This window comes from Saccostrea echinata, unplaced genomic scaffold (genome assembly GCF_033153115.1).
Source record: "Saccostrea echinata isolate AGI-Se365-2 ecotype Australia unplaced genomic scaffold, CSIRO_AGI_Sech_v1 ptg000001l, whole genome shotgun sequence".
Lineage (NCBI taxonomy): Eukaryota > Metazoa > Mollusca > Bivalvia > Ostreida > Ostreidae > Saccostrea > Saccostrea echinata.
In genome coordinates this window covers 1624663-1695000 of record NW_026889750.1, presented here as the reverse complement: position 1 = coordinate 1695000, position 70338 = coordinate 1624663, and the positions used below count along the sequence as shown (strand labels likewise).

The window sequence follows — 70338 nt, the reverse complement described above, 5'->3', positions numbered from 1 at the left end:
TTTTAAAACGAGGCACACTATTAACCAACAAGTTGATGTAACAAGGATATCAAGTGTCTTTTGAAATCATCATTGTGCAAGTTCGATGGTCGATACAATGATCTTATCAGCAAATACAATCTATCAAATGCTGACTGACGTTTTTCATACAAATTGTTAGGCCATTATTTAGACTTTTCTACTGATTTTCCCGTTTACTCGATCATGACCAGGAGCACACGGCGGGTGTGACCAGTCAACAGGGGGTGCTTACTCTACCATGGCACCTGATCCCGCCTCTGATGTTTTTGTAGGTCCATGATATGTTTGCCCTACTCCCGATTTGTATCGTTTAAATGGACTATGAGCTCGTTATCTCCATATTTTTGAGATTTTTGTAAATCATATCAAAATATAACTAATATACATCTTTAAAAGATTTTTCAGTGAGTCTCAAGTTAGTGATGAACAAAAAGGGCACCGCAATGATTTTTCTATACATAAATATCATTTATATTAAATCTTATAGATTTCAGGCCCGTTGGAAAGCCTCCCGTATATTTAGCAAACAAACTAGGTACGTGGTTATGATGAGCAGGGTGCCTCTTCCAAAATTTTGAATTTCATGGCCCAAGGTTAGGAGGTTCTGGTGTCAGGAGGGAGCTCTGTTATTTATATATAGAAAAAATACATCAATGCTTTAAAAAATCTTTCCTGTCCCTGAACATTTAGCAAACATACCAAGTGCATGATTATGATGAGCAATGGTGCCTCTTCCAAAACTGTCTTTCCAAAACTATAGTCACGGCCCCTTGGCAGGGGTTCTAGTGTTAGAGTTGGGCTCTACTGATTATGTAGTGAAAATGCATTATTTCTTTGAAAATCTTCTCTGCTCCTGCGTATAAGGCAAAAAATAAGTGCTTGATTATTATAAGCGAGGGTGCTTCTTCCAAAATTGTGAATTTTATGGCCTCTGGGCCAGGGGTTCTGGTGTTAGGGCAAGGCTCTATTGAATATATATAGTGAAAAAACATTTATTCTTTTTTTTAATCTTCTCTGCCCCTGCACATTTAGCAAACATACCAAGTGCATGGTTATGATAAGTAAGGTTGCCTCTTCCAATATTAAGAATTTCATGGCCCTTGGTAGGGGTTCTAGTGTTAGGGTAGTGCTCTTATGATTATATAGTGAAAATACATTTATTCTTTGAAAATCTTCTCTGTTCCTGTGTATTTAGCAGATAAACTTAATGCATGGTCATGATAAGCAAGAGTGCCTCTTACAAAATGTGACTATATATCCATGGCTCCTGGGTCAGAGGTTCTAGTGTCTATTGATTAATTTGATTATGTAGTAAAAATCCATTAATTCTTTAAAAATCTAGGAGGCAAACAGAGTACAAAGTTGTAATGAGCAAGGGTATTTTTATCAGATTTGTAAAATTCTGGATCATTTGGTCAAGTGTTCTGTTGCTGGGCAAGGCTCTATTGATCTTGTAAAGAGAATTGTACTCTACTGAAGGAAGTTTTTCCCATTTGTTATTCACTAATGATAAGTCATTATTATTAATAATGTACTTCATAGGTCAATTGAATAAAAGAATTACAAAAAATTTTAATGTATAGTACAAAATGCACTTTCAAATTATTAATGGTCAGATAGATTGTGAATAATAGATGAATAAAAATAAGACAAAAAAACCTTATTTTGTACATTGCTTAAGGATACACCGAAGGCTTTTTTCAAGATTTTCAACAATTTTGAGATTTTTGTCTAAGAAAAAGAAGTTAATCACTGCTTTATAATGCATGTAAATTTTTTGGTAATTATGAAATGGTTTTTTAATTATTTAACAATAATGAAACATAAACACTACCACATGTGAATGTTCCGTTATTGAAGCTTCTGATTTGATCTGTGACTGCCTGCCCATGAAAGACGCAATAAATCATTGTGACCACTTGGGGAATTCTTCACTAGCCACACAGAGGTATCAGTAATTAAACTACAGGGACTCTAGATTTAGAGAAGGAGATCTACCAGATCACTGATGACCATAAAATAGAAGGTGGAGCTTAGCTCTTGCCATTTTGCCGGGAAATCTTTCTGATTCAGAATTGAAACTATTTTACTTAATTAAAAGCATCTAAATACAGAAAAGAACCTCCCATTCTTGTAAATATGCATGGAAAATATGGCTAAGTGACAGGTATCCAAAGCTGAATCTCCAAGGTGTCATATATTCTTAGCTTTGGTAGATTTTGTTGTGTAATGGGTTTTTGCCCTCTACTGTAAAGTAAGATCTGACAGTTTGTGGTATTATTTCAAAGGATTCAGCTCCCTTATTTATTGACCAATTTCTCTGAAAATTGGATGGGTTGCTTCTCAAATGCGTGTTCACAAAACTGTATCTCAGTTTTTTATATCTAGCTTAGTTTTGGAAATATTGAGGGAAATGTTAAATTAGGCTAATAAATTGTTAACATTGAAGGACAAATGGCTGTAACTTTTGAATTAGAAGATTTATCAAAAATCTGAGATATAGTTTTTAAGTTCAATCTTTAATCTACCTTGAGGCAAAATTACCACTTTGGGGGGGGGGGGGGGGGGGGGGGTAAAATACAAAAAAGTTGATTTATAAAATATTCATGCACTAAAATTTACATCAATATTTATATAATTTTTAAATAAGTTATTAATTAAAATTTAAATTAGGATAAATGGTAAATTTAACAAGCTTTCAAATGATATATACTTTTATTATGTTATCTTTGATAATGAAAGAATTACATGCAAATAAAATTCTGGCATTTGGAAACCTTTTGTGTATCCTTAATTTTGGGCAACATATCTTCATTTATCAGTTTATTTTGTTTTATTTTATACTTCTATGGATCCTTTACAGTGTATTATTCTCAGGTGACCTTTTAGGCCCTTTTTTTTTTAAAACTTATCACAGAATTTTGTTTGGTAGTGCCCCCTTCATTAATCTGAAAATGTGTGATTGTGCCCCCCCCCCCCCAACTGAAATTGCTCCTAATGGGCCTGAATTTAATCATATAGTGAGAAGTACGATATACATTTATTCTGTACACGGTCAAGAGGGAGATGATATTAGGGGGGACCTATATTATGCAGTACTTTTCCCTTTAACATATATTATTCTCTTTGGATACAAACAGCGAAATTAACAAAGGATCGAAATGTTTGTTTGTTGTTTAACGCCCCTATAGAGAATTTTTCACTCATATGGAGACGTCACCACTTGCATATGGATGGCTGCAAATTTGGATCTATACTCGGCACTCGTGGACATTGAGCAGTGAGGGGTCTTTTTGTGTCAGCACCTACTGCGACACAGAACCTTGGTTTATACGGTCTCATCAGAAGGACCGGTCTCCACGTCTCATAGTGGATTCGAACCCGCGACATAAGGAACAACTCCTTACTCCGCAACTTCAGAGTAAACGCGCTAACAACAGCGCCAAGCGGGCGACTAGAATCGAAATAAAAGCAAAATATACACAATAAACTATTTAAAAAGAACGCGAAACAAACATTTAAAACCAGTATTATTAACTGCAATAACTACCCATATCCTTGATCACGACATGTACTTAATATTACTAGTATCACCCGTCAATGAGTTTCATTTTGTTTTCATGTCGTTGTTTTTTTCCCGCTTTTTCTGGGGAACAGCAGAACTAATTATGACCAATTTTTGTATATAGCATCTACTGATAAATGGGGACATATATTGTTAGTTTCGTTAATGCCACTGCCTAAATGGGGCCTGAGGGTCCAAAACCATAAACTTATTGCAATCTTCAAACATTTTCTCCAACACTCCTGGATACTTTAGTAGACAAACTGTTGCCATGATTATAATGATTGTGAAATTCATGACCCTTGAGTTCTGGCTCCAGATTGGGGTTTAGGTTGCCATTCATTGAAAATGCATTCTATTTTATGATGTCTACTTTATTCATGGACATCTAGAAGACTAATTGTTTGCATAATCATATGAGTATGAAGAAACTTTTTCCTAAATTGTGACCCCTGTGTCCAGGACTAAGGATGGAACATGGTTGTCATATATTAAATTGCAATGTATGCACATTTTTGAAAATCCTCCTTCATGGACATATTGCAGGTAAACTGTTTCTATGATTATGAAAAACAGTTAACTCTTTACAAAATTATGAAATTCATGACAGAGAGCAATGCAAAAATTAATAATTTCATGTTTTTTTAGACAGTTTATTACAGTTACATTATATCTGCATTGCACTCAAACATGAAATGCAAGTTACTAAGTATTTATATTGTCCATAAGGAACTATAGAATGAAAATATATGAACAGGAAGACCAACAGTTAAATTTTATTGCTTTTTCAGTTTATATTAAAATACCAGAAGATATCAGCTGGCAGGCTTCACCAAGGGCAGGTACCACTGTAAAAGTTAACAAATATATTATAAGCAAATTGTCGATGGAATATAACTATAAGACCTTTTATTTGATTTCATAAAATTATCTTTTTCTACAATATTTTCACTCATACTCATGTGTGTATATGTGAGTTTCAAACCTTTCAACTGAGAATATGTGATAATTAATCTTAAAATTCAACTCAGGAGAGCTAAAAATTAATTTCTGTAGCATAAGAGAGAATTTAGTCTTGAATTATATTGCTAATGTGGATGTTTTAACATTAAAACATTAAATAAGAATTAAACCCATCTGGAAGCCATTGGTAAAATGTCTTTTTAATGATAACAAGGCATCCCTTTAATGGATGCAATTAAACCTAAATTGGTATTTGATCATTTTTACAACTTTTTTCTCTTGTATAGCTTATTCATGTTGATACTAGTATTTCCCGTAACATAAATCTACATTAAATTTCCAAAATAAATTCCAAGTGCATTAACAGTTGCAACTATTGCAGAGAAAAAAAACATAACCTGAGTAAGTTTTTTATACGTTATTTTCTATATTATTTTTTTAAATGTCCTATTGATTTACAAATATTAAATGCACATTTTTCTTTATTACCTCTTCCGTCATTCCTGCTATGGTTCTGCTCTCTGTATTAAATGGAGGCTTCAAAGAACTAAAACGATTAGGAATGAGAATAATATTGAACAATGTCATCAAGTTATTCAAACCTGAATTCACCCCAATTTATGAAGAAAAAAAAATCAAGTTTATTAGTCTAAAAATGTCTTACATACCCAAAATATTGTTGCACTAATTTATGAAATGTTGGAATACAATCCTGAAAAAAAGTTCTACATATGCTAATTATCACAAGGAAAACATGTAATATTATCTGTCTATATATCCATGCTTGAAATAATTGATTCCAAGACGGATTTTATACATGTATATAATGGAATTCAACACTAAGTATTTTTGGCAAATTCTAGGAAGTACCATTTTAAGTACATTATAAGTAATTAGAGTATAACGATGTATGTACTGAGATAGTTTGAAATTTCTATTGATTTCAAAAATGGATGCCTACCAGGGGAGGGTTGGAGTGAGAACATACGTAAGTAAACCATCTCAGTCCTGCAGCAACATGAGTTATCTCATCTCGGAAAATGACCTCCAATATTGCTGCTGATTCTGGGTCGTTGTTCTTTGCAAATTTTTCCAAAATTTTTGGTTGCACATCAAGACCTCTTAAACACACACAAACAAAGATGAATGAAATCAAAAAATTTCCATATCTTGACAGCAATATTTTTTTAAAGAAAAATAAATAAAAAAGAAAGCCAAGATTCAAATGTGAGCTAACCTGGCTTCGTGTACCATATGGACAATAGCCAGTCTTGCTAGTAAACTGTCACTTGTGTCAGTTGCTGCGGACCACAATGCTATGAAAAAAGCAACAAAATTAACCAAAACCACAGGGGGTATCAGAAGGTCTTTTTTAGTTCCATACCAGTGAAATCTAAAGGGACTATATTTGTATTCATATCACTATCAAAATATTGAACGCCCAATATAAGGACTTGATTCTATTCTAGAAAATATTCAAAGCATTAGCTTCTAAAACTAGCTTAAATAGGACATACCATTATGCACAGGAAGAGCACCAAAATAGCTACCCAAGTCTTGTAGTCTATCTGACAGCATCTTATAATGCTGAAAATGACAATAACTGAAATATATGCTTCTGGATAAAGATTCCCACCATTTGACAGTAAAACAGTAAAATATAAATATGATATAATACATTAATCACCACATACTTCAATTTAAAATTTAAGAGCAATGACTTGCTAAATAAGTTAAACTTGAAAAGTAAAATAGTTTTTTTTTAAAGAGAAATTTATCTCACCTTTGCTTCATCACATGCCACTTGGACAAAATCATCATAGAAACCCTGTGGGAGAGCCTCATCACAACCATCTGGTGTTGCCGTGGAGAAGCGAGCAATGATGTCCCATGATAAATCAATAGCCCATTGCTCTATATTGGCCATAGAATGCAAGCTAGATATCCGACTAGTCTACAAGAAAAATTTACTTTGAGTTTCATGTTTTCATAATGTATACCCAAAAGACTTTCAGTGAAAATGTATATTTTATATGTAATTCAAAATTTTAAACTTGCGTGGTAAATTATATTTTAGAAATTTTATTGCAAATGTAAACCAACCCAATTTCTTGATAACAAATACATGTACAAATAAAAATGACTCATTGCTCAGATATTGACTCTTTAATTAGGCCAAAGAAAAAAAAATGTTTGTTTACTATTACATGCAAATAAAAAGTAGGGAGGAAGGATTTTGCGGGGTTTTTTTTTTTTACATAAAAGCAGAACTTTGAAATACAATTTATAAACATAGTTTGAGGTTCTCTTCTTCTAGCCATAAAATCTACCTGACAGCTAGATCTAAAAGGAACCTTATGACTTATAAACTGTTACATTTTGAAAGAAATGTTTAGACATGCAATATCTTTATAAAATTAAAACAATAAAAATCTTTGGGTAGACATATAAAATTTGAGTGAATGGGTAACTGTAAACAAACATATTTTTTAGGCCTTACCAGAAGTAAGAGAATCAGATATTAAGTGGACTATATAATACCAGAGAGCCCCCTTTCCCTCTCTTTCTCTCCTTGCCTGGTTTTACAACTGTTAAACCTTCATCCCTGGCTGGTTGGTCTGGTGGATGACAAAATCCCACAGTTAGCTCCCCTTTTCTCCACATCTCTCCCACTTTCTGTGTTAGTTCTACCTATTTGTAAACAAATCAATCTTTAATGTATCCTTCTTCAATCTTTATCAAGTTTATTATAACCCCTCTGCTATTTCAATATTTACAGGGATTAAGCTGATAATCATTAGACTGTTTACAATGCATTTATTCCTGTTCACAATGCAAAAGAAAATATGCTGGATATTCATGATATTGGAGAAATGTTCTATACCCTTAAAAGTCCACATATCATGGTTGATATTTTAAGTCGAGTAAATTATGAATAGGTGCAAACAGAAAATTCACTTAAAAATAAAGTGAAAACTTGTGACAAAGTTATCTACCTTTTGTTGAGGACAGGCCGTATTGAGTATTTTTGATGCCCAGTATGTTAGACTTGTTGTGTCTTCATCCTTAACTGTCTTGTCTGTTTCTATTTTTTTTTTTTAAAAAAAAAGACACATTACACAGTGGCAACTAGCAAGATTATGCTATCAAATACAAAACAAGAAACTGCTTAGATGACATGGCAGGATTGTGCAGTAGTCAGTAGACAGTTTGATATCCTGTTTTGATCTGTCCTAATTTCTTTCCATATTAAAGAGAGAAACTACAAAAGATGAAGTATTCACTACAAATCAGCTACTTATTTTAAAAGAAGAATGTTGAAGACAAGATATAAATTGGCATTTGCAACATCTTATCATGATTATCATTTGCAAAGTTTGAAGATGATAAACCAGAAATGTCCTCCTCAACCAGATAAATTTATTCTATTTGACATTATCAAGACCTGGCATCAACTGAAGCCGAAAGTGAACACCACTGATGGTTCAGAAACATCACATAAATTCTGTGTGAAATTTGAAGATGATGACCTACAATAGGTCATTCATTTATGGCAGAACTACACTGTAAATGCCACAGCTGAACAAAATTGTAGACACAGGCAGACTGGCAACATTAATCCATAGACAACCCAGTAAATATTATAGATATAATATTGTGTTTTAACAAGATGCAGTATTCCATTCTATTATATACATTTATCCTGTATCAGAAACATTTTGCATATCATATTATCATTTTTGTGATGCAGGAAAATAATACATGTAGTCCATCTGACTAGATTTGTTCCTTTATCATGTATGTCTTCTCACTTGTTTCAGTTTGGGTGGTGTCTTTCTTGATAACTGGACTCTTAAATGGTTTGGTTGACAGCTCACTTCCAGTGTAGAAATAAAGCTGATCATCCTTTATACAAACTTCATATACATCTTGCTGTAAAATAATATAAATTCTGTATATTTCAAGATTTAAATAATAATATTTACATTTGGAAATGTTTTCTTTTATATAACACTATTAAAAGCAACGCGTATCTATATTCGTATAAACACAGGTTCCTCGCGTCATAAACGTTCGACGTAATTTCTCAGTGACGTCATAAAGGGTCGACGCGCAATCAATAGATCATACTCGTGCCGTTGAGTTTGAAAAAATAAAACATTTCACGCGTTAAAGGTTATAACCAGGCTTATATATAATATGAATAAGTCACAAATGTAAATATAAGTAATAAGGTATCATTTTAAAACATCTATCGGGATATAAATACGGGTTGGTACGAGATCAAATTTGATCTCGTGACCAACCCGTATTTATATCCCGATAGATGTTTAAAAATGATACTTTATTTCTTAAATCAACACTGTAAAACTCCCATATCAATGTACATACTAAGGTAAATACACATGAATATCGATAAACAATGACAATTAAATCGTCCATTTATTTTACAGGATTATTATCATAAGTTGGCCTAACAGAACAAGGTATTCCTCACCTTCAATCCGTATGATGATTCTCCAGTTTCTAGATCAAAGTCATATGAATGCCAAGGACATACAATCTTCTCCCGACCATCGAAATCCTCTATATCACCTTGCTCTAGAGGACCACCTTAAGTTAGATATATCAAGCTGATAATCATATTGACAATGTGTGTGTATAACGAATCCATACAATATAACATTCTGATTCAGGGTGAAAAAACAATGTTATTTTACTGTGAGTTTTTACTTTGAGTTTATAAGTGAATTATAAGAAATACTTTAAACTTAATTTCAACCTTCATGTGAACACACTGCTCCCAGTGCATAGAATTTGTCACTCTTTTTACTGTAGATTACAACAATATCCTCTCCACCATCAGCATAATATCTATAAAAAAAAAAATGAAAACATTCAAAATAAAGAATTTTTTTAATGAAAAAAATCTTTCTAAATTGCTGGTCATTCCATAGTGTCAGTAAAAATGTCAAGACTACTTTCCAAGGATGCCTTCCAATAATGGAACCTCCATGGGAAAAGAAAGAGAGTGCCAAGAAACATTCAAACATGCTTCTCTCTACAATTTAAGCTCTCACCCGGTCTATTAATGTAGACAATATCATTTTAATGATAGAACGTTCTGTCAACTACCTCCCGACATGTAACTGACTGGCAATGTAAGAGAAGATAGTTCCAATATTATGAACATTACACAGAGTTTGTCAGGTTATTGCACAACTGTTACTTACAGCCGCTTTACCTGTTACAAATGTATTTTTTCAACTTGGCTACTGGTCCTGCACAATACCAGTTGGTTTCATTTACTACGTCTCGTAATGCAGTTACAAGATCCTTGTTATATCCCGAGCTCATTCTCTGTTGACAATGAAGCAATAAAAAAAAATTCCGGTGTTTTTTCCTGAATATTACCATTTGTGATAATCGTAACTACTCGGCCATTTCCGTGAACTAAATATTTCTCTTTTCTTTCTGAAAATGCCCGAGTAGTTACGAATGCATTTATGGAAACCGAAAATAAGAAAAGATAACTTGTTCTTTACGTATTCGATATTAAAATATCACACGAGCATGTCTTAGTATCGATCATTTGGTCATAATATTATTGGATCATTTTTAATACATACATATACAAATGTACTGGAATTGAAGCGAATCTGGTTTTAAATTCTTAAAAAAACAAAACAAAACGAATCCCTCTAATATCTTTGGTACAAACTATTCTGAACATTTGTTTGAAAATGGCGACCACAACAACAGAGCGTGCTCATGAAATTTTAGACGATGAGACACTCGTCGAGGAGGTAGGTAGATTTTTTAACTAGTGTATTTTTTTCAATGAATATACTGTAAAAAAAAATAGATATATTCCATTGAAGTGATTGTTGTATTACAGTGTGAACTCCATGTATCATTCATCAATTCATGTTATGACTAATTCAGTCATGTTTTTCAATTCCCGATGTACAGGCGAGTCAGATTTTGTATTCAGACGTCAGAATTTAACCAGAGACATAAAAATCTGTTTTTTATGTCTGATTTAACTGAAGAAAAAAACACTCGATAATTTTTTTCTCATTTTTTTCTTTCAGTACGTCATAAATCATAGATACACTGTATAGTACAACTTAGACTGCCTGTTGCTGTCATGATCACTAAATGAAAAATAAAACTTAGAGCTGTGTTGGTTCTTTGTCATTATTTATATTCAAAGCTATATATGGCGTATCTGAGCTAAAAAATTAAAAATACCAGATTAAGTGTAGATAAACATGATATATGTTATTTACGTTCAAATTAAAATTTTCACTAATTTTGAACTTGAATAACGTACCCCACATTTCTATAGTTAAATTGACTTTAAACTGTGTCTGATATTTAAATGTGGAGTCGGTAAATAAATTGGTTATTGTTCTTTATAAAGTAATAAAATAAATAGAATTTTTTTTTTTTTATTTTATTTAGTCTGAACTTATCAAAAATACACCATAAACACCATATGTGACTTTAAGTGTTGTTCTTGATTGTCTAGCACTTTATTTATCGTGAAATATAACTTTTGAGACTCTATTATCTGTGATCCAAGTTTTCTCTGACTCTAGATAACCCTACTTTTATATTGTGACATATGTACATGTCATGATATAAAAGCAGGGGTTAGAGTCGGAGGAATGTCGGATTATATTAACTGAAGGGAAACTTTTTCACAGGAACTTATTGATCAATTAGAAAGAGAGGAGATTCCAGCACATATTCGGGAAGCCAGATTAGAAGCTCTGAAAAAACAGAGTGCTGACCTTCAACTTATGAAAGAAAAGCAGCATGGTCTATACACGTATGCTATTTTTACTTTTTGAGTTTCTCAGTCACTGCTGTAGCTAGATCACCAATTTTACGCAATACCTTATTTTTGGGATGTATGGTTTTTATAAGCAGGACAATGTTTTCACAAATTTGGTAATTGCTATTATAAAATACAGTAAAACTTGTCTAATCTGGACACCAGTCCTATGGTCCATATGAAATGGCTGGATTAGACAACATCAAAGAACAAGTCTCAATAAGGCTTATCTGTGGTCCCTGGTAACTTGTCAAATTTCGAACATTTATTAAAATTTTTAAAAATTAAATTTTATTATTAACTAATGTCTTTATTATTTGAACCATCATCTAAAAATGTCAAACAATAGATATATAGGCAGCATACAAAGCTGCACGTAGAAGGTAGGGTCCTTTGATTTTCATGAATTCCAAAAGAAATCAGTGACAGGTACACACTTCAAAGCTTTCATAAACACCGAGCACAGGTTTGTTCAGAGTCGAGTTTGAAATATAATGTCTATATTATATGTGTAAATGTTGAGTGGAAATATCTTTGTTGAACAACCCTGTGCTCTATGTTTTCTAATTAAAAGTATCAAGATTTTGAATCTCTTGGCTGACTTCATTTACATGCGATTAACCTCTTTTTGACCTGTTTAGAATCATAGCAAGCCAGTACATGGATTTGTATCGTTACGGGTAAATGCCCTCAGTAAATGTGCTAGTTCTCAGTTGAAACATGTGAAACGTACTCAGTTTTATATCGATCAGCAAGGACTTGTTTGTTTCATCTTGTTATAGCTTTTATTGCAAAAGTTTTGTAAATAGAAAATTGTATTTGTAGTTGATTGTGAATCTTGAACATATAATTCGTCTTTGAAAGAAAAACATCATAACAAGATCTTCTTTTTATAGTATCTAATCTAAATGTCTCCGCCCATTTCCATGTAATAGAGAAACCGTTGTCTGATCGGGGAAAATGTTCCGGCATTTTTTAGTGCGATAGGTGTTAAAAATAGGCTTGTACTTTTTGATATGTTTAATTATTCATTATAAATACACAATGTTTTAATTAGAAATACTTCATTATACACAATAAAAACAATTAAAATACCGTATGCTAATATTTAACCGGTAAACCAAGGGTGTAAAAAGGGACCACACTACTATACTTAAGTAAGAATACTCCTTTACTGAAAGGAACTTCCAGTTTTAGATCATAAATGCAAGATTTTGTAATACACAACAGATTAGACAAGTTTTACTGTATATGTAAGAATGAAATATTCACTAACAGATTGTCTAGGCAAGTTTTATAATTATGTGAAAATAAAGTTCTCTGGGATAAAAAGTGATTTCAAGACTAATGATAGTTTAAAGTTTTAATGTATTCATGACCGACTTACAGTCCCTGAAACGTTCTACTTTCCCATTTTTCCGTTCGCTCACCGTTCGTTCACCGTTCATTCAGCGTGCGTTCACCGTTCGTTCACCGTGCGTTCACCGTTCGCTCTCCGTTCACAGTTTTGCGTTCACCGTTCACAAAGCGTTCAGCGTTCGCTCTTCGTTCCGTTCACTTTGCGTTCACATTGCGTTCAGCGTTCACCTATCGTTCAGTTTTCATTGTCATTCGGAACTCCGAAGTGAAAGGACTTATCTTTTTGTAGGTTAGGAGTCACAGGTTTTTTTAATTTAATAACTAACATATCGTGTTTGAAGAATCATTATTTCATGGGGAAAAATATCTACGATGTATATTTTTATTATTCTAATTAGCTGTTAGGTTATTTATTAAATTACTCTGGAAAATAAATGTTGTTATAAGCACATTCTGTACCTATGTAGAACGATGCTGAAATATTTAACTAAGGGCAATGTGCAAATACTTCAAGCACTGCAACATTTCGTTGTTTTGTTAAAGAAGACAAATCGTTAATGGAGATATAATTATCCAAGTCAAATAATTACGCAGCAAAATTACGAAAATATTTATTTCTAACACGTTTTTTTTTCAATTACTACAGAAAATATTATAGAACTAGTTCTGAGAGTTATACATAGTACTGCGGATATCGTGTTAATTTATTATCTTTGGAGCGAATTAAATTGATGGTGTGGTTAAAGGAAATATTTATTTAAAATGTAATGCACTACAGAAATTTCTCTACTATATGTAAAGTCTATAGTTATAGAGAAAAAAATCTTTCTTCACCGTAACTTTATATGTTTGCCATTCGATATGATTAATAACCCCCCCTTTTCCCCCTAAATCGGTTACTTAGTCAGTATTGTATTTCCAGAATATTTTAATTAACATTTTTAAAAAAAAGTTAAGGTCTTTTCTAGAACAAAAATTTCAGTCTCAAAACAAACATGCATCTACAATAGTAGTTCAAAATGTACACGTGTCGGCGGTGGTATTTGGAATTGGCAGAGAGTATGTTTCAAATTCAAGTGTTAATGCCCAATGTATTTCATTCAATTATTATTCAAATGTTGGAATCAAATCTAGAAATGATAAAAATAAATGTTATAACTTGTTGGAAATACTCGCACTTCGTCTTCGATGTGACGAAACTTTCACACCTGCACAGTGTCGAATGATTTTGATTGACAGGACAAGCACGTGGACTTCGTGTGAACTTGAAGCAGGAAAATAAAAACGAGTATGACTGTTAAACAAATGGATATGATTTGTTAATAAAAAAAAATTACGTTCACTGTCTGATATATTTAGAAAAAAAATTTCAGAGTTTTTGTTTGATATAGGTACAAACATTTATTGAAGCCTGAAATGGGGGGGGGGGGCTAAAACGGAATCTCTCTCTCTCTCTCTCATTTGTCTGTTTAATAAAAACTGTATAACAGCATATTACTTGAATATCAAGTTCTGGAAATTGAATTTATAACAAATAATATGAATATGTATTTTTGTATTATCTTGTCCGAGTATAATCACGGCCATCTACAGATAAATGCTGCTCAATAAATATGGCCGTAGGAACCGGGGGGGGGGGGCAAGGGGGGGCGTGCCTCCCCTCCCCAATAATGTTGCCGATATATAGATTACTATAGAGAACATAGATACTATATGCTTGTGCCCCCCGCAATAAAAAGTCTGATGACCTTTTTTTTTTTTTTGCTTGTCAGGAAATTTTTGGTAGTGCCCCCTCAACTATCAACTGAAAATGTATGGCTGTGCCCCCCCCCCCCCCCCAAACCGAATTTGTTTCCTACGGGCCTGAATAAATCATCATGAAAAATAGAAATGACATACAATATGTTATTGTATTAAAAATTTAAAATAAGAGCGTATAAATGCAAAACGTCCACTGACCTTTGTAATTATTTTTTTTTTCATTACTTTACACGAAATCGCCTTAACACGAAGATATATGAATGAATGTTACAACCACTTTAATTTATTCTATAAGTCAGAAGTTTTCTCTGATTTGTTATCAAATAAGAACAAACATTTTTACTTTCCAACTAAAAAAAATATCTCTTATACTTCAGCGTTCGGCAACAATTGCAATGTTTTAATGCGATAAAAATCGTGTGATTAAAAACTTAATGTGCATGCATCGTCTTTCTCGGGACAATTTTGGAGAATTTATTTTATTGACTTATTTATTCATTCATTTATTGGTTTACTTATTTATTATTGATTTTTTTTTTTGGCACCTGACATTATAAAACAATAAAATAGTTTCAATGCAAGGAAAAGATCAGAGGCATTCCGAATATATCTTTCATCTTGCGTTCATCGTTCGTTCACCGTTCACTTTGCGTTCGCGTTTGCGCTCCGTTCGCGTTCTGCGTTCGCTCACCGTTCACCGTTCACACATCGTTCACCAAGTTGCGTTCAGCGGTCACTCATCGTTCACTCACCGTTCGCTCTGCGTTCGTTCACCGTTCGTTCAGCGTTCGCTCACCGTTCAAGTGGGAAAGTAGAACGTTTCAGGGACTGTAATTACTTTATATTTATTATACAATTCAGGCACTACATTTTGTTTCGTACAACAAAAATTCTGTAGTTTTTAAAGCATAGCACACTATATGATGTTATAAAACTTTAATTAGTATAAAACACAATATATGATGTTACAAAACTTTAGTATAAAACTGTTAATTAAAGTATATTCCATTGTATTGCATGCGTGTGTATTTTATCAATACTGTGGAAATATCATTGCTCATGGGGGGCCATTATTTGTGAATTTTGTGGGTCACTCTCACCCACAAATTTATACCAATACTGTGAAATCATACCTTTGTTCTTGGGGGACCAATGTTTGTGGATTTCATGGGTCACCCTCAAATTTGCATCCCCAAGGACCATATCTTGGTCAACCTAACAGTCCATTAAATCTTCTGAATATACCTATTACTCAGATACAAAATTATGTCCATATGAACCAGACTGCCCACAAACATTGTCCCCCACAAAGTAAAATGATTTCAAAGAACATGGTTATCTTTCTGATAATACTCACTACATTATTATGTGAGTAAATTTTGTCAGGAAATAATTGATATACTATATTGTTTAACAAAAAGTCAACATTATTTTACAGAGAGATTCCTGTGGAAAAGGGATTTCTAGATTTAACTACACAAGAAGAGAGATGTGTTGTACACTTTTTTCATGAAGATTTCAGGAGATGTGCAATCATGGATACACACTTAGAGGTATGTCATTAAAAACATTTTTTTATGTAAAAAAGAAAGAAACACAGAGAAGTCTTAAAATGAACTAGTGATTGATTTTATACATACTGGTTTTTGATAAATTTTTTTACTTCCCTCAATGAGTTTATTTGTAAATTATTTCTAAGTGAGTAGGATTCTGCCGAAGTTATAAATGAATTAAGCAAAATTTTAGGGAAAGTTTGGCTTGCTTGATTAATAGTAACATGGGGCAAAACATTGGAGAAGAATCAGGGAGTGGATCCATGATTTTTGGGGTTTGGAATAGAATGTACAGCTTGGTGGAATTCATTAATAGAAAACTATTGATGTCCTCATATGAGTAATGAAATAATTGTGCCATGGACCCTTTGCATTTTACTGTCTGACAATTGAACTTGTCTCTTGCCTGCAAGTAGTATCTGTTCAAAAGATAAGTAATGGTGATTGCTGGGCCTAAGCAGAGATTTTTGATCTGTAAATACTTTTGTCAGAGTAAAACTATTTAAACCTTGACATTATGAGAGCAGTATGGGAATGATCTTCCGACAATTTGATTATTTACTGAAGGTGTGAAATTATTACGACATTAAATTTCTCATGCACTCATCAATATCTTTATGTTATTTTTGCAGGCCTTGACAAAGAAATATTTTGAAACAAAGTTTGCCAAAATAAATGTAGATAAAGCAAAGTACTTTGTGGAGAAGCTTAAAATTCGAGTACTACCAGCAGTGTTGTGTTTCAAAAATGGACAAGTTGTAGACAGGTAAATTATTGCCATATAAATGTATGGTTGATTTAGTTTCATCATGCCTTGATAAAATTATTTTCATTAGTCTACCTGTCTGTCTGTTTCTAAACAGTTTTTCTGAGTACTGTTTCACCCACTGTTTTCACGGGCACTTGAAGTTAATGTAAATATATAGTATGTGCATGTATAAAAAAACATGCACTTTTATACATGCACATACTACCGTAAATCTGGAAATTTTTACTGTAGATAAATTTTTAGCAAATTTGCGTGTGCATTGCATTCGCAAAAATATTTTTCTTAAAAATAAATCAACAACAAAAAATGTGAACAAAAAGTTTGCTGACAGCTGGTGGCTATTTTTTTTAACCCAGTGAACAGGTGTTCATAAGCAGTAGCCAATTTAAGAAACCTGTTTATACTACAAGCTAATTACCCGTGATAATCCATGCATGGAAAGTGTCTTCACTACATTCATGTCTCTTTTAAATTATTTCTCCAAGAAAGAGAGGCCAGTTTTATACATATTATGTAATTCAATATTAATTAGACGTTTTTTCTCTTCTTATACCCGGGAGAATGTTTTTATCTGAAGGTTATTTAAAGCTGACATCGTTTTATGTACATGCGTGATTTAATAAAATGTTATGACAACTTTAAACAGTTTAGATGTTTTATTGCTTTTAATATTTTTATCTGATTATTGAACGTTGCAATCGTTTAATATTGTATGTGCATGCGTAATTTATTGTATGTATGTATGCGTTATTTATAATCTGATTATTGAACGTTGGCATCGCTTAATATTGTATACGGACGAGTACATGCGTGATTTATTGTACGTACATGCGTTACGTATAAACTGTTTTGAAAATTTTAAGCGCTTTTCAATTGAACACCAATGGCAATTCGCAAAATTTTGAAACGTAAAAATTAAATCAACAGTTTTTTGACCCAGATTCACAAAAATAAATCGACATAAAAATTTCCAGATCTACGGTATATATTTACATTAACTTCCAGTGCCCATGACTGTTTTGATTGGTTTGAATACATGTATAGAGATGACAATTATAATGCATTAATCCCATCTACAATTATAATGCATTAATCCCGTCTACAGTTGAACTTGAGCATCTTGAACACCGATATCCAGAATACCATGGATATGTCAAACCGATTTGAAAGTCCCTACCACTTATTCTTTAAGTATTTTACCCCTGATATCTCGAATCCTTGGATATCTCAAAAGTTTTTTTCTTGGTGAGGTCCCATCAAGTTTGAGTAATGAGGTTTGACTATATAAGTGAATAGTGTTGCTTGACAATTGTTAATTTCCTTCAAAATGCTACTGCTCTTAAAATTTTGGTCAAATTTTATCAAAATAATTATTAGGTGAAACTCAATGTAAAATTTAGATTTAGTTATTAACAAAAGATACATATTTTAATTTTTCCAGTTATTTGAATGCACTGTTTCATGGCTATAAAACACAATATGGTACATGTATCCAAGGGTCCTCTCTACACTGCCCACTGATTTCAGGGAGGTACCCTGTAATTATAGAGATCCACCATTTGATATAGAATAAAACAAATTTCAATATGCACTGTAGTACATAGTTTGTAATTAATTCAAGTACTCTACATGTAACTTTATATCAGACCTTGATAGAGTAATTGAAAACTTTATTTGCATGTGAGTAATCAAATGTGACTTTTCCATATCAGTACTTCTTTGTCTGAAAATTTTTCCTGGCTAAAAAAGGCACTAATTGTATGTTAAAAATGAACTTGAAAATTTTATTATGTACTCCTTCACGCTGCCTATATAATTTTCTCAAAGTCCATTAAACATTTTTCATTAGTGTATAGAGAGTCCTCAATTCAATATTTTACAATTTCTGTCTCAGATTATAAAATCAGCCTGATAAATGTGGACTTCTTTAGAACATAAATGTTCCTTTCTTGATTGATATTTTTTCATAAAAAAGTTAATAGAGGTTCCTTTGAAACATACAAAAATCTAGAGGCCCAAGGGCTTTAAGGATCACCTGAGTAATACAAGCCACTTAATGTATAACATAGGTGAATCCTTAATGGGAAATAACTTCTCTCAAAGTACAGTAAAATTTTTCTACATTTTCAAGAGAGCCATGCCCTAACACCAGAACACCTTCTTCCAGCATGCTAGAGGTTCACGGCAAGATACTTTTGACTTGGCACTGCATTGCTGGTTAAAAAAAACCTTTGCTAATTACAACTATGTACATGTACTTGATTTATCTGCTAGATGCCCAGGAGCAGAGAAAATCTTTTTTAGACAGAAAAAGCTTTTCCACTACATGATAAATAGAGTCCCAACTTAACACCAGAATCCCTGTCCCAGGGGCCATGAATTTCACAATTTAGGAAGAGGAACCCATGTTCATAACCATGCAATTAGTTTGTCTACTAAATATTCAGGAGCAGAGAAGAGTTTCAAAGAATTGATGCATTTTCACTATGTGGTCAATAGAGCCCCGGCCTGCACCAGAACTCCTGACCCTGACCAACAGATGAAAACTGATTGCAATCTAGGTCACCTGAGTGACTCAGGTGACCTAAAGAAAAAAACTGAAAAAAAAAATTTTATCATGTATTATTCTGTCTGATGTAGAGGAGGATTAATTGTAAAAACAAGAACAACTACTATCGTACTCCAGGTGTAACCCTCTCACAAGCTGGTGCAAGTTCAAACCAGTATAGCTAGAGTCTCGCCAGAGACTGTTAATTATTCTGTTTCCATTTAATTATAGAATGAATACTTAATCCCAAAGTTCACATAGTGTTCACTGAATATCTGTCCATCAGTTCTCTCATTTTTAGCTCACCTCAACGAAGTTGGGGGAGCTTATGTAATACCCTCAGCGTCGGTGTCGGCGTCGGCATCCCAGGTTAAGGTTTTTGGAGCAGTTTTCTTTTCAAGTACTTCTATGGCCTATATTAGTCAGAAATAGATGGAGGATGCTTCTAGTGTGTTTTATTGTACCAGTCAAGGTTTCAGATGCTGCAATTTCAGCTAAAGAATGACCAGGTTAATGTTTTTGGAGCAGGTTAAAGTTTTTGGAGCAGGTTAAAGTTTTTGGAGCAGGTCTCATTTCCAAGTAACTATAAGCCCTATATTGACCAAACTTGCATGGATGATACATCTAAGGATGCACACTACTAAACTTGCTTTGGATGCTGGATCTGACCTATATTTTCCGGATGAGTGACCAGGTTAAATTTTGGAGCAGATCTCATTTCCAAGTAACTATAAGCCCTATATTGACCAAACTTGCATGGATGATACATCTAAGGATGCACACTACTGGACTTGCTTTGGATGCTGGATCTGACCTATATTTTCTGGATGAGTGACTAGGATAAAGTTTTTGGAGTAGATCTCATTTCCAAGTAACCGTTCACAGTAGCTCAGTCGGTAGAGCGCTCGCTTCGTGATCGGGAGGTCGTGAGTTCGAATCTCGGCCGCGACTGACCTAAGTCGATAAAAAATGGGTAGCAACTGTTCCTTCGCCATGCGCTCGGCACTTTGAAGTGAAAGTTGCGGGTCCTTCGGATGAGACCTTAAAAACCGAAGCCCCGTGTCACGGCAGGCGTTGGCACAATAAAGATCCCTCACTGCTCAATGGCCCTGAGTGCCGAGTAAAGGTCAAAATTTGAAGCCCTTCACCGGTATATGGTGACGTCTCTATATGAGTGAAAAATTCTCAAATGGGACGTAAAACAATATACAATCAATCAATCATTTCCAAGTAACTATAAGCACTATATTGACCAAACTTGCATGGATGATACATCTAAGGATGCACACTACTGGACTTGCTTCGGATGCTGGATCTGACCTATATTTTCCGGATGAGTGACCAGGTTAAAGTTTTTGGAGCAGATCTCATTTCCAAGTAACTAAAAGCCCTTTATTATACCTCCAATTAGAATGAAAGAATCTGATTGGTTGATGAGAAAACATTAAAATTAGCTTATGACCCGTTTTTGTGTCATATGACCATTAATGACTTGATTGTTGATTGTGTATGAGATATTGACCGGTCATTAATATTATTGACCGCTGAACCTGACCTGTGCAGAAAATAAAAATGGCGGAACATATGGCCGCTTCGTTTTTTCTTCATGGTTACTGTACCGTTTTTAGATAAAGACTATAACTGTAAGTTATTCTTGAGAAATAAGATATAGACTATAAAATTGTGTACTACGTCACTTCTCATGAGTTATTTTGTCGTCTGTTTACAAAAACGATGGCTGGCGAATCGAGGTTTGCAACTCTGACAAGTGAGGAACTACAAGCAATCAGTGTTCGAAATTAGCGTCGGCCCGTCGGTCCTGCGCCGACGTACAAACGGAAGGACTCACGAATAGTATGACTAAATGGGTCCTTGAAATAATTTTGGGCCGATGATGATATCTTCTTTTCATGTGCATTTTAAATAAATACTGAAGATTTAATTTTTTTTCCTGCGTGGAATAAATTTACGCTATATGTATGCGGTTACAAACTTTCTACGGAAAATTGTCCAAGTATACTTATAAGTACATTTTAACAACATATTGTGGTAATCTAAGAAACCTGTGTAATTTTCTACCCGCCGATTTTAAAAACAGAAATTGTAATTCCAAGGAAAAATCTAAACACATGTTAAGCTCTTTACATGTTATATATGACCAAGTAAGACTGTTTGACGATTGATGTTTTACCGTGTCATATTGTTAATACTTGCGAGTTGTAGTTACCCTTTATTAAATTGACATATTTCATATGAAGCAATAAATTTACCGAGATCATCAATACGTAAAAGTTTATTTTTCCCAAATATTTTATGGTATTAATAATTTTTGGGCCTACGCTGCCCTGGAAGGACTCATGTGGTCCCTTTCTCTGTGGGTCCTTTGGACCCATAGAAAATAATTCTGAATTTCGAACACTGCAAGCAATCCTAGAAAACCGCGATAGTTCCAACACAAAACAATGTGTAGACTCGGCGAAACGAGTGTTCATTACATACTGCACTGAAAAAGGACTGATTGTGGACAAAATACTGCAAAAAACAAAAGGCGAAATTGCTGAAATTCTGATCAACTTTTACGCTGAACTCCGAAGAAAAGATGGTGAATTGTGTAGTAGATCTTCCATGATCAGCATCAGGTTTGGTTTGCAGAGATTTTTCCAAAAAATTAACTATGACATTATTAATGACCCAGATTTTCGTCTATCAAACGAAATGTTCAAGGCAGTTTTAACAAACATCAAACGAACTGGAAAGGGAACCACTCAACACAAGGAAATTATCAGCGATGCTGACATGGCAACATTGTATAGTAGCGGCGTCCTAAACGGAAACAGTCCACAGGGATTGCAATATAAAGTTTTTCTTGATGTGATGTTCTACACATGTAGAAGAGGAAGGGAAAATCTGAGAAGCATGAAGAAAACTGATTTTGTTTTGAGGACAGATGGCCAAGGAAGGAGGTATTATCTTAATGTCGCTCAGTATGAAACCAAAAATCACAGAGGAAGTGATGTGAATGACCATGATGCATCTTCAGCAAGAATATATGAAATACCAGGTAATATACTTCTTGAAATACATGTAAAATAAAATTAATGTAAACTTCAGCATTTACTAATTTTAGATCATATATTTGTCTATGTGACAATTTTCATGAATTCAACTGATTTACAATTTTTCATATGTCCATGTAGGTGATGAGAAGTGTCCTGTGTCTAGTCTGGAGAAATACCTCGGAAAGCTGAATCCAAATTGTGAAAGTTTTTGGCAGAGACCGAAGCGCCATATCAACGATTCAGATGCTGTTTGGTATGACAATTCTCCAGTAGGTCATAATACTTTGGGAAATTTTATGAAAACAATATCTATGAAAGCCGAACTCTCAACTCTGTATACAAACCACTGCATACGTGCCACGTGTATTACTAGTTTGGATCAGCGTGGGATAGAAGCTCGACACATCATGTCTGTCAGTGGACATAAGTCCGAAACTTCCATAAAAAGCTATTCAAGATGTGTAAGTGAAACAAAAAAGCAAGAAATGTTTGATGTATTGTCATCTGTGGTTTACCCATCACCAAAGCTAGGGCTAGAAAACCCAGTTGTTCCAACAAATTCTTGTACCAGTACTTCAGAAAGTCAGCTCTTAAATTTGAATAACTGTGAATTTGAGACTGTCAGTACCAAACAATTGCTATCTGAAGTCCTACCTGATGAAAATGGTTCAGATTTGTTTGCAAATGTTCCAGAAGAAAAGGAGAATGTTAAAGTTGACCAAACGCCTCAAAACTCTTGTGGCCCATTATTCAGAAATGTCGGTCAAGTGCACATTCACTATTACATGGGAAAAGAACAACAAAAGTAAAGATACTGTAAAGTTCTTTATTGGACTCTGTAAATCATTTAATGATTCTAAGATGTGTTTTTTCACTTTTCAATTGAACTTTCAAATTCAAAGTTATTGCTGCTTAAATCGTTATTTCACAATATGCATTATTCTGTTGAAATAAAATGTTACATGTGTTAAAATTGATAATTATTATTATTATTGTCGGTATAATAAAACAATTGATCACCCTTCATGAGGTCAGCATGGTGAAATGATGCCCCTTGACCTGACCCACTCGATGACCTGACCTGACCTCGGCCGTTGGCCTCGGTCAGGTCAGGTCACCTCGTGGGTCAGGTCTCGGGTCATCATTTCACCATGTTGACCTCATGAAGGGTGATTAATTGTATAATATTGACCAAACTTGCATGGATGATACATTTAAGGTTGCACACTACTAGACTTGCTTCGGATGCTGAATCTGAACTATATTTTCTGGATGAGTGACCAGGCTAAAGTTTTTGGAGCAGATGTCATTTCCAAGTAACTATAAACCCTATGTTGACCAAACTTGCATGGATGATACATCTAAGGATTCACACTACTGAACTTGCTTCGGATGCTGGACTTGACCTACATTTTCCGGATGAGTAACCAGATTAAAGTTTTTGGAGCAGATCTCATTTCCAAGTAACTTTACGGCCTATCTGAACCAAACTTGCATGGATGATGCATCAAGGGACGAACAATCTCAAGACTTGCTTCGGATGCTGGATTTGACTTAAATTTTCTGGATGAGTGACTAGTTTTAAGTTTTCAGATAAGTCTATTCCCAAGTAACTGCAAGCTCTATCAGACCAAAATTGCATAAATGTTGCATCTAGGGATGCACACTCCTAGATTATTAGTTTAGTGTGGGACTTTGCCTTACTTAAAGACAACATTCGTTGAGGTGAGCTCTGTAATCTCTGATTACCTATGTTTTTTTCTAAATTATGAGCCCGTCTCTGAATTGTTGATGTTGGTTTTATTGGTCTGCATCAACAGAAATGTTAAGCTGTTGCAACTATAGTTCTATTTTGATTGTCATCTTCCAACTTCATACATCATTTAATCAGTTCAATATACAGCTATTATTCTGTAATTCAAGGTTGGCCTTGAGTTTGATCTTTGACCTTGATGTTGGTCAATATACTCAATGCAAAATTTTTGGCTTTGTTGTAGTGTCCTAATTTGGTTACAATTAATAATTTTACATATAAGTAAATCACAAGAAGTTTATTGCCTTTGATTTATAAATTTCAAACTTTGTTATAGATGAACTATTCTAATCATATTGTCTGTCATAAGTTGGTAAGTCATGAGGCATTTTCAATGCAACTTTCAGAGTTGGTCAAGACCTTGACCTTGAATTGGTATTGCATGCTTCTGTCTATGGTTTTCTTCATTTTGTTTGTCAGTAATTTTGGACTCAATACAGCATGAGTTTATTAGGTAATATGTGAAAATTTTGCATCTGTCATACTGTTTAGCATTTTCTTTTATTAACCAGATTAACACATTGAAAAAAATCACATAATGTGATAAAAGCTGTTTGATGAAAAATTGATTACAATTCAAGTCAGGGTCACTAACATTTTTCCCATTGCTTTTGTTAGTGTTTTACTACTGAATGACAGTATTCCATCATCCCAATAATGTTTATTGCAGTTACAGGCTTGTAATTTACCCAAGCCTTAAATTTGCTCGTGCACATTGAAGAATCTTTAATATACTTGTTGCAAATACCCAGTAATGACATGGTTTGAATAAAATTCTGATATTTTTTTCTGTGTCAAGATGCAAAAAAAAAAAATAGTGCTTTCCTTCTGACCAGTATTTTTATCAATTTTCAGGATAATTGGTTTTGAAGAACTTGGGAACACCGACAGCTTTCCTACCTCAGTTTTAGAAAAAAGACTTGGGAAATCAGGTAAAACAATGTTGCAGATCAGAGCCACAAACTTTAGGTTAAAACTGTTCCATTAACAATTCTGTTAATTTGTTAACCATTTATATTTTTCTACATTGTAGGTGTTATAGACGTTCCAGATGTCAGACCAACCAATAAAACTGTTTTCGGTTTTAATAAACCATCCGACGATTGTAGTAGTGATGATGATGATTATTAAATAATTTTTAATTAAGTGTCGTTTATCATATTTTCAAATTTAAATGTTACAGTCAGAGTAATTTGAATGTACCAAGATTTCTAAATGATACAGCTCCTGTCAAAGAGTTCGGGGCACCAGGGTTCAAATCCTGGTCTGGTCTGTTATTCTTTTTTTTCCAGTACATTTTTGTACTGTACCATGTCCTAGAGTGACAGGTAAATGTTCTGCATTTGGGGCAAAGAGATTTGAGGACAAATGAATGTGGCATTCAGGCAGGTTTATATGCAAGAAGCCAATTTATCTCAATTGGGAAAGCACCTGTCTACAGTAATAGGGCCCGGTAACCCCGGTTGCAAATCCTCTGCAAAATTTTATGGTTCAGTGTCCTTTGGGTCAATGTATAATGCTCTGCTGAATGTCTGACCACTTTTTCATACATTACTTTCCTTGTCTGTAATTCTCATTTTCAAAGATCCGACTCCTTCCATGAAACAAGCTTATGCTTGACAGCCAGTCATCTTAAAGAATTAAGAAACAAACAAGAGGCCCATGGGCCTTGAATCGCTCTTCTGATAAACTGTACAACCTATCACTTCTATTTGAAGCCTCGAAGTATCCTGTATATTTACATAAACCCTTGAAATTCCAATTCACACTCTGAGAACCCAAGATGATTCTAAGCCAATTAGTACCTGAGAGTTGGTCATGGTGACCTACTTATCACTTGTCATTCTCTGAGGACCCATCAACTAAGTTTGATGATTCTAAGCCAATTAATACCTAAAATATTTTTTAAAATTATAATCATAAAATTTTAGAAGTAGGTCAAAGTGACCTACTTTTCAATTGTTTTACTCCAAGGACCCAAGATGCATCAACTGACAAAGTTTGATGATTCTAAGCCAATTAGTACCTGTAATATTTAATTAAAGCCATAAATTTTCAAAAGTAGGTCACCGTGACCTACTTTTCAGTTGCTGTACTCCGAGGACCAAAGATACATCGACTGACAAAGTTTGATGATTCTAGCCAATAAGTACCCAAAATATTTAATTACAGCCATAAATTTTCAAAAGTAGGTCACAGTGACCTACTTTTCAGTCAACCTACTCAGAGGACCAAAGATGCATCAACTGACAAATTTTGACGATTCTAAGCCAAATAATTCCTGAAAATATTAAATACAGCCATAAAATTTCAAAAGTAGGTCACCGTGACCTACTTTTCAGTTGTTGTACTCCGAGGACCCAAGACGCATCAACTGACAAAGTTTAATGATTCTAAGCCAATTAGTACCCGAAATATTTGATTAAAGCCATAAATTTTCAAAAGTAGGTCACGGTGACCTACTTTTCAGTTGTTGTACTCCGAGGACCTATGACGGCTAAACTGACAAAGTTTTATGATTCTAAGCCAATTAGTACCTGAAATATTTTATTAAAGCCATAAATTTTCCAAAATTAGGTCATGGTGACCTACTTTTTAGTCAACCTACTTCGAAGACCCATGACGCATCAACTGACAAAGTTTGATGATTCTAAGCCAATTAGTACCCGAAATATTTAATTAAAGCCATAAATTTTCAAAAGTAGGTCACGGTGACCTACTTTTTAGTCGATCTACTCTGAAGACCCAAGATGCATCAACTGACAAAGTTTGATGATTCTAAGCCAATTAGTACCCGAAATATTTAATTAACGCCATAAATTTTCAAAAGTAGGTCACTGTGACCTACTTTTTAGTCGACCTACTCCGAAGACCCAAGATGCATCAACTGACAAAGTTTGATGATTCTAAGCCAATTAGTACCTGAAATATTTAATTATAGTCATATAAATTGAAAAGTAGGTCACGGTGACCTACTTTTCAGTTGACCTTTTTTGAGGACCCAAGATGCATCAACTTACAAAGTTTTATGATCATAGGACTTAAAATGTCCAAATTATGCCTCTAAAACGCTTTGAAATCGAATGCCTGCAAAGTTCAAAAAGTAGGTCACTGTGACCTACTTTTTAATAAATATGTTTTATGGCCCCAAGATGCATCATCTTACAAGATTTAATGATTCTAAGCCTCCCCGTATTCGAATTAATGACCTTAATTGTTTTAAAAAAGATAAGCCATAAAATTCAAAAAGTAGGTCAAGGTGACCTACTTTTTAGTTGACGTACTTTGAGGACCCAAGATGCATCAACTGACAAAGTTTGATGATCATAGGCCTTAAATAGTTCAAAATATGCCTCTAAATCATTTTGAAAAAGAATGGCCGCAAAATTTAAATAGTAGGTCACCATGACCTACTTTTGAGTCAACATGATATGAGGTCCTTAGATGCACCAACTGACAAGATTTGATGATCCTAGTCCTTATAGTAAGCAAAATATCAACATTTTAATAAAATGTAATTTTTGGTCAACTTTGAAGTGACCTTGAGACCACGCCCTTTGCCCCAGGGTAAATCCCCGTGCAAATTTTAATCTACAACATATCCTCATCCTTTTGTGTAAGTTTGGTGATAATCTGCCCAGTGGTTCTTGAGAAGAAGATTTTTTAGCAACCAGTACTTTTGTTTCTATTTTCCTAATTATCTCCCCTTGTTAAAGGGTCACAACCCCAGTTTTAGTATAAAAGGGAGCCCTTGGGCCAAGGATACCCTGTGACAAATTTGACAATAATTGGCCAAGGGGTTCTTGAGTTATGGCCCATATTCTAAAAAGTTTACGCACACCGCACAAATGGCCGTAGCATTAGCTCTTTGAGCCTTTGGCTCAGAAGAGCTAAAAATGTACTGCAAGTTATACCAAATGGCACATGATAAATTAAATACACTTTTTACCAGTAATAAAAGGTGTACAACTGATCCAATTCAGTAATGAAAGATTAAAAACCACTAATCCATGTGTTTCTTGGGGTTTAGTTCTGCATTTCATATTTTTGAAGTGAAATGAAAATCATCCAACATTTGCAATTCATCATAATTATATGAATGACACTTTGTTTTTTCCAGTCAAGATTTATTGAACATGAAATTTATGTGAAACATCATAATAAATAAATTTTGCTTAATGAAAATCTAAACATCTAAAAATATGGTAATTTTATACAAATCTGCAAGAGAAAGTTTTACACATTTCGAAATAGAAATCATAGTCTGCAGATGGTTTGCCAAATTGATATTAAATTGTTCATACAGCTTAAAAACTGCTTCAGAGAAATCTTCAAACTAAAAATCTAATAAGTAATTAACACATTGGAAAATTATCAACAGATAACGTGTACACATGAAAACTTGAAGCATGTTTTTAACAAGTAAAAATGTTCCGTTACTACACGAGTCAAAACATTTCACACTAATGTTCAAAAAAACAACTAAATGCATTGCATGCACCAGTTCAAATCCTGTGCACCATGATCCAATTTCCTTCTCATTAAAGGAAAAAATTCAGAAAATACAATAAAACAATACATTCTGTACAGGATTTCTATTACATGTATTTGCCTGCCTTTAAATCAATACACATGTACTTTTGGTAGAATACACAGCAGAATACTTCATTAATTTATAAGAATTTTTTATTCATTCAAAGGGGCAATGAATGACTCCGGGCATTTCAAACAAAATCTATAAGAGCCGAGACCACACCCTTTATTTTAAATAAAGTAATATTGAAAAGAAGAAGATATTCCTTGACAACAGTCAATATAAAAATTATCACATAGATGAAATGTATGCACACAAGATTCACCATAAAATATTTAGACAATACTGTATACTAGATTATTTTAGTGACAGGATTTAGCGATTTTATTCTGAAAGTGGGTATTGTATGTACATAATTAGTGGAAATAATTTTTGGTGATTTTTGGGATATATATATATGTTTTCCAAGACAATATTTTTGATTTAAATAATAGCAACATTTCTTTTTAGCTAATAATGCCAACAGTAGATGGTCACCAAAAATTCCTGTTATACTGTACTTCTGTGACATAAAAGACAGGCAATACCATTACATGATGTTTTAACATAGGATTTTGTTAATTACAGCAGTTTTCATACACAGGTTAGATACACTTGGACTAGAAGTTAAATGTAGGTTTAACAGAATACAGTAAAACAAGTCATTTCTGAATGCTATAACTTTTTGTAATTCAGATACTTTACAAGGAAGCATTCCAATTTTCATTCTTTCGATTCTAACCAATGGGTAACTTTCTGATTACATATCAGAACTCTTTTGTAAAAAAGCACAGAAAAAGTAGAGGAAATATAAGCCCCAACCATAAATGTGCTGAAAAGATTTGTTTCTGCGTCTCAAATTCAGCAAATTAACCAAAAAAAATGTTTTTCTATAAAATCAAAGCCTGATGCATATAGTAATTATTATCTTCCACTCACATAATTATTTAAAATTATTTTAATCCCATTAATGATAATTTATCAAAGATATAACATTTCAATAAATCATTAATGTTATCATAAAGATTGAGTTTTGAAGTTTTCTTCCATTTTCTTAGTAACAGATATAGTCCATGGCCCTGATTTTAGCCACACAATTTGCTATCATTTTCATTAAAGTTCGAGTATGGCCTATTGGCATAATAAAGACAAGGGACCTTCGCAGCAAAAAAGTCGGACTTCTGCAGAAAATACTTGTCTCACAGTATACACACGTTTTAGAGTAAGCATGACACATTCACACATATATATTGCACATTAAGCACTGCCAGTGCTGCAGGAAGTTTGCTTGGAAACTTAACTTCAAATCAACAAAACATTTAATTAATTCTAAGATTCAGACTTTATGTAAACCACCTTTAAAATAAGGTCAGTGACATCAAGGACTCTTGATTTTATACAGACTTCTATTAAATATGAATTTGCAAAACAGAGGGGAGGGGTGGCATTTTCTTCCCACAACACTGGTGAATAAATACTGACAAATGATACCAAAGACCCCTATTTATATGTAAATTGACAGTATCCACTTCAATTTTAACAACTTTGAACTTTCTATATTCTATTATTTGCCAACAAATTGGGGGGGGGGGGGGGGGGGGGGGCATAACTTCCGTCTAGATTTTTAAAAAGAATTGGATACTTCAACTATTCATACGTTGTTCTGAAATGTCTGTAAGTTAAAAACCTTTCATCTTCACATTCAAATATCATCTTGACATTCACAGATTTAATAAATATAAAGCAAAAAGATAGCAATGTCACACTTTTGAGCATTTTACTTGAACTAAAACTATGGGCTTTATGCCAAATGAATGCATGCCAAAGTTGAGATATTTTTACTTTATATAAGTATACAGTTATCAAGAACATTTGGAATGCTAAAACAAATTAATTCTGGAACAAAAATAAATAACAAAACAAAAAAAGATACAGACTATCAGAAACACGTAAAGTACTGAAATAGGTATAACATGCATTGAAATCTCTTTCTACAGTTCTGTGCAATGGTTCTTCTGTTGCCAACAATATATGTATATACATGTATAAAATATATGTACAATGAATTTCTTAATTTACCGAGTTTATGTTCATCTTAAAACACAGTAACAGCCATGACTTTTAATCTCTGAAGTTTTCTCACGATTGTGAAGTTATACTCTACCATATCTCCATCAGTTCTTCAGTATTTTTCTCACAATGTGTACAGGGAAACCTGTCTGTGCTGTTGAACATTTTATAATTTTAACGATTACATATGGATGGGTTTAGAAGGTCAATCCATCTTCTGTCTGGTTTTCTTGATGTATTTGTTAATTGAATGCATAAATAAAGAAAACATAGCACTATTACAAATGAGGGAAACACAGTAGCACTTTTTCAGTAGCACAGTTATAATATGAAGCAAATGAAACAACCCGTTTTCTCAGTTTAGAACTGAAGTTAACATCACAAAGATGCGTTTCACACAAAGCTTTGTCATAATTGGAAAAATGGCATGAAAATCTGACTCGAAAGCACATGCAAAGAAGTTTAAAACGGCATGGATTAAATGTTTCATTTGTATTCATTATTGACACAATTCCTGATGAATTCAGCATTTTCCTGCCTATAGAGTTCAGAAAACATTGTTTGATACTGGCTTAAAACCTTTATTTTCATCACAAGGGAAAGATATGTATCAGGAATTATGTTGTAATTAAACTGGGGTTAAGATCCGAAATTGAAATTTGACGGCACACTTGTCTGGTGGAAAACATATCCTCCTCTTTCCTCTATCTTCTTTGACTCTATAAAAGATGGAGCAAACGTGAATTCTAACAAATTTATATAATATAGTGTTGAAATAAAAAAACACCAAAAGTATCTGATGAGACTGTAGCTCAACTGATTTGTACTGGAAGGGAAAAGTTTGATGCTAATGTTATTATGAATATTTTTGTTTTCCAATTATAAGTTGCAGAAAACAAATCGAATAGAACTGATCCATTGTAATAAAATTCTAATAATTACGACCTTGAAATCTACATACAATAAACTGATTTTTGATTAAAATCTATGATTGGAACAATGCTCCTTAGAACTGCCTCCTGGAGCACTCACAATTCAGTTATAAAATTCATATTTCATCTTTCTGAACTTGCTCTACCAACACTGCATAGGGATACTAAAATCAATCTCTACTTGTGGCTTATCAGATACAGTCCCTGAAACGTTCTACTTTCCCATTTTTCCGTTCGCTCACCGTTCGTTCAGCGTGTGTTCACCGTTCGTTCACCGTGCGTTCACCGTTCGCTCTCCGTTCGCTCTCCGTTCACAGTTTTGCGTTCAGCGTTCACCGTGCGCTCGCGTTCACCGTTCACAAAGCGTTCACCGTTCGCTCTTCGTTCGCTCACTTTGCGTTCACCTTGCGTTCAGCGTTCACTTATCGTTCAGTCTTCAGTGTCATTCGGAACTCCGAAGTGAAAGGACTTATCTTTTTTTAAGTAAGGATTTACAGGTTTTGAATTCAATAAATAACATACAGTTTTTAAAGAATCATTATTTCATGGGAAAAAAATTATCTACAATATTTATTTTATTATTGTAACTTATCTGTTAGGTTATTTATAAAATTTATGTGGAAAATCAATGTTGTTATAAGTACATGTACATGTACATGTATGTACCGATGTAGAACGATGCTGAAAAATTAAATCTAAATACAGTCAAAATACTGATACTTCAAGTACTGCAACATTTTGCTTTTATGTTAAAGACGACAAATCGTAAATGGATAGATAGTAATCGAAGTCAATTAATTTACCACCTGCAACAAAAATACGAAAATATTTATTTCTATCACATTTTTTTCAAATAATACAGAAATACATGTTAGAACTTGTTCTGAGAATGATAAACAGTACTGCGGATATCCAGTTAATTAAATATCTTTAGAGCGAATTAAATTGATAGTGTGGTTAAAAAAAAATATTTGTTTAAAATGTAATACATTAAAGAATTTTTTTTCTACTTTACATATATAAAGTCTTTAATTAGAGAGAGAGAAATGCCTTTATAACATAATTATCATTTATATAACCAAGGTGATTCTCCGGTAATGATATTTTTCACCGTAACTTTATGTTTGTCATTCGATATTATTAAGAGCCCTCCCCCCCCCTTTTTCCCCTAAATCGGTTACTTAGTTAGTATTTCCAGTACATTTTAGTTAACATTTAAGAAGAAGTTAATGTGTTTTGTAGCACAAAAATTTCAGTCTCAAAACAAACATGCATCTAAACAAATTCATTAAACAATAGTAGTTCAAAATATACATGTGCCGGCGGTGATACATGTATTTTAAATTGGCAGGGAGTATGTTTCAAATTCAAGCGGCTTAATCATTCCAAGTGTTTCTTCCAAACGTATTTTATTTATTTATTTATTTTATTTTATTTTTTTTTTTAGAAATGTTGGAATCAGATCTATAGAAATGATAAGAAAAAATGTTAAAACTTCTTGGAAATACTAACACTTTGCCTTCGGTGTGACGAGACTTTCACACCTGCACAGTGTCGAATGATTTTGATTGACAGGTCAAGCACGTGGACTTCGTGTGAACTTGAAGCAGGAAAAAAAACCGATTATGACTGTAAAACAAATGGATTTGTTGATAAAAAAAATGGATACTTTCACTGCCTGATATATTTAGAAAAGAATTAGAATTTTTGTGTGATATAGGTGCAAACATTTTAGGAGGGGGGGGCTAAAACCGAATCTCTCTCTCTCTCTCATTTGTCTGTTTAATAAAAACTATGCCAACATATTACTTAAATATCAAGTTGTGAAAATTTAATATATAACAAATAATATGATTGCCTCTTTGTATCATCTTGTCCGAGTATAATCACGGCCGGGAAATGTCTACAGATACATGTAGAAGTCCGCTCAATAAATAATCATAAAAAAATAAAACTAACACATAAATATATTATTGCATTAAGATTTTAAAATACGAGTGTATTTATGCAATAGGTCCACATACCTTTGTAAATTTTTTTTTCCTCATTATTTTACACGGAATCCCTTGTATGGTTGTTACAGCCGTTGTAATTCATTCTATAAGTCCGTAATTTTCTCTTCTAAAATCCACATTATTTGCAATGGTTTTTTATATCAAATAAGAATAAACATATTTATTTTACAACTATATTAATTTCATCTGTTATACTACAGCGTTTGGTAACAATTACAATGTTTTACAGCGATAAAAATCGTGTTATTAAAAAGTTGAATTTAAACATCGTACATACGTGCAGAAAATATTGCAAGAAACTTAAATTAATAATTCTACTTAATGTGCATGTATCGTCTTTCTTAGGACAATTTTCATTGATTTGTTTATTTATTTATTATTTATTTATTTTTTTTAGCACCAAGCATTAGAACACAATAGAATAGTTTCAATGCAAGGAAAAGATCAGAGGCATTCCGAATAAATCGTTCATCTTGCGTTCACCGTTCGTTCACCGTTCACTTTGCGCTCGCGTTTGCGCTCCGTTCGCGTTCTGCGTTCGCTCACCGTTCACCGTTCACCAAGTTGCGTTCAGCGTTCACACATCGTTCACTCACCGTTCGCTCTGCGTTCGTTCAGCGTTCGTTCACCGTTCGCTCACCGTTCAAGTGGGAAAGTAGAACGTTTCAGGGACTGTATCTATAACTGGAAGAGCCATGACAATTACAGGTACACCGTGTACAATTTTTTTTACCTACAGTTTGTGATCTGATTATAAGCTATGTAACAAGTGCTTGTTTTCTGACTTGCAAGTCATACATGAAATTTATACCTCACCTTGATATTAAATAACCATTCTGTACTACACTTTGCCCATTTTCTGTGATTTATATTTTGCTTGTGATAAAATTTAATGTAAGCCATATTATGCCTCTGACCAACGGTGACTATTGCAATGCATTCTACATTTACACTCTATATATATTTCTCTTGTATTAATTAGGACTACAGTCCACAGTCTGATTGACCTACCAGCAGCTGCTCTCCTCTGTTCTGCCAGCTTAAAGACTTCCTCCACCTCTTTCCTCTGTTCCTCGGTTAACTGACTGATCAGAGAGTTGTACCAGTTAGGGTCATTTCCCTGGAGGTCTGTAATGTAAACAAAACAATGTCTTTAAAAAAAAACTGATTAATAGAGAGAACTGAAATAGTACATATTCCAACTTCACCACAATCTTGTCAGTCTACACTCTACTGCAGCAGGGTAACAAATTTAGCACACCTACATGTACAGAATTTTCAACTCCTTTTCAATTTCAAAACTGGGCAAATTCAAATAGGGCAGTTACCTCCATTAAAACACAGCTTCGTCTGGAAAATTTGGAAGGGGTGAAATTGTTTGCAAGTGTGAAAAGAAGAAAGTAACACGGGGCAAAAATAACCCCCTATACAGCAACGCCTGGATGTCAAATCTTAAAATTACTATAGGAATCCTCCATTTATAATGTATTAAAGTAAAGCTTATCTTCCAACATTTCACAGAAAGAACCTACTTGATAGAACGGTTTTGAAGATCATGTACTCATCTACTGGACAGGTGTCTTCGTCCAGCGGAGTTTGGTAACTCTCGAGAGCTGTCTCCTCTGTTCCGTCGTCTGTGTACTCGCCATCACTATCGTCATCTTCATTGTTAGCCTAGAATAATGATGACAGAATCATTGTGACAATGGTTTTACATGATAACAATTACAACATCCTTCTCTGATTGATTTATGTACATGGCTTGTACTGATTTGGTAATACTTTAACTTTTCTTAGAAGAAAAAGTTTACTCACTGCTTTTTCTAATTTTTCTATATATTGAGCTCCTTCCTCATCTATTTCATCTTCTGAGCTCGCAAGTTCCTCTGGAATTATAACAAAGCTTGACTGTTAAATCTTGGAAGAGGCATTCAGTTATATACAGCAATTTTCAAATGGTTTTAATCCACTATCTAAATGTTCTATTGACATACAATGTATAATATGTACTAAAGCAGGATTTAAATTTAAACCAGTTTTGCTGTTCTTTATCCACTAATTCAAGATCAATACCAAATGATTAGTTCACATAAATGTACATGTAAATACCGCTACACATTTAACTACATGTAAATAAAGATTACACTAACTAATCCCAAAATATTCACAGCACTAAAACAAGTAAATATCATCATCAGTGAAGTATTCCTACCATTGACTTCATCATCGTCATCCTCATCTTCATCATCGCTGTCCTCATTTTCCTCTTGAGCTTTGCCTGGTAACATAAAAACCACATTACAACACTATTTCAATCTTGTTTTGTTTACTATTGATACCATATACAGAGCCATATTTGACAGATATTGTTTACAATGTAGGTTTTAATCACATTGATTTCCAACAACATACACTAAAACGTAAAGAGAGATCAGAAACACTCACTTGCATATGCTCGTTTTAAGCCTTGGAACAAAACAAGAGAAGCTGGCAAGATCTGAGGACCAACACTACTTATTTCTTGGGGTCGATTTCCTGCCATGTTAATTAATGAACATAAACCTAAAACACAGATTTTCCTGTCATGTAACCTGAAATCAAAAGAAAAGCTTTAAGTACACGTAAAGTTAAATAATCACCGAAATCAAGAAATAGGCATTTACAGAGGAAGTCATCAGAGAAAAATATTAGAGTGATTAACATTTAAAATCATCCTGATCATTTTGTGATTTTCATCACTCAACTTCCTCTTTTTATCCATTTCTTTTTATTTATGCTCATCTGCTATTTCTATGCAGAATTTGTCATACATACATGTATAACCAAATTCTCTTGAAAACACTTACCCTAAGAAACAGTCTACATCATGAAGCCATTGTTTTAAGAATTGTTCTAATATAGATCCTGTGATATTGTCTATCTGTAATTTAGTTAAAGTGTCCAACAATAAAGGAGTGTTATAATACAGGGCCGCAATCACAACTTGTAAACACATTGTCCGTAATTCAGAGGTCAGAACTTCACGAGTCAATCTCTGTAACACAAGTTCTACAAAAGATGGCACAACCTACAAGAAAAAAAAAACATTATTAAATCAATCATCGTCTGACAAAAAGATGATGAACCCTATGATAGATGTTCAATGTCACATCACATTATAATTATGAACACCATCAAAAGTGAACATGTGTTTTCAAAATGTCTTAAGAGTTAAAACCATCATAAAACTGTGATATCAACAATTCAACTGCCAGATATCCAATAGGAATATATAGGAAATAACATCCTCAGGTACTTTTTACATCTGCCTGGTAATGTACCTAAATTTTTTTGTGGGAAAACTGGGGAAAGTAGCAATAATTCAATCACAAGTTCTTGGGAAAAATTATATATTATTAAGGAATGTCTAGTCTGACCTCAAAATGGAACAAAATCACCACTGAAGTACAGGTACATGTGAATACTATACCTGATCCACTTGTCCAGGACATTGTAATAAAATAACTTCCAACAGTTTAGCAGCATGACACTCAGCATCTTCTCCTATTTCTGCTGACATCACCTATTATCAAACCAATGGAAACGAGCATCAGCAGAGATCAAGCATTGTCAGTTAACAATATGATTAGTCTACAGTGTCATCGTTCTGATATTGGTTGTTCAGACCCCCTCCCCCCTCTTTTTTTTTAATACAATAGTCACTGACATTATTATAGCTGTTTCCACTTTTGTATGTGATTTACATGTATACACATTCATACTGTTGAACAACAATACATGTATAAAGTACCTGTTTACACATTTTGTATATGATTTGTATGTGTTCAGGATTGGAGAGGAAAGCAGGGGTATCCACTGTTATGTAGTTGTGAAGGGCTGGCATCATATCTAAAATCAGTAAATACATTTCAAGTTTATCAAACTTGAATGACTCTATCAAACTGCATACAAAACAAATAAACTGGAACTGACTCAGAAAAAAATTAGAGTGTCTGAGATAAAATCATGTAAGATCAGATGTTGTTTTCATCATTAATCAGTTCCAGCCTACATAATTATGTCATCTTTCACTATTGTGAAACTTTTAGACAATACGGTACCAGCTTACCTGTAAAGTAATCGATGCCATCCTTCTGGAACATCTCGTATAACATACCAAACACCTGCCACATGTGATGAGACACCTGAGCACTGGTCAGGCTGTAGATCAGAGACAACACTTCCTCATAGAAGTCTGTAAATAAAACAGATATAAACAGAGCTCAGGGATAAAACAACACACAGGTAACATGCTTTTCTGAATAAATTCATTTCTTATTCTTGAAGAAAACAATACAAACTCCTTAATTATGCATTTTACCCCAAAAACAAACTTTTTGTGAGAAAATATTTACCCATTATATTTTTCTGTAAGATAACTCCTATAACATTCAATACAATTCCTTCCAACTGTGTCAAAATCTGAAAGACAAAAAATAAAGAGGTTGCCATCTAAGCTATAAAAAGTTTGTCTCTATGCAGAGGAATTAACAAGAAACCCACATTTTAAACCCTGAATAATTATCTGTATTACTGAGCATGTACATATACATACCTCTTTTTGGTTTTCCATGACATTTAGAATGGTTTCCATGGTATTTAGGATACCAAGTGCAGTAATGGCTTTTTCTTCAGAGCTGTCCATATCTGCTTCTATTACTTGAGCAAAAGTCTGAGCCTACAATTAGTATGAATCTTACTGTACAAATGTTGAATTTAAAAACTATATGAACCTTACTGTACAAACATTAGCTCAAATCCTTCCAAAAAGTATACATGTACTCTGTCGCATAAAGTGTGTATTTTGACACATAACAATAGTGGTATTTCATGTATATGCATTTTGTGTGTAATTTACTTGTATTTAAGAATATTCAAATCTTAATCCAGGGATTTATCAGCCTATTTTGGGAAACGCCATTTTTAGGGAATTGGGAAAAAATTATCGGCTATTTGATAAAATTGGGAAAAATAAAAAATCTTGCTATCGTCATGTATTCAACTGTAATTCATTTAACATTTCAGCATGAAATCTAATTTGGGCGACCAAATTAACAGACAATTACAAATGATCCAACTTTATCATACAAGATCAATTATGAACAATAGACTGATTAAACTAAATTTGACTTCAATGAGTATGAAGTATTTATACAACTCAGGGTAGTACATGTGTGTATGAGATTCCAATTTAAGTCATTAGAATCTGTTTCTGGAGATTATAAACCTCCTGCAAAAAATTATACCAAGTACACTTTTTTTCAAAGTCCCCTTTAAAATGAATTGAAAATATATTTTTCCATCTGAAATAATGCCTACAGTTCTTACCATTCACTCGTAGATCAATTGAGTAGGTGGAAATTACTTAATAAATCTATATTATTACACAATATCACCATTTTCAGAAAAACAGAGGAAATTCGGATTAAAAGTCGGCGATGTTTACAGTGTTTTTAAACATGTGTTATGACCATTTGGCTTTGCTAAATGAGATAAATAGAGAAAATTACAGACAATCTGACAGTTTTACTGAGTTTTTCCCCTAAGATAATTAATATAAAAGCATTGTTTACCGATTGGGAAAAAATACTGCCAAATTGGGAAAAATTGAGCTCATTTTCAATTGGGAATGGGGCCGAATTTCGGCCCCTGAGAAGGTACTGATAAATCCCTGTAATCATTTTGAGAATGGACTATAAGACTAACCAGATGTGTCATCATTTCTACAGCTAGTGGAGTAACTTCTTTGTCAAATGTTATCACAATTCTTTGCATCACACTGGTAAGGTCATCATTTTCTGTTTCTCGTATAACTTTCAACAGTTCTATAAAATTAACACAAGTTAAAGTTAATTCATTTCTTATCTACATCATATTTTTATGGGGAATATATTTCAGTATATTCAGCTTTCACACTGAGAAATCAACTCACCTAAACAAATTGGCTTGACAAATGGTTGGATAAAATCTCTGGCTGCAAAAGAAAGCAAAAGTGATGAAAGACTTCCTCTACAAAATGATTAACAGATGCACCTATCTGAATATCAACACTCTACATAATGGTGACCTTTCTAGCCAGTATACCTTTTTCTTGCTCTACCAGAAGGACCTGCAGAGCTACAGCAGCCTCTACACGGACAGGAAGCTCCTTGTCTGAACACAAACTATTCCGCACCATCTCTAAAGCTGTTTTTAAGTTATTTTCATTCTTAAACTTCAGCTCACAGAAATGCTTCAGCACCCATGCAGCCTGCAATGTTAAGTAAACTTATGAAAAATACACTGAAAAGAATCAAAATCTACATATAACATGTCTATTGTACCAAAATAAAACTAACAAAAGAAGCTGCCAAAAACAAACATGTGCATATATGTATAGCATAGTCTTACCCTAGCTCTCAGGAAGCCATGTTCACTGTTGAATTCTGGGAAAACATGTGTAGCCAACAGCATTTCTGCCTGGTCTTTATATATTTTTCTCTATAAAACAAAGTTAATGAGAAATTTAGTATGCTGTTCTCAAATAGTAAATGATTCAAGCTTCTCCTAGTATTTAAGTTTTTTCATCAAGCCATTTGTCATCTGGACAAATTTTCACATCTAAACAATAAAACTTAGTTTAAAACCAACAATTAGTCAACAGAATTCAAAATACTAAATGTGGGGTTTTTTTTCCTTCAAGTTGCAACAAAAACATTACATTTATATATACATGTAATACAGTAAAAACAATTAACATTAACTAAATAAACAGAACTAAACAAGAAGGAATCTGTGTAACACCAGCTGAACTCTTTTACCGAAGAATGCCTTGGCTTTCTGATACCCAGGAAATTGGTATTATTCCCCTAAAATTCCCAAGACAATTTGCATTCAAACAATAATGTTATATAGTACAAATTTTCCCATAAATACAAAACATACTTAAATTGAAAATGAAGTAGAGGAATAAACATGTAGTTCAGAATTATTTTGAAAACTGACTCAGAAAAAAATTAGAGTGTTTGAACTGATCTAATCATCAGTATCAGTCAATATTTTCATCATTCACTAGTTCTCAAAATAATTACTTTAAATTTCAATAAAGAAACTCTGACCAATTTTATATAGTGATCACATACTACTCATGTGCTAAGAAAATTAACTACATGTATATGATTGACTCACCTTCAGAAGGACTTCTGCCACAGCACCGATCATGTGAAGAGCCCCATCTTTCTGTCTAGGATTGACCTGTGGTTGTGTTAGGACCTGCATACAGAATCCCATGGCCTTCTGCAACACTTCCTTACGCTTCGAGGCAGCAGAATAAAACAAAGTCTGAGCAGCAATTACGGGGGACAGGAAATCTTCGAAAACATCTACAGAAAGAAAAGAGAGGTGGACCATATTGCTCATCTGTATCAAAATCCAATCTTCAAACCTACATCATTCGCACTTAGGTACTAAATTTACTACAATGACTTATAGAAGAGTTTATTTTGAGCAAAGTCAATCAACATCTGATCAACTCTGGTAGCTCCATAATACAACATGTCTTCATCAGCATTAGAGGAAACATTTGCATCAACTTCAGGCACTGACTTGACTTTAAGCTTTTCGGTATAGAATGCCCAGTAAAAGTAAGAAAGAAAGGAAGAGGACCAGGAAATCTTTGGTCTTTTTCATAAATTGAGTCTTTGGCACAGGTTAGGTAGCAAATTACAAAACAGAGTTGTGATCATACAATTGCAAGCAGAATAGTCTTTTTTTTCCCTCAGCAAAAACAATTCTGTTTAATTTCAAGCAACAACTTGTACATTTTCCTGACCTGCAGAAGACCGTCTCTTTTAAGGACATACATGTAGGAATGGTAAATCTGGTTCCGATATACTCCTGGGGATTAATGTTCCAGGCTTACCATACTTGCATCAAATATACATGTACTTCTGGGAATCTTTTTTTTTTTCAGAATTACCATACTTATTCTGATATTCTCTACAGACTTACCATACTTGATTCTGATGTACTCCTGAGGATCAGTGTTCCAGAGTTCATCGTCCTCATCGCTATGACACATCAGAGGGAATATCACCTCCTGTACTAGGGCCTGCAAGTGAAAGTACATACCAGTATTGTAATAAAGATTTCTATAATAGATAAATATTAACTGAATTAAAGCCTTCGAATCAATATTTATAGATGCCATCATCTTCCACCGATTTGAACTTAAGTTAATATAGGTAAAACTTGTTTAATCACAACTGATTCCACAGAAATTGGCTGGATTAGACAACATTCAGGATTAAATAACATTTCAAACAATGGACTTCACTGAGAGAGACTTCAAGTTTACATCATATTAGGCAAGATTTAGGAATACACAACATCTGGATTAGACAAGTTTCACTGTCTGTACATCTGTATACTGAATTTAAAACCACAAAGTCAAAGGACTAAATGGGAGTTATGATCAGTAAGATTATTCTAGCACTTGTACGAACTTAGCAGATCATACACATCTCTGCCAGCAGATTAAGTGCAGAAAGGTCAATATGTATACATTAATTTTCTTAATATTTGCTTTCCCAATTATGTCGTTCAAACTTCATTTAATTTACATGTACAGTTGAAAGTATATATAAATTTGAAAATGTCATGCATATGCAGTCAAGAAACTATAGTACTGAACACACAGAACACACACAACTGTGACAGTCCTAAACATCACAAAATACTAAATGTAATACAGTAACATCATAAACACATTTTCATGAATTTTCAATGACAATTGCAGGAGTTGAACCAAACTTTCAGCTGTATACTGAATTTAAAACCAAAAGTCAGGGGACTAAATGGGAGTTATGATCAGTAAAATTGATCTAGCACTTGTTTGATAAATACCAGATCATGAATGTCTCTGACAGAATATAAAAGTGCAGTAACAATAAACACAAAACATGGAAACTGGTCTTCCTTAAAAACAGAAAACATTTCTTTTAATAAACTCACCTGCATGTGTGGTTTCATGAACTTCCAACTGAATGCATGACTAACCCTATAAATATAGTTATGTATTAGTTACAAAACAAAGTGGAGCTAATTCCAATATACAAGTTTATACAAATATGCATGCAGTATATCAAGCCTGCAAATGCACTTTGATACTTCAAAGTAATGATAATTTGACAACAATAATTGTACATTATTCATTTCTCTTGAAAGCAAAGATCCCCCCCCCCTTTTAACACAGTATATGCTTTTATGTGTACTACAAGTACTTCAGAGATGTTTTTAACAAACTTTTTGTTACCTACCCCTGGTTGAGATAGTTGATAGACTGCTGAAGAACTCTTGGTGCTACGTAAGCTTTCTGTCTGTACTGGTCCAATACCTTAAACAAAACTTGTATGATTCCTCCTAAAATTTGATAAATAGAAATTAAGTTTTATGCAAAAAGTAAGCCACAAGAACAATTTGCATGCTTGCAGACAGAAAATTTGTTCACAATTGAAAAGAACTTTAAAATGTCCATACCAGAGAAAGCCTTCAGGTACCATTCTGCAAACTGATTGTATTCTTTGGTGACATTTCCAGGACTTCCGTATCTAAAAATAATTGAAATAAGGGTAAAACAAAATGTCACTGTGACCAGTTTAAGTTCTTGAAAACTTCACCAAGAGAATATACAAGTATTTCAATACCTCTCAAACACTCTGGCCAGGATGTGAACAGCCCATTTCTTTACCTTCCACCATGCCAATTCTGGGCGATCCTCAACATCTATTTGATTGGTTTGCTTTGTAAATGACAAAGAATGGTTTGCTTTATCAATGACTTAGCTATCATACTCTCAATCTTCTTAGGCCTTTGTAATTAAGCTACATGGATGTCCTCATCCCCTTATACCAACTACTAATACATAATAGCTGGGAGTTAAAAAATGAGTTTTCATCTTGCGCCATTCCATAAACAGTTACCATGTAGTAAACTATTAAGCAACTGAATGGCGCAAAATTTAAAATCAAAATTTTCCACATCTAATATTTAAGTTCAATAAATACTAGTTATACAAAAATCTTGAGTATCTTTCCAAATATAGATTGAATTTCCAATGAAGAGCAACAAGATACTTTTAAAGTAATAATTTTCATGGAGATTTTTCTTTGTTTTTATGGTATTAATTAAGACACCAAAGAATTCTGGTCCCCGTGAAAATTTCAAAATACAGTACCTTGTTGACTTTTACAAACATAAAATCAAATCCCAATGAACTAATAGTTTTTCCTCAAACCAAGAAACATTGACCCCACAGTAATAATTGATTGAACAGTAGCTTCAAAAATTTGCAGAAAATCACTGAGCTGAGTTGACAGGGTACAATACTAATGTTAATCACATTGTTTTAAGAGTAACCTTACAACATACCTCAGGAACGGGCCTGTCTACTATTTGTCTGACTGCCTCCATCCACTGGGTGAAAACCTCTCGAGTCAAAACTTCAAGGGGCAGATAATTCTACGATACAAAAAACATAAATTGTAATATCAGGAAGAACATTTATCAATACCCATAAAATCAATTTAAATTGTAAACATTAACTGAAACTGTTTAAATTGTTTGAATTGAGATTTAGAAGACATCAAGTAAGTACTTTCTAGGTTTAATATTTCATCTGAACTAAGATATACTCAATGACATACACTTTTTCATAGAAGTACCTGAACAAAAGCATAAAACACTTTAAGTATTTGTTTCTGTAGAAGCACTGAATATTCCGATTCATCTGGCATGAGGCTAACAAGACGCTGATACACAACTGGTAAAATCACTCCCATGGCATCATCCAGGATTTTTCTTTCATCAGGTCTCTTGTACCTTAAGTATCACAAACCAAACTTCATTATTTCAAAGCTATTACCTGTATATTGTTTCGGCCTTGAATTTATTTGGCTATTGAGAAAAATTCAACATGTAAGTTATCTTATGATCTGCTTTCCATTTAGGATCACAATTCACAGAAAAAAAGGGATCAGCATGGGCCTTCAATATTCATAAAGTGTGAATGATAGTATTCAATCCTTGTCATATCAGAACTTACTCATAGACCTTGACCATTTGATACAAGCACATTAACGCCCCCATCCACGTAGCATGGTTGTCTGACTGGATGTACAGCAGGATCTTCTCTGGAACATTTGGCCAGCGTCCTGGATAGTCATGCTTTATCATATGACTGATGCACACACATAGCTGAACTCTGAAAACAAACATATGGAAAAATTCAAAATTGCATCAGTTTCCTCATTGTTCTACACAAAAAAATATTTTGAAAGATAACTAGAAATCTGACCAGTCAGCAAGGGCCCCGCCAAGGGGTAGAAATATAAGGATGCAGATTAGGGGATGAGAATTTTACTTGATTACAAAAATTTAAAAATATATATAATGAAGAATAAGCAACAGCAACTGCTAAATATCCAACAACCTGTAAATAGTATCCTTCTACTTACATAAGGCAGTAAAAAACATCATATCTATAATAACTTAGTTACATGTATATTTAAAGAAGAATGAAGCATGTGTTTTCTAAAATGCCAGCCTTCAGTGAATGCAAATATCACCCAGGCTTGATCTTAACTTCAAAACAAACATCAGTTGCAGACAAAGGTGTTAATTAATCTTAAAGTGACAGAAAAATAACCCTCAAAAGTTTTCTGCAGCCAGCAAGATAATCATTAATCGCAAGGGATTAATTATACTGCTCTCTTGACCTTTTCTTCTTAGTTTACAATAAGAACTTTTTTAGCAATGATAGAATGAGGTTATTATCTGAATACCTGTTAAGATAAATAGTATTCTTGAATTTACATAAGGCAGAAAAAAAAGAAAGAAAGAAGAAAAAGAAAAAAATAATATAAAAATATAAAAAAAAATATCTTTTTATCTCCATATCTTGTTTTTAGAATTCAATAAAATCACAACTCTTTGTGTATTTTACCAAAATAAAGTATGAACATTATTTAAATCCACATTTCAGAGAATGTAAACATCATTCAGAATGACGTTAACTTCAAAACAACTTCATTTGCAGACAGAGGTGTTAATTAATCTCAATGTGACAGATAAAGATAAATGCTTTGGATTTTCTTCAAGAGGAAAGTTAATTAATCCCAAGAGACTCATTGCAGCCTTTCATAGTTTATAATAGGAACATTCTCAGCAGTTATCTCTCTTTGCCCATTCACTCTTATATAAAGTTAAGGAATCTACCCCACCACCCCAGCTCCAAAGCGGATGACATAGAGAACCAAACTATGCATCAAAATGTGTCTTACTGTCTATTCAACCAACATACCAAATTTGAACTTAATTGGTCAACCCTAAAAAAAGTTATTAGAAAAAAACAGAAAATTTGTGGACGGAAGAATGACAGATGGACAGCTAGACAGACAGACAGACGGGCAGACAGACAGACAGAGTGATTACTATAGGGCATCTGCAAATTCTTGCGGGGCCCTAATTAGCTTTTATGAATATGAATTTTCTTTAATATGCTGAAACACACCAGCATATATGACTGTATTAGCTGCATTATGCATGATTCTTAGCTACATCACCAGAGGATCAATTTTGATGTATCGCCTTACCTCAGGCCCCACCAATTTGTGAATAGTTCCTTGGATTTTCAAAAATAAGAAGTGAGGCCAGAGGGCAAAATAATTTTACTAATATTATTTTTAATTTTGGAGTTAAAAATCATGAGGCGAGCGAATACAAGTAATATAATTTTTTTTTTAATAAATGAAGTATGATTTCAAAGAGTGAGCGCTTATAAAATAAAGACTTATAATCATTAGATATCATTTGTATACCACATGAACTATGATTTTTAACTTTTTTTATATTGTTTTTAGGGGTGCAACGATACACTAACATCACAGTTCGATACGTATCACGGTATTCAGTTCACGATACGATACGTATCACGATACAAGGTTAAAAAGTCTTTCAAGTTTGTCATCATATTTTTTTTAATCTTGACAGGGTTATATAAAATGTTCATATTTTTTTTAATAATAATTAGAATAAAATTTTGTTAACTTGAATTGGATTGTTGGGTAGATCTTTGAGTTTTGACAATATTCTAAACCAATGATGAACATTTACAGGGAACTACGGGGGCCTTTCCTAATAATCTTCGTTTTAAATTGGAATGAAAAGGGAAGACATTCATTCTTTTATTCCTTTTATTTACGTAGAAAACCAGTTGTCATATTTCTCGTGTTAACATGTTTAGTCAACAAGACAGTGAACACACGTGATGAAATATCGTGTATTACCAAAGAATACGTTTAGATCTAAAGGATTTATCATTTGTCTTAACATCTATAACTTATAATCACATTAAGTCCTTCTCCGTCTTCCGTAAATGCGTTATCGGCGACCTCACGTTTTGCGCGGAAGCCATTTTGAAATTGTAACAAAGGAAACAAAACGGACGATTCGGATAATTCTGGACCGATCGAACCGAACCGCGATACCAGTTTAGCGTATCATGAATTGAACCGTGGAAAAATATACCACGATATACCGTCAAACGGTTTATCGTTGCACCCTTAATTGTTTTCAATAAATAAAAAGTTTAAGGTTTCAAAGACTTTATTTTCATAACAAGTAATGATTTGCTACAATAAATAAGGTCTTTTTGAAGAATTTCCTCTCCAATTTGTTGCCCATTCTGTCAAATCATTAAATAAATTCTGTGGTCTCATTTGCCTGTAATTTTTCCAGGGAGAGAATAATTTTTGGAAGCATTCATAAAACGTGAAAACGTGTTCTACTTTCTGTTTGTCATGTTTTGAATGAGGTACTTGTTACATTGCAATTCAGTTTCATTTCTACAAACGTTCTGTTCAGTTCCGTGCAAATTCCTGTCATGTCCAGTCTTGAAATCTCAATTACATCGCATGTAGATTTTTTTTCTAATTTTGATAGAGCAAGCATCATCAATATTCACCAAACCTTTCATGGACTTTTCGATGGTCTCTTTATAGTAACATTGAACAGCGCTTCAAAAGTTTCCTCGGCTTCTAGTTCGATTGCAGTATAAGGAAAACTAGAAATATGTCCATAAGACATGAATGCCCCGCCCAGGGTATATTAGTAATGCAACATTTTAACACAAATTGAGAAAAGTGAGGTCAAGGTCAAAGGAAAGGTCAAGGTGAAAAAATATTGATGCAGTTGAATAGCTTAAATCAGTATGTATCAGCATATGAAGTTTAACACCAATTTAAGACAAGAGGCCCATGGGCCTTGAATCGCTCTTCTGATAAACTGTACAACCTATCACTTCTATTTGAAGCCTCGAAGTATCCTGTATATTTAGATAAACCCTTGAAATTCCAATTCACACTCTGAGAACCCAAAATGATTCTAAGCCAATTAGTACCTGAGAGTTGGTCATGGTGACCTACTTATCACTTGTCATTCTCTGAAGACCCATCAACTAAGTTTGATGATTCTAAGCCAATTAATACCTAAAATATTTTTTAAAATTATAACCATAAAATTTTATAAGTAGGTCAAAGTGACCTACTTTTCAATTGTTTTACTCCAAGGACCCAAGATGCAAAAGTTTGATGATTCTAAGCCAATTAGTACCTGTAATATTTAATTAAAGCCATAAATTTTCAAAAGTAGGTCACCGTGACCTACTTTTCAGTTGCTGTACTCCGAGGACCAAAGATACATCGACTGACAAAGTTTGATGATTCTAGCCAATAAGTACCCAAAATATTTAATTACAGCCATAAATTTTCAAAAGTAGGTCACGGTGACCTACTTTTCAGTCAACCTACTCCGAGGACCAAAGATGCATCAACTGACAAATTTTGACGATTCTAAGCCAAATAATTCCTAAAAATATTAAATACAGCCATAAAATTTCAAAAGTAGGTCACGGTGACCTACTTTTCAGTTGTTGTACTCCGAGGACCCAAGACGCATCAACTGACAAAGTTTAAAGATTCTAAGCCAATTAGTACCCGAAATATTTGACTAAAGCCATAAATTTTCATAAGTAGGTCACCGTGACCTACTTTTCAGTTGTTGTACTCCGAGGACCCATGATGCTTAAACTGACAAAGTTTTATGATTCTAAGCCAATTAGTACCCAAAATATGTAATTAAAGCCATAAATTTTCAAAAGTAGGTCACCATGACCTACTTTTTACTCGACCTACTCCGAAGACCCATGAGGCATCAACTGACAAAGTTTGATGATTCTAAGCCAATTAGTACCCGAAATATTTAATTAACGCCATAAATTTTCAAAAGTAGGTCACGACCTACTTTTTAGTCGACCTACTCTGAAGACCCAAGAGGCATCAACTGACAAAGTTTGATGATTCTAAGCCAATTAGTACCCGAAATATTTAATTAACGCCATAAATTTTCAAAAGTAGGTCACTGTGACCTACTTTTTAGTCGACCTACTCCGAAGACCCAAGATGCATCAACTGACAAAGTTTGATGATTCTAAGCCAATTAGTACCTGAAATATTTAATTATAGTCATATAAATTGAAAAGTAGGTCACAGTGACCTACTTTTCAGTTGACTTTTTTTGAGGACCCAAGATGCATCAACTTACAAAGTTTTATGATCATAGGACTTAAAATGTCCAAATTATGCCTCTAAAACGCATTGAAATCAAATGCCTGCAAAGTTCAAAAAGTAGGTCACTGTGACCTACTTTTTAATAAATATGTTTTATGGCCCCAAGATGCATCATCTTACAAGATTTAATGATTCTAAGCCTCCCCGTATTCGAATTAATGACCTTAATTGTTTTAAAAAAGTTTAGCCATAAAATTCAAAAAGTAGGTCAAGGTGACCTACTTTTTAGTTGACGTACTTTGAGGACCCAAGATGCATCAACTGACAAAGTTTGATGATCATAGGCCTTAAATTGTTCAAAATATGCCTCTAAATCATTTTGAAAAAGAATGGCCGCAAAATTTAAAAAGTAGGTCACCATGACCTACTTTTGAGTCAACATGATATGAGGTCCTTAGATGCACCAACTGACAAGATTTGATGGTCCTAGTCCTTATAGTAAGCAAAATATCAACATTTTAATAAAATGTAATTTTTGGTCAACTTTGAAGTGACCTTGAGACCACGCCCTTTGCCCCAGGGTAAATCCCCGTGCAAATTTTAATCTACAACATATCCTCATCCTTTTGTGTAAGTTTGGTGATAATCTGCCCAGTGGTTCTTGAGAAGAAGATTTTTTAGCAACCAGTACTTTTGTTTCTATTTTCCTAATTATCTCCCCTTGTTAAAGGGTCACAACCCCAGTTTTAGTATAAAAGGGAGCCCTTGGGCCAAGGATATCCTGTGACAAATTTGACAATAATTGGCCAAGGGTTCTTGAGTTATGGCCCATATTCTAAAAAGTTAACGCACACCGCACACCGCACAAATGGCCATAGCATTAGCTCTTTCAGCCTTTGGCTCAGAAGAGCTAAAAAGTGAGGTCAAGGTCAAAGGAAAGGTCAAGGTCAAAAATTATTGATGCAGTTGAAAAGGTTACATCAGAATGTATTAGCAAATGAAGTTTGATAAAAATATTATGAATGGTTTCTTTAAAACTGAGCTAAACACTAATTTGAAGAAAAGTGAGGTCAAGGTCAACAGAAAGGTCAAGGTCAAAAAATATTGATGCAGTTGAATAGCTCTCATTAGTTTGTATCAGTATATGAAGTTTGACACTAATTTAAGAAAAGTGAGGTCAAGGTCAAAGAAAAGGTCAAGGTAAAAAATATTGATGCAGTTGAATAGCTCTCATCAGTATGTATCAGCTAATGAAGTCTGTTAAAATATCTTGAATGGTTTCATTAAAACTGTGCTAAACACTAATTTAAGAAAAGTGAGGTCAAAGTCAAAAGAAAGGTCAAGGTCATGTTGAAGCAGTTGATTAGCTTACATCAGTATGTGTCAACATATGAAGTTTGATTACACTATCTTGAATGGTCTCATTAAAACTGAGCGAAACACTAATTTAAGAAAAGTGAGGTCAAGGTCAAAAGAAAGGTCAAGTTCAAAAAATGTTGAAGCAGTTAAATAGCTTACATCAGTATGTATCAACATATGAAGTTATATTACACTATCTTGAATGGTATCTTTAAAACTGCGCTAAACACTAATTTAAGAAAAGTGAAGTCAAGGTCAAAAGAAAGGTCAAGGTCAAAAAATGTTGAAGCAGTTAAATAGCTTACATCAGTATGTATCAACATATGAAGTTTGATTACACTATCTTGAATGGTATCTTTAAAACTGCACAAACACTAATTTAAGAAAAGTGAGGTCAAGGTCAAAGGAAAGGCCAAGGTAAAAAATGATGCAGTTCCATAGCTCTCATCAATATCTATCAGTATATGAAGTTTGATAAAAATATCTTGGATAGTTTGTTTGAAACTGAGCTTTGAACAGAGCTAAACGCAAAGTGTGACAGAAGGACAGACATGACAAACACTATATGCCAGTCTTCGCCAGATCTTTTTTTCAGTACATGCCCTTTGGGCAGGTTTAACCACTTATTATGCTAGCCCGAACAAATATTTACATGCCCAGAATTTTATCAAGTAATTTTATTCTTATTTGCCTTTTCATGCCAAGGAAATGATCCGAAATCCATTTTTATCGATCTATTGTCTTGCCATTAATATTGTTTTCAACCTGTACACTTTTTGTGTCTCCTTTGCAAAAGAGTTCCTTGAAAATTGCGGTAGAATAAACTATCGTTAAAATTTTATTTGGTGCTCAACTTCAGATGAAAAATCAGACTTTTAAGTACATTTTATGTTATTAGTATTATTTAATTTGATAATATGGAGGCTTAGGCCTCAGAATTTACATGCCCTTCGGGCTGTAAGTATGCAATTTCCACATGCCCCTTTTCAATTTTACCAGCTCCCGGGATTTTTCGAAGACTGATATGCCCAGCCATATTCATGGAGGGGCATAAAAATCACATCCACTGTTTTCAACTATTGACATATCGTACAAATAAAGAGTAGACAGGCATCGTGAAAAACTTCACACATTGTTACACAGTATGAGTTACAAAGTACGAACTTTCTCACTCCCGCGCTTCTGTCATTCAACCACTTGTTCCGAAGTCTTTTGTGCATTTGGTGTATAAGTCGAAAAAAAATGTACTCGGATATTTTTGGATGCACGGGCGGACATATTTTTTTGATAATATTATAATCTGGATTTGTTACAAATAGAAGTGGAGAATCCGATGAACTATATTGCAAATTGGTACATGCATGGCCTCACCAGACCAAAGATATTTTCAGAAACTTTTTTGGACTGGAATTTGGGCATGAATTGTATCCTCAAGAAAATTACTCAACTGATTCATAGGCATTTTCACAAACTTATTTTTCTTAACAATTCTTCACAAAAATTTACAGATGTAATGAACTCTGATATCAATAATTCATGGATATAGCAAACTGATTTTGTGTCCCGTAAAGGCTAAAATAATGAAATTAGTGATTTTGTAAGATCTCAAAATTGAAAATATTCAATTGACATAATTTTTCATAAGTATTTATATTAAAAATTCAATTTATCAGGAAACTCTCATACCCCAAGGCAAGTTTTGTATTTGATATTTTCCCTGAACATATTCAGAAGTCATATTTGAAGGAAACATGCATATTGTGAATTCACTATACATATTTTTTTAAAATTTGATATATATATATATATATGGACATAATGAATTATGGAACAGTAAAGTAAATTCACAGGTCTCCAAAACCTTGCTATTGCTGCATTTTGCTTTAGTACATTATCTGAATGGATCGAGGGATCAAAGTCATGTAACTTACCTGCCTGAATCAGGGACATGGTCACATGGATAATGTCCACAGTAACTTACCTGCCTGGATTAAGAGCATAAATGATGTCCACAGTAACTTACCTGACTGGATCAGGAGCATGAATAATGGCCTCAATTATGTGTTCTCGCACAGCAGCTCTGTCATGTTCATGAATAGAAAATGGTACTGGGTCACCTGGCTTTTCTATTTCTCGATCTTGCCAAAACTGGGTCACCATGTTTTTCAAATAAATGACACCTGCAATTCATTGATTAAATACCTTATTTGTCAGTTACATTCAACAAAACATACTGCTTTTAGTCCACTATTGTCCTTTGTTCATTAAGAAATTTACCTGCTTGTCTGACAGGCATGTCCAGTTGGTCTGACATAATTGCTTGAAGTAAAATAGGACTGAATCCTATAATTTTATGAACCTACAATAAATGGAAAAATATGTAAAAGCAAATACAATTTTTATGCTTGCTAACTAGTTACTAACTTGCTAACTAGTTATTACTTCGAAAGTATGCACCCTTCCCAACCAAGTTAAAGCTATGGAGTAAACCATTTTTGAAGAATATTCCATCTAAATTATGTGATGATGATAAAATTCATTTTTTACAGTTTGTACTTAAATGAAGGGTTGCTATTAGAGAAAAAGAGTGTTATCTTTCACCAAAGACAAAAATTAATATATAGTTTTGCATCCCTCTGTAGTAAATATTTATACCAGGTATATTAATGGTATTATAACCGTATTATACATAGTTTTCGTATATATTTTCCCTCCAAGTTATTTTCCTTGGATGCCATCTTGGAGGTCAACTGGAGTTTTTCCTTCTTTTTCTTACCAAATTTAAACATGTAACAGAAATATTTTGGGGAAAATCTTTATAAAATGAAAATTCTGAATTAAAGCAGGCTTTAAAACATTCTTCAGAAAACAGTGTTTCCATACCCTACAGGGCTTTCAATAATTTTGAAGTGAACATTTGAAGAATCTGTTTTAGAATCATTTCCACTAATCCAATAGTTAATTTTGCCAATTATGAAATTTGAAGTGGTGAATTCAGACCATTCAGAAATAATGCTAAATCACCTCCTGCTGCCCTTTACTGAAATGAAAACCCTGCCACAATGGCCAGTATGCTAAATTAAAAATTGGTTGAATAATGAAATAATCTGAGCATGTTGACCTCCAATACAGTGACCAACAGGAAATAACTCTAGACTTGCTAAATTCAAGTCTATTGAAGTCTATTGAAAACTATTAATTGCAAATAGTTGCGCAACCAAAATTGAATTTCAGCATTTTTATGACCACTCAGAGTGCATAAAATAGTAAAGTAAAACAATATCATCACAACATTATACTGGTCTGTTTGGACTAATTGGCCACAGATTTTTTTAGTCCGAATGAAGATATATTAGTCCGAGACTAACAGACTAACGTTAGTGCCGAACCCTGACAGGTCAGCAGGTCCAGATATATTGAACACTATCAGTTTCAAGGCTTTAATATCGATACATTTTCCCCCCTTTTAATAAGATTTAATTAACATCACAATTTCTCTGATTACTTTTCCTACTATATTCTTCTGTATTTTGTGACCAAATGTAATCAAAAACCAATACTAAAATAACGGAAGGTTCTTTTACATCATGTGAAATCTGTTTCCAGTTAGAATTCCAGAATGAAGAAAATATATGGACATGCATTTTGTAACACGATACTAAACAATTCTTGAAGTAAATTAGAGAGTTGACTGCATTCTAAGAGTACAAATTATCTGGCCAGTAAGCTTAATTTGTGTTATTGAATTCCACAATCAATCACAATTTACCCATCACCACATGGTTTCAGCCTTAGTAATGTTGGCAAAGTGCCAAACATATTCTACATATATTACAGTAAATTGTAACATGTAATTTAATATAAATCATATTTTTGATTATATAATCAAATTTTCACTTTAAGTACGGTGTTTTCATTCATCAAATTATTTTGCAGTTCTACACATGTGCTCAATGACGTCTGCCATCTTGGATAACGTGTCTGACGAATGGATTACTTACCTCGGACAACTGTTTTTCAGCTTGTTCTCTTTGATTCGGGTCCAGTGTGGCCCTTAACACATCTACAAGTTTTCCTGCATCCATTTTTCGCTATAACAAGGCGCTTAATCAACGTAATTTTGTGTTTAGAGGGACAACTTCTCCCTCAACCTAACCACATTTCAGTCGCGCCAAAGAGAGAGTATCCTCATGGAGGTACCGGAAATCAATGAGCTATGTCGTAAAATTTATTTAGTTGATTTTACCATTCCATTTACTTGAAACATATAATGAAGATTTTATATTTATTCTTACTGAAAGAAAACAATTACACGATACATCCGATATTTTTTTTTTAACAAAAGAATTAAATGATTACTACAGTTGAACTTTGACCTTAAATCTTACTTTCACTTTCTCTTATCACCCGACTGTTAATCATCAAACGCAAGTACTGTCAGTGTGATTTGTGTCAGTAATCACAGAATATGTGAGTATAACACATGTTGTTTAACCTTATATGAGTTTTTCCTCTTTGATCTTGGAGAAGTCTTTAACATCTGTTAGCTCTATGATGAGCAATAACTCATTAACTGACAAAAATAACACAACTCTCCCTTTGTTTCTGAGATTGTGCACACTGGAGCACGCGCACGTGATATTTCGCACTCATATACATCGAACATTTATTGCGGAGCTGGCACTAGGAAATATAAATGTACACAATTTAATAATTTATTTGATTGGCACTAAAATATGCTAATGTATCATATTTAGAACATAGAGTAATGTAACGAGATGATTTTAAGCACCCCCCCCCCCCCCCCCCGCAGTAAGAATCAATCATTCGAGGTTACTTTTTTTTCTTGAAACCATGGTGACTAAATTAGTCGCCAACAATTAGAGCCCTGGTAGTATACCACAGTAAATGTTAAGCAGCTCTCCACTATGCATCATGATAAGTGAATTGATGTGACACTGTGTGCTTTATTTATTTTTTTTTTTTTTTAAGAAGAAAAAAATATTTGTAAGCAATCCAGAAAAAAAACTGTGACAAAACATTAAAGTACTTGTAATTTTGTACTAATATTTGATTTGAATTAAAACTTCTACAGTATTTTGCTGTGGTGCCAGGCAGGTTTGGTTAGAACATATTTTATTGCAATGCATACATGTGATTCTTCCGGCGGGAGACAAAATCTCCTGATATTTCACCCCCCCTTCCGCCCCTCCCGATTAATTTTTAAATCTTCCGTGTTTTAAAATTCTTCAAATTAAATATTATTTGCAATATTTTTTTTATCATGTTTCATGTAATTGCTTAGAATGAAAAGAAATTGAGGTAACAACGCCAGTGCAATAAATTTTCACAGCAGTAGGCTTCGTAGGAATCAACATGAGGTCGTATAATTATGTTGTAAAAATTAGGGATATATCAACTTGATAAAAGACCATTGATGTTTATTACTGAATGCAAAACATTGTAATTACATGTAGTTGCTAAAATACCCAGTTACCATCTTCTAATGCTGCTTTGGTCATTAAAAGATACAGTTATAATGTAGGTCACACTCTAGTTAAAAATAGATCACACTACCGGGTGTTGCTAAATTAAACCTGACTCTAAATTTGTTAATTTTTTTAAAGAGGGTACTTTTTTCCATCTGTACATATTCCATTTAAAAACAAATTACTGACATAGAATTTGTTACATAAAACCTAGCTATGTTTTACTTCACTTACTAGTTGATATATCAATACAAAAATAAAATTTTATCCAATGTTTTAATGATGCTGTTAACTCTTAATTGATTTACTAGGAAATGAGTTGATTTCATATTGAATACTCAATTTCACTTCATTTGAATAAAAACTTTATCATATTTTTCTTAAAACTAGACAACAACTTTATAAAATAAAATTTGTAAAGTAATAAACTGGGAGAAGGTATATTTTTCTGAATTTTGGGGGTTGGATGGTCTTTTGCGATTTGAAAAAAAATGTCGATAAAAAATCTCCAGCTTTGAGACCCAAACTCCAGCTGAAAAATTTCAAATCTCCAGTTGTGATTTTTCAGTTCTGTCACATGTATGTTGGCAATGAATATGCATACAATGGGATTGGGCACAAGTTCTGAAAAACTTAATTTGCCCTTTCCCAAAATGTAATTTCATAAAAATTGAATTGGATGTGTCTAACAGTTTCTACAGAATAAATTAAGTTAACTCACAACATAGAAATAAATACTCCTAATTAAGTTATGAAGTTAAGAAAAATTAATAGAATCTACCAGAATGTTGAATTTATGAATGTACAAACAGAAAAAAGATATTCATTTTCAGTAATACTAAGTGAAGTATCCACCCCCAACCCACCCCCATGTACTGGTACATGTATATAGTCAAATTTGGGCCATTTCATAAAACTTTATCCCACTAGATCTTCTAATGAGTTTATGAGATCACTGTAAGTATGTTTTAATTATGTTAAATTTATCTGAATCAGGAGCAGAAGCAGAGATAGTAGGGACCGTCTTGATCAGCTTGATGGTGAGGTGAGTGAGGTCACCTCCCTTCTCAAGGACAATGTTGACAAGGTGTTAAGAAGGGGAGATAAGCTAGATGACATCCAGCAGAAAGCAGGTACTCTCTCTCTCTCTTTCTCTCTTTCACACACACACACACACACATACACACACACATACACACATGCACATAAACACATGTGTCCTTTGACTGAATCAAACTTTGATTGGTAAGTGCTTTGCAATAGAGCTTTATATATTTTTGATTATAAATTCTTCTATAAAACGTGGAAATCTGATGTCTCACATTTTTCACAATGTGTGGGTTTTTTTGGAGGCGCAACTCTAATTCATGCATAGATTGATAATTAAATGATTAATCTCCATTCCAGAGGACCTTGAGTCCAGTTCCGTTCAGTTCCAGAGAAGTTCCAAAAGTCTTCGACGGAAAATGTGTTGTTCCAATATCAAAATGACCTTAATCTTAATCCTGGTTGTGTTTGTTATTATTGCAGTCATCGTGGTTATCATCTTAAGTAAGTGTTCAAAGTAAAGAGTTTATTTTGATTTTACTAACTAGTACCTGCATTCATTGTTAGTGTGAAACCTGCACCTGCACTGCACAGCGACTTGTAATCTGTTAAGTTGAGGCTGTTTGAAAAATAGAGGGGATTGAAATTTTGTTTTAATTTTTTGTGCAAATTAGAATTAAATAAAGGATGTCCCATGGTTTATGATTGGATGATTTTTTTATCCAACAAGTTGTGTAACAGTAATAGAAAACAAAGAGAAAAATGTGATGGACCAGACCAGGATTCAAACCCCTGCCCCTTGAATCTCCAGTAAGGTGCCTCTACCAACTGAGCTATCTGGCCATTGATGATCAAAACTGTCTGACCACCAAATTCCTCCCTCCTTAAAGGTCTTCACCCCTGAAAACCAACCCAGGCTCTTCCCTGGCAGATCTTTCACCTGTCTCATCCTGATCATGACACCAAATGTAACAGGAAAGGAGAAAAATGTGATGGACCAGGCTCAGGTTCAAATCCCGGTCTGGTCCGTCTCATCTTTTTTTCTCTCCTGCTACACTTATTTTGAAATATGATCTGTTATTTCAATAGTTTAATTTGTTAAAATATTTGAAATTTAATTGAATCTTCCATGTTTTCAAATACACTCACATGAATTTACTTATAATTAGACATTATGGGGCATCAGAATACAAATTTGTGGGATATGAGCAAAATTAATTGATCCAGTAAGTGATATCAGTGGGATAAAGGGATAAACATGTGATAACAGAATTTACTCATTTTGATATTAGCATACTCAAATACATGTACTTGCTTTTTTGTTATCATGTGAAAACATTATGAAAATGTCTGTATCAAAAATGTAGTTTTATTTTTCCCAACTTTTAACTCTGCATTCATTACAGTTATAGCCCTTTGATGACCACCTTAATTTCCAGAAACAATTTCAACTGTTTAGCTAAATTTTCAAATCATGTTAGTCTAGAGGAGTTAATATTGGATTCAGAACCTTTGAAATATTATATTTTGTGTATAAAATTAACCAAATGAAATTTGTTTATAGTACATAAATGTACCAATACCTAAGCTAGAATATAAGTTGAAATCATGCAAGTATATATATATATGTATGCAAATTGAAATGTGTAATAGATATAATTGTATACTATGGTGGTAGAATATAAAACAAAATGTGCTTGGTTAGTGTTTCAAAATTATCAATTGTGTCTTTTCAGTGACTGTGAAACCATGGGAACATTCAGACAGTGGAAATAATCACCATGGAAACAAGACACTCACAAATGGATAATTAATCATAAATCTGAAATCCATCAGTCCTCGGTGACTTCTTACATAAAGTTAGTCCCAACTTACATTCCACCTGCTTGATAAGTGATATGATGTTAGTGATTCTGTATGAATTATTGTTGAGTTATGTGTCAATCATAATATTGTATTTTATCATTTTTGTCCCAGTGTTATATATATATAGATTCTATTATATTGTAATTATACATTGTTTTTTTGTATTAAGACACATGTCACTAAATAATAATAAAATATTTACTTACTTACTTAGTATTCGAGGAAATTAGTATTAACATTAATTACAACAAACTGTCGGTCATTATGAGGATCATGCATTGTTAGAATGGTTATAGAGGAATAGACATGTATGCAGTGTATTTACATAAAGATTATACAGTACATGTATTAATTTTTAAATTGTTTGTCATGACACTTGTTTGAGAGATTCTGTATGGTCAATTTGGTTGTGATGTAGACCATTTCCTGTAGTTCGAAGTTTATTGATTCTCGTCAAGTAAATTACTTTTCTTTATTTATTTCCACTTTAATTATTTTAAAGAATATCTCATTAGGCATAACTTTTCTAGAAATATATTTAGGAACCGGTATTCTGGGAGCATTGCATAAACAATACGTTTCCTACCTTACAAAAACTTTTAGCTGTTATAACCATGCAATTTTAATCATAGAGGCTTTGAAATTAAAATGTACTGCTAAAAATATAACAAATGTGTCAGAACTAAACTGGCCAATGAATTATGTCAGGTTATAGAATAAAGATAATAAAGGGGGTTTTTTATTTGTTTTTCAAAATGTACTAAATCTATGTCTATAAAAAGCCATGATACATTTTACATATAAATGTGTGAAAAAAAAATCATAGAATCCCATGAAAACATTGTTTATAATTCTTTATTTCACATTCCAGGTACCGGTAATTATTAATTATTTTTGGAACTCTGTTCTAAGTTTCAATGAAATGCACTGACATTCAAGCAACTTGGAAGAATTTCGGGAAAAAAAAGAGAAGATTTTTCATGATATTACAGAAAAGAAGCCAATTAGTTCTCCTTAATCTACAACCATGGCAGGGGGCTAAAATTAATAGGGAGGATGCTAATGTCTGTTGAATCCTTCTTTCCTTTGTTCAGGAATACATAAAAATTCATTATTATTTCTGAGTAATATATATCATTTTGTAATTTATGTTTAAAGATGATGACAACTGTTATTTTGTGAAGTGCAATACCCAGTTTATAAATATTCAGTTCTGTATATTTTGTTTTAAATAAAGAATATTGTTTTGTGGCAAAGAGCATGTATGAACAAGGAATGGTTTTGTGCTAGGAATCAAGCCGTTTATATACCTCAATGGTGTAAAATATCTACATTTGTGTATGTGTATGATATCATAATTTTACTGCATATGTTTGTATATGTGCAGTTTTTAATTTTTTTTATACCCCCACTCCGAAGGATAAGGGGGTATACTGTTTTACCCTTGTGTGTCTGTCTGTCTGTGTGTCTGTCTGTCCTTAAAAAATTTTGGTCGCAGTTTTCTCAGCAACTACTCATGGCAGATGCTTGAAATTTTAGCACACTCTTTGTTTAGGCATGCCATATAGTGGGATTCATTTTTGTACAAATCCGATGTCAACTTCCTGTTTATCCGTGTGTCTGTCCGTACCATACATAACAAATTTTGGTCGTAGTTTTCTCAGCAACTACTCATCGCAGATGCTTGAAATTTAAGCACACTCTTTGTTTAGGCATGTCATATGGTGGGATTCATTTTTGTACAAATCCAATGTCAACTTCCTGTTTATCTGTGCATCTGTCCGTACCATACATAATAAATTTTGGTCACAGTTTTCTCAGCAACTACTCATCGCAGGTGCTTGAAATTTTAACACACTCTTTGTTTAGGCATGCCATATGTTGGGATTCATTTTTGTACAAATCCGATGTCAATTTCCTGATTATCACTGTGTCTGTCCATAACTGAACTTGTGTATTCACATCAGAGCGGGGGTATTATTTGTGAGCATTGGCTCACAGACTTCTTGTTTCAAGATTTGCTGCAGAATTATCTCTATAGCATTAAAACCAAATTCATGATATTCATGTGAAGTTATTTTTTCATTGGTCTTCCTGTATTTTTAGCTCACCTGAGCTGAAAACTCAAGTGAGCTTTTCTGATCACTTGTTGTCTGTTCATCCGTTTGTAATCTTTTCACATTTTCAACTTCTCCTCAAGAACCACTGGGCCAATTTTAAACAAAGTTGGTACAAAGCATCCTTGGGTGAAGGGGAGTTTATATTTTAAAATGAAGGGCCAAGCCCACTTACAAGGGGTGATAATCAAGAAAAGACAAAATTTGGGTGGGGTCATTAAAAAATCTTCTTCTCAGGAACCACTGGGCCAGAAAAGCTGAAACTTATTTGGAAGCTTTCTGAGATAGAGTAAATTCTAAATTGTTCAGAGCATGACCCCCAGGGATAGAGTAGGGCCACAATAGGGAATCAACGTTTTACATTGAAATATATAGGAAAAATCTTTAAAAATTTTCTCAAGAACCACTGGGCTAGAAACACTGAAACTTAATTATGTGGAAGCTTCCTGAGGTATTGAAGATTCTAAATTGTTCAGGTCCCGGGGGTAGAGTGGGGCCACAATAAGTATTACAAGAGGGAGAAAATCTGGTGAAGAACAGCAGGGCCACAGTTACTCAGGTGAGCGTTGTGGCCCATGGGCTTCTTGTTATCTTTTTAAAGCTGTCTAGTTTTTTTTAAACATACAGGTACACTTTAGTACATTACTGTTCTGCATTTAAGTTTAATTGACCAGAAGTGTCTGGTTACAGTGTTTGGTAATAGAAATTGGTCCAGTTTTATCAATGAACAAAGAAAGGGATAATTTACATACAAATTCTTAAAGTAAATGGCATAATTATATATGATATAACAAGGGATGATATGTTTTGTTTGTCATGTACTTTGACATTTTTATAATTATGTAGATAAAATATGTATCACTATTCCCCTTTAATTCAGTGCTTTGGAAAACAAGTTTATAAAGGTCAGAATAATTTTTGTTGTTTGTAAAATACAGTCTCTTAATTAAATAGAGGTCATGTACATGACTACATAATCTTCATATTTAAGGAGACATTTACACTATTATTTTGTTGAATATATGCTAATGTTACTAAAAGGTCCGACATGCAGTGTATAAGATAGAGTGAAAATTCAGATCTTTTACCTTTCTACTTGTCATTTATACCTTTTATCTTCAGAAAAACAAGCCATGTCAGTTCATATCACACAAATTAATTATGTTAATCTCGTGTATTTTGGGGATTTTCTCTTCAGCGATATCTTACATCATATGCACTTTCAGATACAGGGTTTATAATACCCCTTTAACATGTATAGATTTTTACATCCATGAAGTTTTGATATTTTATTAACAATTATTCAATTGATTCAGAAATTAATATTGAATTTCACAAAGCATTAACATGTATTAGGCTATATACAGATAAAAGATAAATTTCAAAGCTTTTTGTAATAACGTGGAATACAAATGAGCTCTTATTTATTTTCACTTCCATCTGCATGGTCATTTCTTCAACATTAGTAATCAGGGATATATTCACCTGAGGTGATTTAAATCAATTATATATTGCTTGTGATCACTTTTAATCTAATAATAATACCTGTAAACCATGCTATCAGGAAATATATTAACACCTTCCATATTTACATTTACAAACTGGCACCTGTCATCATAATTAATTAATATTACCAGGGATTTTTTTTTTTTGCATTAACATCTAATAGTTAAACAAATGTATATAGCAAGCCCAAGAAGCCATTGCTTTATTTTGTTAACCCATTATGGAAAAAAAAAACATTAAATTAAACATGCTACAGTCAAACACTTTATAGCCAGCTTTTTTGCTAGGTTTGCATTGTTATTCAAAATAAAATACTTTGATACCCCCACCCCAGTTTCAGAAAGAAAAACAAAACTATTTTCTGAGGTGCAATAAGTTAAAAATCTCCTGTAAAATAGGGGTAATAAAAGGTAACAACAACTTCCAACAGCAGCTTAGATCAGAAAAAAAAGAATATTTTCAATTTTAAAGAATATTTTAAGATTTAATAACAAGAACAAGCCTGATTCAAAACCACACAATAAGAGGCCCATGGACCACAAGACTCACCTGAGTAATCTTGACCCTTCTCTAGAGATGATTTTTTGAATGAATGCATAAAGTATGCAAAATTTGACCCCCAACTTGAGCTCCAACCCTGGGTCCATAATTCTCAAAAAAAAAAAAATCACATGACTTATTTGCATATCAATATGCATGACTTAATATGGCCCTAATATTCTTGATAAGAATTTTACATCATTTTAATTTTTTTTTAACCTATTCCCATGTAAAACTCTTATTCCGTATTGTGGCCGCATCTTACCCCTGGAGGCTACATGTAACATTTGAACAAACTTGAACCTGCACTATTTGCGAATGCTTTGATATAAATCAAACTTATAGTGGCCCTGCTGTTCTTAAAATTTATTAATTGATTTTATGTTGTGTAACGTCCCATTTAAGAATATTTCACTCATTTAGAGACGTCATCGTATGCTGGCGAATGGCTTCAAATTTAGACCTATACTCAGCACTCAGGGCCATTGAGCAGTGAGAGTTCTTTAACGCGCCAGCGCCTACCGTGACACAGGACCTCAGTCTTTAGGGACCTCAGTCTTTAAGCTAGCCTGAGGTGGTACTTGAAAGACCCGCCGTGACTTTCACTTCTATTGCCGGGTTCTCTTATATATTTCTATGTATAACGTTGATCCCCCATGATGGCCCCGCCCTGTAATTATGGCTTCACATAAGTTTCAATTCTTTTGGACCAATTGTTCTTGATAAACGATAATTTTAAAAAAATGAAAACCAATTTTCACCAGTTCTTAATTATTTCCCCTTGAAAGAGGACGTGGCCCTTCATTAAAAGAAATCTGAATCCTCTTTACTCAAGATTCTTTGTGGCAAGTTTGGTTGAAATTGGCCAAGTGGTTCTGGAGAAGAAGTCGAAAATGTGAAAAGTTTACAGACAGACAGACAAAGTGTGATAAGAAAAGTTCACTTGACTTTCAACTCAGGTGAGCTAAAAATATTTGCATGTCCTAAATATACCACCCTACTGTGAATTTCTACGGACCTAAGTATTAAAGATTTAAAAACTTTTAAGGTATAAGTCATTTCATAGAGCACGTGCATACTGCAAATGATATGTAAATATTTAATGGTTCTAAACACAATTATAGAAAGCTGAATATTGTTATAGCTGTTAAATGTTCTAAAATTAAAAAAAAAAAAATAGTTAAAAGCCTTTTTATTTATTTTTTCTTATTGTTATCATTTATTTTTTTTAATTATTATTAAATTGTTCATGATTGGCAAAACATTTCTAACAGAAATTTCATACTATAAAAACGCACAGTATTGATTGGTAATAAATAAAAATGTCTGCATAGATTAAAGTAAAAAAAAAAATGTTAAGAACATTTTGATGTGCGAACGAGATAATTTGTCGTGAGAACGAGATAATTAATTATATCGTGCGAACGATATAATTTCTCGAATAATATTCCCCATACTCACATTAAAAAAAAACCATATATATAATTGTGAAGATTTAAAAAAAAAAAAACGATTTTTACATTTTGCTTTACTACGTTCCGCTTCGAGAGTAACACAGAATATTACAGCGCAAATGTAATCATCCTTGTTTATATACGAATAACTTTTCGTTACCGACATGAAGAAAATATGAATGGCTTCACTTTTGGAGACCATTTCTTAATATTTCATCCATCTTTACAAATGTACATCTGTTATAACCTTTTTTTTTCCGTCGTGATGTTTTGTGTCGGTATCAGAAGAAACTATTTATAATATTTTGCATTAATATATTTTGCGTTGCTCCTGACAAAGAAGAAGGTACAGTTTTAGCTTTATTGTGCCCTAAAAACCTTATGTTTTCAAAAAGTTTTGAAACTGGCTTAAATATTAGTTGAGTATATGACTGTGATAAATCAGGAAAGAATATGGCATGAAGGAGTACCATTCTGGATATACGATATCATGAATTTGATTCATTTCTCTATTTTAAATAGAAAATCAGGCGCGTAGCCAGAATTGAAATGATGTGTACGCAGAGAACGGCAGGGGGTTGGCTGGGGGTCTTGACCGACCCCCCCCCCCTCCCCCCGTTGTTTAAGGGCTCTGGTCAGGCACGTATTATAGTTTTTGCCAGCCAGGAAAAAAATTACAACTTTAAAAATTTTGACAAGCAAGGTCGAAAAAGGAAGATTGTCAAAATTCGAAGTCCTATTTCTTGTGTGTTTGTTTGGGGGGGGGGGGATCCAACTTTCAAAAACCAAATTTCTACAACAAACAGTGGGGGTCCACCCTTTCAATGTACATTTTCAATAGTAAAAGGTTAGGTTTTGGGAATAAGTTGGGGGGAGGCTCCCCTGATACTACGTGCCTGCTGAAGCTCCGGAGTCTTACCAAATATTTCATTCATTTTCTTGAACTATAAAAAATATGCCATTTAGTTTTTGTTTAGGAAATAAAAGACATAGTAATATTTATTGTTTTAACGAAAATTAATATTCCATGGAAACTTATTGCACATATAAATGAGGCTAAAAATTTAACCGATATATCAATTGGTATTATATAATCTTTCTTAACGTTTAAGAACACGTATACAAAATTTTAATTACGAACAAAAAAAAAATATCGTATTGTAAATCAGACTAGCAGATCATAGCATTGAACGATGTGGCTGATATTTAATTTTTCAAAGATCTTTAAAAAAAATATCAATGTATGATAGAACAATGACAAAATGATGATTGATTTATTTGGATTTTGCAGTTATTTTATAAAAGATTTCAAATTTTATCATACAGTCATGATAATATAAAATTTAAATCGACACAGTGTAACACAGCTAGTTTGAAATACGAATACTTGTTGGATGGTATTGAAATTTTTTTCTCCGAATAATTCTCTCTTTTTTTTCTGAGAATGATGTGTACGCACTCGCGTATTTGCGTATAGGCAGCTACGCGCCTGAAAATGCCTCAAAATGACTTATTTCAAGGGTTATTTTCCTTAAGAAAATAGTGTCCACAGCTGTCGCCCACTTTAATTTTTGGATATGTTGTGTAAAATTCTTTTAAAAATCACATATCTCAAAATCTTTGTGGGCGATGGCTGTGGACAATATTTTCTGAAAGAAAATTCCATTGAAAATTGGTGTCTTCTGCAACTTTTTAAGAAAATACGGGAAATTGCACAAGTTTATGACGTCACAACTAGCATTTAGAAGGTCATGAGAGAAAAATGATTTGTATGATCTTTCTGCATGGAATTTCAATGATTCAGAAAGCATGAGTTTTAATTTTTCACATCACTTTCATTTTTAAGAAAAACACAGGGCAAGAATTGTATTGAAACTGTACGCAAAATGTAATAATCCTTGTTTATATCTCCATACGATGACTTTTTAGCTCAACTCGACGAAGTCGAGATGAGCTTATGCTATACCCCCGGCGTTGGCGTCGGCGTTAGCGTCGGCGTCCCGGTTAAAGTTTTAGGAGCAAGTCCCATTCCCAAGTAACTATAAGCCCTACCTTGACCAAACTTGCATGGATGATGCATCTAGGGATGGACACTACCACACTTGCTTCGGATGCTGGATATGACCTAGATTTTCCAGATGATTGACCAGGTTAAAGTTTTAGGAGCAAGTCCCATTCCCAAGTAACTATAAGCCCTACCTTGACCAAACTTGCATGGATGATGCATCTAGGGATGGACACTACCACACTTGCTTCGGATGCTGGATATGACCTAGATTTTCCAGATGAGTGACCAGGTTAAAGTTTTTGGAGCAGGTCCATTCCCAAGTAACTATAAGCCTTACCTGGACCAAACTTGCATGGATGATGCATCTAGGGATGGACACTACCACACTTGCTTCGGATGCTGGATATGACCTAGATTTTCCAGATGAGTGACCAGGTTAAAGTTTTTGGAGCAGGTCCATTCCCAAGTAACTATAAGCCTTACCTGGACCAAACTTGCATGGTTGATGCATCTAGGGATGGACACTACCACACTTGCCTCGGATGCTGGATATGACCTAGATTTTCCATATGATTGACCAGGTTAAAGTTTTTGGAGCAGGTCCATTCCCAAGGAATTATAAGCCCTACCTGGACCAAACTTGCATGGTTGATGCATCTAGGGATGGACACTACAACACTTGCTTCGGATGCTGGATCTGACCTAGATTTTCCAGATGAGTGACCAGGTTAAAGTTTTTGGAGCAGGTCAATTCCCAAGTAACTATTAGCCCTACCTTGACCAATCTTGCATGGATGATGCATCTAGGGATGAACACTACCACACTTGCTTCGGATGCTGGATCTGACCTAGATTTTCCAGATGAGTGACCAGGTTAAAGTTTTTGGAGCAGGTCCATTCCCAAGTAATTATAAGCCCTACCTGAATCAAACTTGCATGGAGGATGCATATAGGGATGGACACTACCACACTTGCTTTGGATGCTGGATCTGACCTAGATTTTCCAGATGGGTCACTAGGTTAAAGTTTTTGGAGCAGGTCCATTCCCAAGAAACTATTAGCCCTACCTGGACCAAACTTGCATGGATGATGCATCTGGGGATGGACACTACCACACTTGCTTCAGATGCTGGATCTGACCTAGATTTTCCAGATGAGTGACTAGGTTAAAGTTTTTGGAGCAGGTACCCAATTATAAGCCCTACCTGGACCAAACCTGCATGGATGATGCATCAAAGGAAGGACTCTACCATACTTGCTTCAGATGCTGGATTTGACCTACATTTTCCAGATGAGTGACTAGATTAAAGGTTTGGGAGCAGGTCTATTCCCAAGTGATTATTTAAGCCTTACCTTGACCAAACTTGCGTGGATAATGCATCTAGGAATGGACGCTACCACACTTGCTTGGGATGCTGGATCTGACCTAGATTTTCCAGATGAGTGACCAGGTTAAAGTTTTTGGAACAGGTCCATTCCCAAGTAACTAAAAGCCCTACCTGGACCAAATTTGCATGGATGATACATCTAGGGATAGACACTACCATATTTGCTTCAGATGCTGGATCTGACCTAGATTTTCCAGATGATTGACCAGGTTAAAGTTTTTTTTGGAGCAGGTCCATTCCCAAGTAAATATAAGCCCTACCTGGACCAAACTTGCATGGATGATGCATCTAGGGATGTACACTAACTAACCTGCTTTGGATTCTGGATCTGACCTAGATTTTCCACATGAGTGAATTTTAGCCATATTTTAACCAAATTAGCATGAATGATGATGTATCTAGAGATGGACAGTTCCAGACTTACTTTGGATTCTGAATCTAATATTGATGGATATTAATCTTGGAATGTACACTAACTAAAAAAAAAATATGATGTGAGATTTACCTTACTTATAGATAACATTCGTCGAGGTGAGCTTAGTAATCTTTGATTACCTATGTTTATATTAAGTGAAGGAATATATGAAAGGTTGTAATTAATAAACATATCCTAATATGTACACATGTATTATGACTTTTTTCCTTTGTGATGTTTTGCATTGATCCCAAAGGAAACTAGATTATTACATTTTGCGTTATTACATTTTGTATTGGTCTGAACGCAAAAATTGATATTATCATTTTATTGCATTTTCGTTGTTACACTTCTTGTAGCAAAGTCATGAAGTTACAAGTAAACCTATATAATCAAAAATAAATAAGCAATTTTCAGTGTTTAGTGGTGCTCTACTTTAACACAGTAAGTGTTGACACAGCTGTCCATCGCCCCATATCCCATAACCCCCCCCCCCCCAAAAAAAAAAATCTGGGAAATTCCGACTGAAACTTCCAGTCTCCAGTGATTGATGTTCATAAATGTCATGTCTTTGTCTTCTCAGCAAGAAACATTCAATTTATCATCTTGAATCTTCTTATCATTTCGTAGGTGAGTATATTTGCCAATCTTCGATTGATATTTTTAGCATGCAGTTTGATGATTTCCTGGTGACTGGTTAGCTACTGTCATTCCCTGACGTGCGGTACGAATTGAAAAACATTAAACGCCCAAATTCAGTTAAGTTGTGCCATGCAATGACCATGAAAAAAAAATGTTTAAGATAATGTTGAGAACATTTTTGATAGTTATCTGTTTTCTGATTGTCAACTTTTGATAAAAAGAATAGTTAAACGAAAAAAAAAGAAGCAAATAATATTCGTGACAGCAAATTAGACTCATTATATTGATAGTAAAGAACATGCATGTGTGATTTATACTTATCAAAATATATAATATACATATATTACACTGTATGTATAGCATATTTACTTTCATTGTCATTTTCTGTTGCGTGAGTATATATATTGCCGTCTTCTTGAGCCAAGTAACTTATGTATGATGTATGTTTCATGTTTATTTGATGTATCTGCTGATACAAGGAATAAAAGAACTGATCTGAAATCATTAAGTATTAATCGCAAACATAAAAATTCTGCCCTGGATACAAAATAATACGAATCAATGTAACGTAAATCACTGTAAAGTTTTCCACATAACAAATGGTTATTTGGCCATTTTAAAAAATTAACAACATTCTGAAATTGTTATGATATATTAAATTAATGATATATATATTATTGATAGTTTCGATTCAATGATATACATTCCATATATAATAGCTTTATTAAGGAGGCTGGGGGGTCAACAAATTAACCATCAGATATAACTTAATTTTTTAGATATGAAATCTTAAGCTGTCAACTATCATTTGGCAAACAAAAATTTCATACATTTTAGTTTTAAAATTTGATCATTTTTGTATATCTTTATATGGAGCTCTTCTTCTAAAGGAGATCAATATAGTCTGAAAATGGCCACAACCACCCAGCCCTCTTAAAGGTAGACAGATATAATAACGCAGGTTACAAGAAAAATGGAAATTTTGAATGTTATAGACTATACGGGATTTTTTAAAATTTTT

At 33.6% G+C, this 70338-nt stretch overlaps 5 protein-coding genes across 6 annotated transcripts; 3 read left to right on the top strand and 2 right to left on the bottom strand.

The window, feature by feature from the left end:
• Positions 1–4350: 4350 nt before the first annotated feature.
• LOC133182870 (uncharacterized) lies at positions 4351–9980 on the bottom strand. 2 transcript variants are annotated; one of them, XM_061317720.1, is made up of 13 exons: positions 9795–9980; positions 9333–9424; positions 9048–9163; positions 8362–8482; positions 7546–7634; positions 7091–7240; positions 6333–6503; positions 6067–6136; positions 5787–5865; positions 5511–5670; positions 5218–5261; positions 5039–5096; positions 4351–4434 (listed from the first exon to the last, which is right to left on the bottom strand). In XM_061317720.1, exons 1-13 carry the CDS (start codon positions 9965–9967, stop codon positions 4402–4404), a joined length of 1356 nt encoding a protein of 451 aa, XP_061173704.1. In that variant the 5' UTR covers positions 9968–9980; the 3' UTR covers positions 4351–4401. The 2 variants fall into 2 exon arrangements, with proteins under 2 accessions (XP_061173704.1, XP_061173710.1); XM_061317726.1 differs by lacking the exon at positions 4351–4434 and having other exon boundaries at positions 5218–5274.
• A 304-nt stretch (positions 9981–10284) lies between these two features.
• LOC133199916 (uncharacterized) lies at positions 10285–25401 on the top strand. Its single transcript, XM_061336037.1, has 6 exons — positions 10285–10356; positions 11263–11387; positions 15952–16066; positions 16699–16832; positions 25111–25187; positions 25289–25401. Exons 1-6 carry the CDS (start codon positions 10294–10296, stop codon positions 25384–25386), a joined length of 612 nt encoding a protein of 203 aa, XP_061192021.1. The 5' UTR covers positions 10285–10293; the 3' UTR covers positions 25387–25401.
• LOC133198896 (uncharacterized) lies at positions 21990–23334 on the top strand. Its single transcript, XM_061335083.1, has 2 exons — positions 21990–22444; positions 22581–23334. Exons 1-2 carry the CDS (start codon positions 22009–22011, stop codon positions 23249–23251), a joined length of 1107 nt encoding a protein of 368 aa, XP_061191067.1. The 5' UTR covers positions 21990–22008; the 3' UTR covers positions 23252–23334.
• A 5974-nt stretch (positions 25402–31375) lies between the features above and the next one.
• LOC133182816 (importin-7-like) lies at positions 31376–55059 on the bottom strand. Its single transcript, XM_061317664.1, has 28 exons — positions 54847–55059; positions 53123–53204; positions 52869–53025; positions 44965–45123; positions 44585–44741; positions 44292–44381; positions 43568–43662; positions 43401–43471; positions 43181–43283; positions 42876–42921; positions 41874–41973; positions 41052–41245; positions 40275–40364; positions 39969–40134; positions 39817–39858; positions 39591–39709; positions 38440–38562; positions 38240–38306; positions 37954–38079; positions 37636–37733; positions 37315–37407; positions 36692–36912; positions 36291–36436; positions 36058–36123; positions 35661–35731; positions 35378–35519; positions 34857–34973; positions 31376–31617 (listed from the first exon to the last, which is right to left on the bottom strand). The coding sequence occupies exons 1-28, from the start codon at positions 54928–54930 to the stop codon at positions 31538–31540; spliced, it is 3105 nt and encodes a 1034-aa protein (XP_061173648.1). The 5' UTR covers positions 54931–55059; the 3' UTR covers positions 31376–31537.
• A 187-nt stretch (positions 55060–55246) lies between these two features.
• On the top strand, positions 55247–60334 carry LOC133197851 (vesicle-associated membrane protein 8-like). Its single transcript, XM_061334310.1, has 4 exons — positions 55247–55315; positions 57331–57467; positions 57742–57885; positions 59118–60334. Coding segments are annotated over exons 1-4 (357 nt in total). The 5' UTR covers positions 55247–55313; the 3' UTR covers positions 59192–60334.
• Positions 60335–70338: the final 10004 nt, after the last annotated feature.

Excerpts from the sequence above, each read along its gene's own strand:
- LOC133182870 (XM_061317720.1), bottom strand. The coding sequence starts at position 9,967 with ATGGTAATATTCAGGAAAAAACACCGGAATTTTTTTTTATTGCTTCAT. Across the intron at positions 6,504-7,090 it reads GAGGGAAAGGGGGCTCTCTG|ACTAGTCGGATATCTAGCTT; the intron begins GTATTATATAGT and ends TTTTTCTTGTAG. Across the intron at positions 5,866-6,066 it reads TGCTCTTCCTGTGCATAATG|CATTGTGGTCCGCAGCAACT; the intron begins GTATGTCCTATT and ends CTTTTTTCATAG.
- LOC133199916 (XM_061336037.1), top strand. The coding sequence starts at position 10,294 with ATGGCGACCACAACAACAGAGCGTGCTCATGAAATTTTAGACGATGAG. Across the intron at positions 16,833-25,110 it reads AATGGACAAGTTGTAGACAG|GATAATTGGTTTTGAAGAAC; the intron begins GTAAATTATTGC and ends ATCAATTTTCAG. Across the intron at positions 25,188-25,288 it reads AAAAAGACTTGGGAAATCAG|GTGTTATAGACGTTCCAGAT; the intron begins GTAAAACAATGT and ends TCTACATTGTAG.
- LOC133198896 (XM_061335083.1), top strand. The coding sequence starts at position 22,009 with ATGATCAGCATCAGGTTTGGTTTGCAGAGATTTTTCCAAAAAATTAAC. Across the intron at positions 22,445-22,580 it reads AAGAATATATGAAATACCAG|GTGATGAGAAGTGTCCTGTG; the intron begins GTAATATACTTC and ends ATGTCCATGTAG.
- LOC133182816 (XM_061317664.1), bottom strand. The coding sequence starts at position 54,930 with ATGGATGCAGGAAAACTTGTAGATGTGTTAAGGGCCACACTGGACCCG. Across the intron at positions 45,124-52,868 it reads CATGCTCCTGATCCAGTCAG|AGTTCAGCTATGTGTGTGCA; the intron begins GTAAGTTACTGT and ends GTTTGTTTTCAG. Across the intron at positions 34,974-35,377 it reads CTTCAAAACCGTTCTATCAA|ACCTCCAGGGAAATGACCCT; the intron begins GTAGGTTCTTTC and ends TTTACATTACAG.
- LOC133197851 (XM_061334310.1), top strand. Across the intron at positions 57,468-57,741 it reads TGACATCCAGCAGAAAGCAG|AGGACCTTGAGTCCAGTTCC; the intron begins GTACTCTCTCTC and ends TCTCCATTCCAG. Across the intron at positions 57,886-59,117 it reads CATCGTGGTTATCATCTTAA|TGACTGTGAAACCATGGGAA; the intron begins GTAAGTGTTCAA and ends GTGTCTTTTCAG.